The following is a 70991-nucleotide window of genomic DNA, read 5'->3' as shown; positions in this document are numbered from 1 at the left end:
CTGGTCTTTTCCCGTTCTCTCTCCGACGTTTCCACACAGCTGTCCATTTTGGAAGTCTTCGCCGGCCGGCAGCGTGCCGTGGGTGTCGAGAGTCTACTCGTTCGGTCACCCAGCCGGACCACTGCATATTCAATCTATGTATTGTAGTCGTAATATGTTTGACTCGACATATTTTCTATGTATTGTAGTCGTCATATGTTTGACTCAGAAATATTTATATTAGAGATTGAGAATTTGTAATCTCATTTGATATATTTGAAAGTATTAATAAACTTAGTTGATAAATATTTTTGATAGTATACCATAATATTACTGTCATATACCTTTGTGTCGATTCTAGGATTAATACGGCTTGGTCCTGCTATGAAAAAACATGATCATTCATGTGAATTCCTAGGACGAGGAGGGGAGGGTGAATGAGGTCGGATTAGGGATCGACTCTTAGGCCCCTACATGTTTATGATGTTGACCTGAGGTGGGATTGATCGTCTCTCCTACATCGCGTTCTTGCATGATAGGTCGACGTCAGGAGGGGGATTCCTGACTCAACTCCTCTGATGATTAAATTAGTAAGTTATTTTTGAGATGAAAAGACTTTGATTCCCTATTCTGGGCTGGGGTTTGAAATTTATGCTTATGGAGGTGGCTTGAAAGTATATGGGTTATTAATGCTCATCGTAGTTCCGTTCAACACGATCGACCCGTACGCTCATGACGGCATGGGTCATCCCGTCCAGATGTCGGCTATATCGCAACATCCCGTATGGTTCCGAATGGTGAGAGATTGATAGTGCATGATCTGCTATGTTGGCTTCACTCCATACGGGACATTTGTTGGGTTACCTCACGTCAGATCCTTAGTGGTCACCCGCTATCACTCTGTGACTGATGTAGGAATATCCACTATCAACTACTCTCTTTCAATTGAATTAATATCTAATCTCATGCATTTTAGCCCATGTAAACTTTGGATCATCTAATTTAAAATCAGTAAATTTCATTAAAACCACATTTATGGGTTTTTCAGATAACACCTTTTCTTTTCATTTTGCCCCTCCCTTTATAAAATGACCAAAATATCTTTTACTATAAGAAATAATTTTCTATCAAAATTCAGTTGGGTTAAAGTGATTTTTTGAGTTAGATAGGTTTAACAGTAAGTCAAATTGATTATAGTTTTTTTTTATAGAACCATAATATTATGATTCAGATCATTTTTTGATATAATAGCAAAAATATTTTAAAAATAATTTTCCTTTAAAATTCAATTGGATTAAAGTGATTTTTGAGTCAGATCGATCTAATACTAAATGAAATCGATTGTAGCATTTTTAATAGAATCATAATATTGTAATTCACATCATTTTTTAGATAATAAAAAAAATATTTTAATCATTTTGTAAAATGAGTCATGGTAAAATGAAAAACTCATAAACGTAGGATTTTCACTCCCATTGAATGAAATACTATATTTTCTTTTCAATTAATTTGGCTCAGAGTGTTAAGAAATGATTCATAGGTAATTATCTATATAGTTACTATGTTGTAGATAGTTATATGTATGTTCAAAGTAATGACCTATGATCTAAGAGTTTGGGGGCAGCGCCTACACTTAATCATGGGTGACAAAATGGAGTGAGGTAGTTATTACTATATTTTATAAATAGGACCATAGTTCATGAAGTAAGGTAGTGTATATTTGGGAATATCTTATAAGTATTCTAAGTCTTACATCTTGTATTAATACTACTTTAGTTTTTTTGATTGAAAGCATTCTCTTTTAATTGCATTATAGTATTTTAGTTTTATCTTTATTTTTTACTCCTCCATCCTTAATATTTGTGGTATCAGAATTAAGTTTCAATCTTAACTTAACTAAACATTATAACTTTTAATGATAATTTTATGTCTCAACCTCTTATTCCTATTTTCTTGGACAAATGCTACGAATCTTGGAGTATCAAGATGAAGACTCTATTTAGTCTCATAATATTTGAGATTTAATATAAAATGGATCCGTAGATCTAGATAAGAGAACCAAGCTGAGGGAGAATATAAAAAATGAATCAAAAGCATTATTTTTCATTTAATAAGTTGTACATGAGACAATCTTCTTAAGAATTACAACAGCACAACCTTAAAGCAGGTGAAACTTCAAACTCTTCGTCGTGAGTTTAAAATTTTATTCAAGAAAAATAATAAATCGGTACAAGATTTTCTTTCTCGAATAATTAAAATTATTAGTTAAATGAAATCTAATAGTACATAAATTTATGATTATATAATTATTATAAAAGTTTTAAGAAGTTTAACTCTAAAATTTGATTATATTTTTATCGTAATTAAGGAGTTAAAAAATCTATCTATATTTTCATTTGATAAACTAATGGGTTCCTTGCAAGCACATGAAGTAAGGTTGAACAAGTAACTTGAGAAGAGTGAAAAAAAAAAAAAAATTCAAATTAAAGGAGAGTCTTCTACTTCAAAAGAAGAGAAAAAATTCAACAAGAGGACATGGCAAAAGGAGGACTTATGATAGAGGAAATAAAAGAGGAAATGGAAGAGGATACTTTGATGGGGAACAAAAGCAATCAAATTATAATAAAAAAATATAAGAGTATAATTCAATAATACTATTGTAAAAATTTTGATAGACATATTATTGGAAAGAGAAAAGTAAGTAAGCTATGTGGTGGAAAATGAAAAAAAAGAAGAAGTTGTTTACGACTCAGTCACAAGTTAATTATATCTCAAATGACATTTGATCTTTGGATATTGGATATTCTAATCGTATGTTATGCCACTTTGGGCAGTGATAATGCTGCCAAGAGATGGTATTGTCTTGCCAAGTGATTGTACCATCAGAGCTCGGTCTCCGAGAGCTCTGTCAGGCTATGGTACCGCCAGACTAGGCGATGGTATCGCTCAGTAATAACGGTGGTATCGTCAGTACCCCAAAATCCGAGGATATGACATTTTTTTGCTCCAATTCTGAAGTTATTGGGGCCTATAAATACCTCACCCTTTTCTATATGAAAGGGCATGAAAGTGTAAACAATATCTTGAAGTCTTGGGGTGTTAAAAGTGTTGTAAAAGTACTAAAAGTCCTCCTACTTTTCTAGTGTTGTGATCGTTCAAGAGAGGTGTGAGCCTTGTAAGGGTTATTTCCTAAACTCATAAAAAGGAGAAAGCATAATAAAGAGGGTGGTTGATCTTCGTCCATTGAAGGAAGACCATTAGTGGACATCGGTGACCTCGACGGAGGAGGAATCAGAAGTGGATATAGGTCAAAACGACCGAACCACTATAAATTCTGATGTGCTAATTTCCATTTTGTTTTTTACTACTGTTATTACTTTCTAAGTTAACTGTTAATTCATTTACTCTAAAGTCAAGCACTTTCTGAAATTGGTTTTCAATGAACGAATATCTTACAAAATCGATGATTTTTCTACTACACTAATTCACTCTCCCCTCTTAGTGTCGCTCTTGATCCTAACAATTGGTATTAAAGCAAGGTCACTCTCATTTGGTTTTAAACTCAAGAGAGATGGCATTTGCCGGCAACCAAGAGGGTAATTCAATTACACGTCCACCTATGTTCAATGGGACATATTGCACATATTGGAAGACCAGAATGAGGATTTTTCTAATCTTTATGGATTTTGAGTTATAGAACATTGTGAAAAGTGGTTTTCAAAAGTCTTCTATTCTAATAAATGATTGGAATGAGTTGGAGAAGAAGACTTTTGCTTTAAATGCCAAGGTTATGAATGCCTTGTTTTGCACTTTAAATAAAAACGAGTTCAATCGAGTGTCTATTTGTAAAATGACTTTTGATATTTGATACATACTTGAAATCACTCACTAAGACACTAGTAGAGTAAAGGAGTTGAAGATAAATCTGTTAGTTCATACTTATGAGTTGTTTCAAATGAAGTCAAGCAAAACTATTGTTAACATGTACACCTATTTTACGATTGTTGTCAATAGTTTAAAAGCTCTTGGCAAATATTTTTTGAACTTCGAACTTGTCAATAAAATCTTAAGCTCCCTTCCAAAGAGTTAGGACCCTAAAGTAATAGCCAATCAAGAGGCCAAGGATTTAAATAACTTCTCTCTCGAAAAACTTATCGGGTCACTAATGATCTATGAGATGACTTGCAATGCTCATGAAAAGCTTGCAAACAACTTTCCAAAGAATAGAAAGGATATGATACTAAGAACTCATAAAGACCACTTGAAAGAAAGTTCAAATGATGAGGACTACGATGACGACTTGGTACTCTTGACAAAAAGGTTCAAAAAATTTATAAAAATAAATAAATTTAAAAATGACATAAAAAATAAAATTGAACCCAAGAAAAATAAGTTATATGCTACGAATGTAAAAAGCCGGGACATTTCAAAAGCGAATATTCCTAAGCAAAAAAGAAGCAACCAAATAAGAAGAAAGTACTTAAAGCATCTTGGGACAACTCAAGTGCATCCAAAGAAGAGGAGCCAACCAACAAAGAGCAAGTTGCTTACTACGCACTGATGGCTATCGAAGATGATAAATGTTTACCATCACAAACTAGGAGCAAGAGATGGTACTTTGATAGTGGATGCTCAAAGTATATGACCAGAGATCCATCTCAATTCTCTAAACTCACTAGTCTAGACGAAGGATATGTCATAATTGGAGACAACAACAAGGGTAAAATCATTGGTAAAGGAACCATTGTAATAAATCTAACTTTTTGATTAAAGATGTGTTGTTAGTTGATGGCTTAAAGCATAATATTTTGAGCATTAGTCAATTGCATGATAAATGATACATTATTAAATTTGAATCCAATGTTTGCATTATTAAAAAATCACATAAAAATACATCTATGATTGGCCTAAAATAAAATAATATATACACTATCAACATTGATGATCTTTGTAATAAAATGTGTTTTTCGATTTTGAATGACGATGCTTGGCTTTAGCATAGAAGATTAGGTTATGCTAGCATAAAACTAATCTCCCAAATCTCATCTAAAGAAATTGCAAGAGGTATTCCTAACATTAAATTTGTTAAAGACAATGTGTGTGATGCATGTTAATTAGGAAAACAAATAACCTTACCCCATCACTTAATGATTTTTGATACACTTAATCACTTCACTTATGGAATTCATTGACAAATGCATCTCTCACGGATTTCAATCTATGAATTTTTAATGAGAAACAGATTTAATTTATGAAGTTTTATTGGTGGATTTCTTTTTCATATAATGCTCCCTTCCCATGAATTCTTCCTTACTCTTCTCATGAAGGAAGGATTTTATGAATTTTTAATGTGTGATGATTACTTGCAAGAATGATGATTTGATTTCATATAGATATCTTGATCATTTTTATGAATCTCTTTTCTTTGTTAAAATTAAAGCAATGAAACTCATTTATTGTTTTGAATTTGACTTGGTTCAAATCATTTCATAAAGTTGATTCTTAATGGACTCTTTCCATACATTTCTTTCTCTTCTTCTTATTTTTATGACAAATGAAGAAAGAAAATTACATATATAAAGAACAAAAAATCCCTTAGAGTAAAAATATTAGCTTATCCAAAAAGGTCATCATAAAGTTTTTGCTTACCTTCCTTTATGACTTGGATAAATTGGTATGAAACTTGTTTAATTTCGTTTACCACACTTGAATTGTTGAATGGTTCTCCTTTTTGTCGATGACAAAGGGGGAGAAATATAGAAAATTGATGACAAATTGACATTATAAATGTTTGAAATGTATCTTATCGTAAATGCTTGTATGTTTTGCGAATGCTTGAAACACATCTCAAATGCTTGAAACATATCAAAATGTATTTCATATGCATTATAGATACTTGAAACGTTTCATGAATGCTTGATGTCTATTATTATGATAAAGTATCATGAGCTTAACTTGCTATTTACAATCGATATCATGCCTCGGGATGAATTGTTATCTTTCATCAAGAATTGTCATTTTGCTAAATTTCATATTTAAATTCGTATCATACTTGAAAATGATGATTGTCTATCATCATTGGACTTAAAAATGTATGTCAAGCCTTGATATTATTTTTTATTGATAAATACGTGATATCATATTTTGAATTGATAAATCATGATAAGTATCATGATTTGCATGTTGATAAGTTTAAATGAATATAACTTATCGGTTCGATGCTTGAATTCAAGAGTATCTTTTCTCAAGTATGACATATAGATAGGAGAAGTTAAGGTTAACTCCGTCATCAATTGATTATCATTATCAAAAAGGAAAAGATTGTTGAATCTTAGATTTTGATGATGAAATCAATTAGTAAATTATTTAATCTAATATATAAGAAAAGTATACAGAATTAATTCCGATAATAGTAAGGCATAAAGTAGATGTTGAGCCGGAGTCAAGATTGAGATTTTGTTAGGAGTTTGAGAGTTTGTCGGAAGTCCAGATGTTCATCGGAAGTTCTGTCGAAATTGACCGAGAAGTCCAGGAGCTTGTCAAAGAAGCTCGTTGGAACTCGCTAAGAAGATCATCGTAAAGTTCAATTGCTTACTAGGAGTCCGCTGGAATTTGCCGAGAGATAGTCAGAAGTTCGTCAGAAGAACAATTAATATACCAGACCAAGATTACTTAGTTAATGTCTTAAATTATCATAGTTAGACCTTAAGTTGAGTTAGGATTGAGAGGTAATCCCACAAACTCATGTTGAATATCATATTTTGATGATGAAACAAATTGATAAGTGTTTATGATTTGATCTACGTTTTGAGTGACGCAGTATGCTTCGATCAGAGAGAGGCATTTAAAGCAGGAAGAATCATGTTGGGCCGGAGAAACATATCAGAAGATTGGATATCGCGCCGAAGGATTGGTCGACGTATCGACAGAAGGCTTCGAGCCATGGTTTCGGGCATCGGGCTAATAAGAGTGGATATTGCGCTAAGGATATCGGAGTTGCGAAGGTCAACTGGCCGATTAGGTAATAGGCCGCAAGAGAGGACGATGCGCCGAAGAATCGAACGAAACGTCAATGGACTAATGACATGTTGGATGACATGATTCATGCTTAGCAATAATTGTCTAGATCAAAGTGTGTTTTTATGTATGCAGGATTAACTATGATAGTCAGACATAAAGCAAAATGAAGTCTCGGAGTCAAGAACGCGATTTTGTTGGGGGTTCGAGAGTTCGTCGGAAGTCCGGACGTTCATCGGAAGTTCTGCCAGAACCAACCAAGAAGTCTAGGAGCTTGTCAAAGAAGCTCGTCAAAACTCACCAAGTAGATCGTCGTGATGTCCAGAAGCTTACTAGGAGTCCGCCGGAACATTGCCGAGAGTTCGTCAGAAGTTCACCGAAAGAAATCGAACTTATTTTACTTAGAATATATCTTAGGAATCGTAGTTAGCATATAATTAGAGTTGGGATTGGGAGATAATCCTATCAACTCTGTTAGGGGCCAACTGGGCCCGAAGTTGGACTAGTTTGGGCCGGATTCAAGGCCCAACCAGGATGTTGAAAGCTAGGACGACAGTGGCACCGCTTGGGAGACTCAATCTCCCAGGTGGTTTGGGTGATGGTACCGCCCAGACTGGGTGGTGGTACCACTAACAGTAAATGCTACTAGCGGTGGTACTGCCCCTGTCAGGCGGTGGTACCGCCCAATGTAGTGTGAGTGTAAGATTGACACTAGCGATGGTATCGCCCAACACAAGCGGTGGTACCGCCTGTACCCAGGAAACCCCTGATGAGATATTTTTAGGCTCTAAGTTTGAATAAACTCGAAGCCTATAAATACCCCTCTCATCTCTGGTTAAGATATACAAGCATAGAGAGTTTAAAAGTGAGAAAACGCTATAGAAATCTCTTGAGAAATCTCCTCCTCTAGCTTAAACTTAGAATTCTATTTAGAGAGGAGAGTGTGCTTGTAAAGGTTGTCTCCTAAACCTGTGAAAAGGAGAAGAAGGGTGTAAGAAGGAGGTTTATCTTCGCCTATTAAAGGAAGATCGATAGTGGATGCCGATGGCCTCGACGGAAGAGGAATCGACGGAGTGGATATAGGTCACGATGACCGAATCACTATAAAACTCGGTTTGCATTTCTATTTATGCAATTTATCTTTACTACAAACTTACTTGCTTTATATCCACTACGCTCTTCCATACGCTTTCAATCTCAAGTATCTTTCCGAAATTGGTTAAAGTTTTAACGTATGAAGATTTTCGAACCGATGTAACTTTTACTACTGCATTAATTCACCAACCCCCCCCCCCACCCCCCCCCCCCCCCCCCCCCCCCCCCCTCTTAATGCCAACTCGTTCCTAACAGTTGGTATCAGAGCTTCGTTTTTCTCATTTGGTTTAACACTCAAAGAGAAATGACTCTTTTCGGCTTTCAAGAGGGTCACTCTTTCATTCGTCCTCCTTTGTTCAACGAGACGAACTACACATATTGAAAAACTCGAATGAGAGTTTTCTTGCTTTCGTTGAATATCGATTTATTGAATATTATCAAAAATGGATTTCAAAGGTGTTCTCTTCTAATGAACCATTGGAATGATTTAGAGAAGAAGACTTTTTCTTTAAATGCGAAAGCTATGAATGCTTTGTTTTGCGCCTTAGACAAAATAAAATTTAATCGTGTTTCTATTTGCGAAACTATGCACGATATTTGGCATACTCTCGAAATCACACATGAAGGCATTAGCAAAGTTAAAGATTCGAAAATCAACTTTTTAATGCATGATTTTAAACTTTTTCGAATGAAGCCAAGTGAAACCGTTGTTGACATGTACACTCGTTTTACGGATGTCATCAATGGTTTAAAAGAACTTGGTAGAAGTTTTTCAGATTTTGAACTTATAAACAAGATTTTACGTTCTCTTAATAAGAGTTGGGATTCAAAAGTAATGACTATTCAAGAATTAAAAAACTTAAACCATTTACCAATTGAAGAACTTATAGGGTCTTTGATGACCTATGAAATGACATTCAATGCACGTGAAGGGCTTGAGAACCACCGTCCAAAGAACATGAAGGATTTCGAACTTAGAACAATTGAAGACTACTCGAGCATAAGCTCAAGTGATGGTGAACTTGAACTCCTCATGAAAATTTTAAAACAAAAATTAAAGAACAAAAAGAACACAACTACTTACTTTGAACACAAGAAGTAGGAAGCACTTTGGGATAAATCGAGCTCCTCCGAAGACGAAAAGAAAATCAACAAAGGCGAGGTAGTAAACTATGTCTTAATGGCTTTCGACGATGAGGTAACCAAAATTCTTTTAATTTATTTTAAAATTACATGATGCTTTAGCATGAGTTATTTTTAATTTAGTTTAGAAAAATTATATATAATTTTTTCTTGAAAATTACATGTTTAATGTTGTAATAAAAATATAAAAAATTAGAGATCATGCTTTTATTTTTCTAGCTTATTTTGAAAAAATGATCATAATAATTGTATATTTTATGAAAATATAACAAAATAATAATTTTATGCATGTTTTAAGAGGCAATAATGATTTTCATATTGTCTTTCGATTATAAATGATGATGCATGGCTTTTGTATGAAAAATTAAGCATAAAAAGTTAGATTTACCTAAAAAAAAATGCATAACTATAACAAATAAAATGATTTTGATGGAATATGCTTTATGAAATCATGCTTGATGTTTTAATGATATAATGAAGTAATAATTTGTATCATAATGATTTTTATTGATCTTGATGATTTCTATGATTTTTCTTGCTCTTTCAATTTTAAACTATGATGTATGATTTTTATACAAAAAAACTTGAGCATCATAATATGAAATCAATCACACAAAATGAAACACATCAAAAAAAATATTGTATTATCATTGGAATCAAAATGATAAACCAAATCGCTTGTTTAAAGAAGCCTTATGTTTAATATGTTATATTTTTGGTCATGATGAGGAAATTTATTTTTTGGTTTAAATGATGATATATGCTTCGATTTAGCATAAATGAAAAAGGCATGCTTCTATGAAGCAAACAACTTAAAATGAAATAACCAAAAAGGAATGTATTTCAAAAATAAAAGTTTGTATCATATTTGATGATTTTATATTTTTTAAATCATGCATGATGAGTTGAAGTAGTAATGGTTTGAATGCATGAATCGATAATTTTTTTTATCGCACGAATTATGACTTCGTCACTTGATACTCTAAATTTTTTATGATTCATGAAAAATTGAGACATTATGCATGAATCAAGTTCTCATGTGAATCTATCTATGTTGCCTTCATTGAATATTCCGAAAAGTGATTTTGATTATTATTTTGATTATTTAAAAGAAGAATGATCTAAATGATTCATGGAATTTTGGATTCATGACTTGATCTTTCATTTGTTTATAACATAGGTTGAAATCTTTGTACCTTCGAATTCTTCCATTCTCCTTTCAATTTTTAGAAATTATTCATATTATATGTTGAAGATTTGAAAATATGTTTTGGTATTATGAATACCCAAGAAATATTGATTTGACAAATTGAATAAGTAGAAAATGAATGATGATTTTTTTTTTCTCGATTATAACTTGTGATACTTCTTATATGAATCATCATCTTGATTCCTCGATATTTGATACATGAGATTTCTCTATGAATCAAGATCTTATCATTTGATCTCCTATGTTTCTTTTTGCTATTTATAAAAAGAAGAGATTTGATGAAATAAATCATTGCTTGTGGCATTCATGATTTGATATTAATATTTTTCATTTTTGATGATTGAAATAATAAATGGAATATTGATGTAATTATGAATGATGATTTGGTATTATGCATGCAATACTTCAACTTATGATAATGATTCATGCAATGATGAAATATTCATAATGAAAAATTATTTTGACATTCATGACTTAATTTTTTATCTTTGTTGTTTACCTTTGTCATGATTTGAAAATTGTTGTAAAGGGAAAAGAATTATAACATTGTATTCTTCCCTTCTTTTTGACAATGACAAAGGGAGAGAAAAATTGCTAGCTCAAGATATAAAATTTGAAAACTTGCAAGTTGCATAAGAAGCAAACTTGCTAGCTTGCTCATCTCAAAAGAGAAGCAAGAAGTGCTATCTTACAAATCTCAAGATGCACAAATGCAAACTTGTAAAATTTATAATTTTGCACATCTTTAAAATTTATGATGATTTGGTGATTATGCATGATATAAAATGTTGTAAGATTCACTAGCTTGTATGATGTAGAACTTGCTATCTTCAACATCACCAAGAAGTGCTATCTTGCCTATCTCAAGAAGCAAAAAATGTTAACTTATACATATGGTAAAATTTATAAACTTGTATATTTCAAGAAGCAAGAATTGCTTTCTTGAACATCTAAAAATTGCTAGCTTACATGTTTTAAAATGTTGTAAAATTATTGCTAGCTTGCATAAAAATTAAAATGGAGATTATATTTAGTATGCAATGATTTGAACTTGTATGTCCAAACACTTGATAGTTACAATTCTCCTTTTTGTTAATGACAAAGGGAGAGAAGTATGATCATATTATGCATGATGATGTGTTGCAAATATTCATTATGAAATTTGCAGTGACTTGAATTCAGCTTGAATTCAAGGTTCTATCAATATGGCATATTGATAGGGGGAGTTAAGGTTAACTCCGTCATCAATTGATTATCATTATCAAAAAGGGAGAGATTATTAAATCTCGTATTTTGATGATGAAACCAATTAATAAGTGTTTATGATTTGATTTACGATTTGAGTGATGCAGGATGCTTCGATCAGGGAGAAACATTTAAAGCAGGAAGAATCATGTTGGGCCGGAGAAACATGTCAGAAGATTGGACGTCGCGCCGAAGGATCGGTTAATGTATCGACAGAAGGCTTCGGGCCATGGTTTTAAGCATTGGGCCAATAAGAGCGGATATTGCACCAAGGATATTGGAGTTGCGGAGGTTAATTGGTCAATAGGTCGCAAGAGAGGACGATGCGCCGAAGAATCGGATGAAGTGTCGATGGACCAATGACATGCCGGACGATATGATTCATACTTAGTAATAATTGTCTAGATCAAAGTGTATTTTTATGTATGCAGGATTAACTACGATAGCAAGACATAAAGCAAAATAAAGTCCTGGAGTCAAGAACACGATTTCGTTGGGAGTTTGAGAGTTCGTCGGAAGTTCGGACGTTCGTCAGAAATTATGCCGGAACCAACCAAGAAGTCCAAGAGCTTGCTAAAGAAGCTCGTCAGAACTCACCAAGAAGATCGTCGTGAAGTCCAGGAGCTTGCTGGGAGTTCGCCGGAACATTACCGAGAGATCGTCATAAGTTCACCGGAAGATCGCTGGAAGAAACTAGACTTATTTTGCTTAGAATATATATCTTAGGAATTGTAGTTAGCACATAATTAGAGTTAGGATTGGGAAGTAATCCCATCAACTCTGTTAAGGGCCAAATGGGCTCGAAGTTGGGCTGGTTTGGGTCGAATTCAAAGCCCAACCAGGATGCTGAAAGCCAGGCCAGCGATGGCACCGCTTGGGAGACTCAATCTCCCAAGTGGTCTGGGTGGTGGTACTATCGACAGTAAATGCTGCCAGCGGTGGTACTAACCCTGTCAAGCGGTGGTACCGCCTAGTGCAATGTCAGTGTAAGACTGACACTAGCGGTGGTACCGCCCAACATAAGCAGTGGTATCGTCCATACCTAGGAAACCCAAGATGAGATAATACCTCTCTCATCCCTAGTTAAGATACACAAGCACAAAGAGTTTAAAAGTGAGAAAACGTTGTAAAAATCTCTTGAGAAATCCCCTCTTCTAGCTTAAACTTAGAATTCTATTTAGAGAGGAGAGTGTGCTTAAAAATGTTGTCTCCTAAACCTATGAAAAAGAGAAGAGGGGTGTAAGAAGGAGGTTGATTTTCACCTATTAAAAGAAGATCGATAGTGGATGCCGATGGCCTCGACGGAAGAGGAATCAGCAGAGTGGATGTAGGTCACGACGATGAACCACTATAAAACTCGGTTTGCATTTCTATTTGTTCAATTTGTCTTTACTGCAAACCTACATGCTTTACATCCATTGCGCTCTTCTGTACACTTTCGATCTCAAGTATATTTCTGAAATCAGTTTTAACATACGAAGATTTTCGAATCAATGTAATTTTTATCGTTGCACTAATTCACCCCCCCCTCTTAGTGTCGGCTCATTCCTAATAACTCAGTTAGGGGCCAACTGGGCCCTTAACAGGGTTGAACTGGGCCAGTTGAATAGCTCATTCAGCACTTGAAGTCACGGCCAGCGATGGCTATTGGGAAATCAGAGGGGGCAACATCACATGCGCAGCGGAAGAACAGAAAATAAAATCACTTATTCCCAAAGAGATGTTCGTCGTTGTGCGAAGATTAGTGCGCAAAAATCCACAAAACTTAAAACTGCGTATAGAATAGATTGTGTCACCTAGGGAGATCGTATATCCCTATTTTCCTACAGATATCTAGGAGAGGGTGAAGGAGATCAAGCGCCTCCTCTCTAGCGATGATCCACATAGCAGGACTGCGATGATGCTCCTCAAAACTCTAAGCTACCTATAAGGTGTAGAGAGAGAGGAGAATAGGAGAGGCAAACAAAAACTCTAGCCTATGAACCATTGAATCCCTCCTATTTATAGAGATCCCCTATCAAACCCTAATGGATCCTCCCATATTGGGTATTGGATCTGCATGAAACTACCCAAGCCTCTTAGATTAGTGAATCTATATCCAATTATCTCTCATGGGCTCTTATTAGATCTCATTCATATGATCCAATAATTTAGGAGCTTATTGGATATCCAATAAAACAGGGGCTCCGACGGATATCTCATAATCGTACCTCTACTCATTATAGTGTCTACTATATGTGTGTGACCCTCTAGGCCCAATATTGAGTTGACCATGTGTCATACATGTTAAAACTCCTTCTGGCTTAGTAAATTATTATCTTCATAATAATTCACTCGACTCATCGACTACGGACGTATTGGGCCACTACGCCATAGTCCCTAAACGATACAGGGGAATCCAATCCATTGGACTTATCTGTCCTCAGTTACCATGTACCTATAGTCCCTTATCCATCAAATATCCCAGAGACCGTATACCGGGCATGGTGCTGTCAAACCCATACGGTTTCTACTCGAGTCTCGCTCTGATCAAATTCTCCCGGAGAACTCTTTCTCTGTCAATCCGAATGACCTTGGCTAGGGATTTGTTTGAACAAGAACACATGAGATATTTCTCTCATGATACCAAGAGGGGATGATCATCTATCGACACTCAATAGCCCTCGTAAGGTTGACTACTACTCACAATGACCGGTTGTACAAGATTTGGGATATCCAAACCTATAAGTTCGGTATCAAATAATGTAGCACTCATACAGGACATCCTTGGTGTCTTAAGTTTAAGGACCAGATATACCACTAGGACTATAAAATCGCTGTTTGACAATAAGGAATCATCAACCATCCAGCATTCCATAAGCGGATCAATCAGTGAACTCATTCTCCAATAAGCACCTATACTGTATCTTTAGTGTCCCCACACGAGCAACTATGAGACCAGTTGTATCCATCATATGGATGGGTATACATCATATTAGTCTATCCGGTTATTTTGATGTCCATCTCGGGTAACTTATGACCGAAATTATTTAGGATCTGTGTTTAAAGACGAATCGGTCTCATTATCATGATCTCATCATGATCTGATTCCCATTGCATAGATCCAAGGACATCATAATATATACATGCATATATGCAATAATTAATATAAAGTGATAAATGCCAAAATATAATAAGTAAAAAGATTATGTGTCAAGTCACACGTGCTATCACTCACATGATTGGCTTGCTAGGCATCAATTACTAGCAATCTCTCACTTGACCTAAAGCCAATCACCTATGTGTTTGATCCCCATCAAACCCCTGTGACGCTCAAAGATAATATGAGACAACGGTTTTGTCAGTGGATCTACAATGTTATATTCGAATGGAACTCTTTCTACTACTATATATCCTCAAGTCATAATCTCTCTAATAAGTTGGAACATACTCAGAACACTTCTAATGAGACTTGAGTTCCCTTATTTGAGTAATTGCCCCGTAATTATCACAATATAAAGAATTAGCTCCTCGCTAGTTAGCCCGACTCCTAGATCTGTGATGAACTTCTTCATCCAGACTCCCTCCTTTGTTGCCTCTGTTGCAGCAATGTACTTCGTCTCTGTGGTCGAGTCATTAGTAGTATCTCACTTGGAACTCTTCTAGCATACAGCTCCTCCATTTAGGGTATACATAAACCCCGAATTCGACTTGCTATCATCGACATTGGACTAAAAACTCGAGTCTATATAGCCTTCAACCTTAAGGCTACTACCTCCGTATACTAGTAAAAGATCTTTAGTCCTTCTTAAGTACTTAAGGATACACTTTACTGCTTTCCAGTGCTCCAAGCTTGGATCCTCCTGATACCTGCTCGTGACACTCAGAGAATGCGCTATATCAAGCATGATACATAGGATGACATACATGATAAACCATATTATTGAGGCATAGGGTATCCTAACCATGTTCGCACTTTCTTTAGGAGTCTTTGGGGATATACTCCTAGAAAGTGATATCCCATGTCTCATCGGTATGAGACTTCTCTTAGAATTTTTCATACCAAATCTTTTGACAATGGTGTCTATGTACTTAGACTGGAACAAGCCAAGCATCCTCTTGGATCTATCTTTATAGATCTGAATCCCCAAGATATAATATGCTTTCCCTAAGTTCTTCATGGAGAAATGTCTAGATAGCTAAGCCTTTACTATGGATAGCATTCCTATATCATTCCCAATGATCAAGATGTCATCCACATATAACATCAAAAAGGTGATAACGCTCCCACTTACCTTCCTGTACACACAAGGTTCATCTTCATTCTTAACGAAGTCATAAGATCTGATTACCTTATCAAATCTTATGTTCCAACTTCGGGAAGTTTACTTTAGTCCATAAATTGATCTAAGCAACCTGCACACCTTATCTGCGCAGTCCTTACACACGAATCCCTCGGGTCGTATCATATACACCTCCTCGAGGTTCCCATTGAGGAATGCGGTTTCAACATCCATCTGTCATATCTCATAATCATAGTGTGCTGTAATAGCTAATAGAATTCTGATAGATTTTAGCATTGCTACGAGTGAGAAGGTTTCGTCATAGTTAATACCTTGTCTTTGACGATATCCCTTAGTCACTAGCCTTGCTTTATAGGTCTCTACCTTTCCATCTACTCCGATCTTTTTCTTAAATATCCACTTACAACCGACGGGTACAATACCTTCGGATGCATCAACTACGTTTTAAACATTGTTAGAGTGCATAAAATCCATCTCAGAATTCATAGCTTCTTGTCACTTCCCAGAGTCTATTCTCATAATAGCATCCTCATAGGTCTGAGGATCAATATCCTCAACATCATCTTCTTTAATATGTCTCACATGTCTCTCAGGAGGATGAGATACTCTGCTAGACCTACGAAAATTTGAAACTTGTGTGTTAGGTACCTAAACAGACTCGGGTTGTAGAGTGGTGTTTGAGCTAGGTTCTCCAACCTCGCTCAACTCTATCATGCTCTCACTATCTCCACCAAGAATATGTTCTTTCTCAAGGAACATCACTCTTTTAACTACAAAGACCTTTTGGTCCTTGAGAAAATAGAAATAATACCCATAAGTTTCCTTGGAGTATCCCACGAACTTGCACCGCTCCGTCCTTGATTCCAATTTATCGAGGTTGTGCCTTTTAACATGGGCAGAACAGCCCCAAATCTTAACAACCTTAAGATCGGACTTCTTCCCTTTCTATATCTCATATGATGTAGATACTACCGACTTATTGGAACTATGTTCAAAAGGTAAGCTACGGTCTCTAGGGTATATCTCCATAATGAGATGGGTAGGTCAACGAAACTCATCATGGACTGTACCATGTCTAATAGCGTACGATTCCTCCTTTCAGACACATCATTGAGCTGAGGTGTATAAGGAGGTGTCCATTAGGATAATATCCCATGGTCCTTGATGAACTGAGTAAACTCTGTACTTAAATACTCATCTCCTCGATCTGATCGAAGAGTCTTGATACTCTTTCTAGACCGATTCTCCACTTCATTCTTATACTCTCTAAATTTCTCAAAGGCCTCGGACTTGTACTTCAATAAGTACACATATCCATATCTTGAGAAATCATCAGCAAAGGTAATGAAGTAGGAGTAACCACCAATGACATGAGTTGACATGGGTCCACATGCATCACTATGTATGAGTTCTAGTAGCTCAATGGCTCTCTTAAGTTCCACTAAATTGAGAATTGATCAGTTTTCCACAAAGGCAAGACTCGTAAGTTTCATACGACTCATAATCGAATGGATCCAGATATCCATCCTTTAGCAACTTTTGAATCCTTTTCTCATAGACGTGACCTAGCCTACTATGCCACATGTATGCACTGTTCATCTCTCTCGTTTCCTCTTAGACATATTTACATTCATGATATATAGAGCAGTATCTAGCATAAACAAACCTTTATGCAATATTCCTCTCGTCAATCTCATCGGCTTTGCCAGAATCTACAACAAATTACAGATGTGATAAATAATACTGGTATCCAATACAAATGCACTATTACAAAAATTTGACTATTGGAGATTGATCATGAATATATCTGAAGCTTCTCCAAACTTCTGGTTCGTCCTCTTTGTGAAGTACTCTTTGCAGTTCCTCTTCTAGTGCCCATCTTTGCCATAGTAGAAGCACTGACCTTTGTCCTTTGTCGGGTCTTTCTTAGCAACCTTTGCTTTACCTGGTTTACCCTTGCCCTTGCCCTTCTTATGAGATTTTTCTGTTTTCCTTTTCTTTCTAGTCTCACTAGTGTAGAGAACTAGCTTCTCTTTCTTTATAGTGCTCTCTGCCTCCCTCGACATATTGAGGAGCTCTGGGAGAGTCACCTCAAGTTTGTTCATATTAAAATTCATTATGAACTGTGAAAAAAAATATGGTAGGGACTGAAGCACAATGTCCACACACAAGTTATCCTCTACGACCATTCCTAGACCTATGAGTTTCTCTATCCACTCGATCATCTTTAAGACATGGTTCTGAACCGGTGTTCCCTCAGTCATCCTAGCGTGGAAGAGGCTCTTGGATATATTATATCGCTGAGCCATTCCCTATTCCTCAAACAATTTATGGAAATATAGGAGAATGGATCTAACATCCATCTTTTCATATTGTCTTTGTAACTCAGGAGTCATAGAGCCTAACATGCAACACTGAGCAAGAGTGGAGTCATCAATATACTTCACGTAGCAAGTGATCTCATCCTCTCTTGCCCCTTTCTCGGGCATAGGCATCACTGTATCAAGGACGTACGCGATTTTCTCCGTCGTAAGAACAATTCTCAAGTTGCGAAACCAATCCGTATAATTTGGACCAGTGAGGTGGTTAACATCAAGTATGTCATGTAAGGAATTTGAAAGTGATATTTTCTAAAATAAAGATGCAGCAAAAATAAATAACATGCATATTTTATAGAAAATAAATAATCAAGATAGAAAATAAATAATAAATAACATGCGACACCCTCAGCACATGAAATGAAAGTCTCCGGTAAACTTCTAGTGGGGATCAAGATTCAATCAACGTCTTAATGTAACCTCGAGGGACTCAACCAATCACACTAAGCTTAAAAGGTAGACAACTCTTGCCGATCACAACTTCTTGTGATTCCCATCCTGTTCGACCTCTGAATCACCATGGTCTCGAGGGACTCGACCAACCATGATGCTTGGTTAAGTCGACACCACCGTTACAAGATGAGTCTAATTCGATGATATACCCTTAAGGGACTCGACTAAGCATACAATGTCCTCAGGTCATCGGTGGCATCTCTATGTCATAGGCAAGATAGCGAATCGCGATATAGGTGAGCCTCGAGGGACTCGACCAACTCAACCTACACCAGGAATCGGTCATTACCTATAACGATGAAAGGCCACGTGGGTTAATCTAATTGCTTCACGTTTACCGACTTAATATTATCGAGCGAGGGGTTTCTATGATGTGGTCTCCTAATACGACACGTCACACATATACATATTTAATATATATCTATATCGCATGCATATATATATATATATATATATATATATATATATATATATATATATATATATATATATATATATATATATATAGTAGGTGTATAAGCAATCATACTAGATGATCATGGACCACAACCTAATATGATCAGGCCCGAGCCAGTAGGCCTAATCACTCACATCAAGATCTATATATGCAACAATACATCTTCAAGCTATATAATCGTCCATCTCGTCCTCGTTGGTTCCATTGACATCTCGACGTATTTCCATGCATCGTCATCGTCCGTCTCATGGGTCCCGCTATCGCTTCCACGCTCCCGCTGCACCTCCTCGTATGATTACAACTTAATCATAGGCACACAAGCCCGATAATAAATAAGAAATATAATGAAGGCTCGCAGGCTCTAATAATAATAATCATAAGTACACATCATGATCATCCGTCCACACATCATATATCATATGTATAAATCATCATCATGTAGGACTACTAGATAATAATAAAAATAATAATCAATTAAATTTTTTATTAATTAATATTTTTTAAATCAAGGATATGTAGGGAATTTTTTGAATTCTGAGGGGGTATTTTCGTAATTTGGATAAAAGGATAGAACTAGAATTTATCAAATTTCGAGGGGCTAAACTATCTTTTTGCTCAAAAAACCATAAGCCCCTTTCTCCCTTTCCCTTGCTGTAGCCGTCGCCGCCGCCACCCTACCGGCGACGACCTGTGCGACGGGGGGCGGGGGCGTTGCCCCTGCTTGCGGGTGGCGCCGCCCCTGTAGGTGGGCGCCCCCGCGGGAGTCACCGCCGAGCAGCCACCCCTGCAGGGGGTTTTGCCTGCGGGAGCAGCAGCCGCAGGCGCCGTTGCCCGGTGGCACCTCACCCCGTAGGAGAAGCGGCCGCAGACGCCACTGCCCCGCGGCGCCTCTACCTGTAGGCTACCAGCCCCGTCGATCGTAAGCCTACTACAAGCAGGCCACTAGCCGGTTACTATAGGCACAGAGCTTGCGCATGCGCCAGTGCTATGCTACTTGGTTGCGGTTGTAGTTGGCTACATGCATGTAGATCGAGGGCAGCTACTATTGCTGCCCTTCCTCGCTTTTGCGTCAATGATTTTGACGTCAAAAATTTCTCCAAAACACAATACACATATTTCAAAACCAATCTATCGCACGAACAACCTAGTTCTAATACCACTATTGGGAAATTAGAGGAGGTGACATCACATGCACAGTGGAAGAATAGAAAACAAAATCTCCTATTCCCAAAGAGATGTTCATCGTCGTGTGAAGATTGATGTGCAAAAATCCGTGAAACTTAAAACTACGTATATAATAGATTGTGTTACATAGGAAGATCGTATATCTCTATTTCCCTACAGATCTCTAAGAGAGGGTGAAGGAGGTCAAGCACCCTCCTTTTTAGCGGTGATCTACATAAGCAAAAGCTCTAGCCTATGAATCACTGAATCCCTTTTATTTATAGAGGTCTTCTATCAAACCCTAATGGATCCTCCCCTATTGGGTATTGGATCTACATCCAACTACTCAAGCCTCTTAGATTAGTGGATCTCTATCCAATAATCTATCATGGGCTCTTATTAGATCTCATCCATATAATCCAATAATTCAGGGGCTTATTGGATATCCAATAAGATAGGGGCTTCGACGGATATCTCATATTCATACCTCTACTCATTGTAGTGCCTACCATATGTGTATAACCCTTTAGGCCCAATATCGAGCTGGCCGTGAGTCAAACCTGTTAGAACTCCTTCTAACTTAGTGAATTATTATCTCTATAATAATTCACTCGACTCATCGACTACGGACGTACTAGGCCACTACACCGTAGTCCCCATACGATACAGGGGAATCCAATCCATTGGGCCTACATGTCTTCAGTTACTGTATACCTATAGTCCCTCATCCATCGAATATCTCAGAGACCGTATACCGGGTATGGTGTTGTCATACCAATACGGTTTCTACTTGAGTTTCGCTCTAATCGAATTCCCCCGAAGAACTCTTTCTCTCTTAATCCGAATGACCTTGGCCAGAGATTTATCTGAGCAAGACCACAGGGGATATTCCTCTCATAACACCAAGAATGGATGATCCTCTATCGACACTCAATAGCTCTCGTAAGGTTGACTACCACTCCCAATGACCGGCTGTACAAGATCTAGGACATCCAAACCTATAAGTCCGGTATCAAAGAATGTAGTACTCATATAGGACATCCTTGGTGTCTCAAATCTAAGGACCAGATACACCATTGGGACTACGGAATTGTTGTCTGACAATAAGATATCATCAACCATCCAACATTCCGTAAGCGGATCAATCAGTGAACTTATTCTCCAATAAGCACCTGTACTGTATCCCTAGTGTCCCCACATGAGTAATTATGAGACCAGCTGCATCTATCATATAAACGAGTATACAGCACACTAGTCTGTCCAGTTATCTCGATGTCCCTCTCGAGTAACCTATGACCGGGATTATTTAAGATTTGTGTTTAAAGGCGAATCGGTCTCATTATCGTGATCTCATCACGATCCGATTCCCATTGCATAGATTCAAGAACATCACAATATATACATACATATATGCAATAGTCAATATAAAGTGATAAATGCAAAAATATAATAAGCAAAAAGATTGCGTGTCAAGTCACACATGCCATCACTCATATGATTGGCTTGCTGGGCACCTACGATTAGCAGTGGCACCTCACTCAGTCTCCCAAGTGGTCTGGGTGATGGTATCATCGACAGTTAATGCTGTCAGGTAGTGGTACTGCCAAAGCTCGATCTCCGAGAGCTCTGTCAGGCGGTGGTACAGCCTAGTGTCAAAGTGTTAGGCGATGGTACCACCCAATAATAGTGGTGGCACCGCCAGTACCCCGAAATTTAGGGATGTGACACTTTTTGGCTCTAATTCTAAAGCCATTTTGGGCCTATAAATACTCTATCATTTTTCGCATGAAAGGGCACGAAATTGTAAACAATATTTTTAAGTCTTAGGGTGTTAAAAGTGTTGTAAAAGTACTAAAAGTCCTCCTCCTCTCTTTCTAATATTATAATTATTCAAGAGAGGTGTGAGCCTTGTAAGGGTTATATCCTAAATCTGTGAAAATAAGAAAGCACTAAAAAGAGGGTGGTTGGTCTTCGCCTATTAAAGGATGACCATTAGTGGATGCTGATGACCTCGACGGAGGAGGAATCAGAAGTGGATGTACGTCACAACGAGCGAACCACTATAAATTCCGGTGTACTCATTTCCATTCTGCTTTTTACTACTGCTATTACTTTCTAAGTTAATTGCTAGTTCATTTACTCTAAAGTCAAGCACTTTCCGAAATTAGTTTTCAATGAATATGTTACAAAATCGATGATTTTTTCGTTGCACTAATTTACTCCCCCCCTCTTAGTGCTGCTCTTGATCCTAACATCTTTGATACCAGACTTATAGGTCTAGAGGTTCCAGATCTAGCACAATCGGGCATCGGGAGTAGTAGTCAACCTTACGAAGGGTATTGAGTGTCGATAGAGTATCTGCTCTCAGTGTCATAAGAGGAATATCCTATGTGTTCTTGCTCAGATAAATCTCTGGTCACGGTCATTCAGATTAAGAGAGAAAGAGTTCACCGGGAGAATCTGATTAGAGGAAGACTCGAGTAAAAACTGTAAAGGCCTAATAGTACCATACCCAATATATGGTTTCTAGGGTATTAGATTAATGAGGGCTATCGATATACGATAAATGAAGATAGATAAGTCCAAATGATTGGATTCTCCTGTATCGTTTGGGGACTGTGGCGTTGTGACCTAGTATGTCCACAATCGATGAGTCGAGTGAATTATTATGGATATAATAATTCACTAAACAAGAAGGAGTTTTGACAGGTATGACTCACGGCCAGCTCGATATTACAACGAGTAGAGGTTTGGATATGAGATATTCGTTGGAGCTCCTATCTTATTGGATATCCAATAAGCCAATGAATTATTAGATCCTATGGATGAGATCCAATAAGAGCCAATAAGATATTATTGAGAAAAGACCCACTAATCTAAGAGGCTTGAGTAGTTGGATGGAGATCCAGTACCTAATATGATATGATCCATTAGGGTTAAGTTGACAGAGGGGGCCTCTATAAATAGGAGGGAACCAAAGACCCATACGCTAGAGGTTTTTTTTTGTTGCCTCATCTTATTCTTCTCTCTCCCTCTCCTCCTCGTATTGTGGCCCCGGCTTGTGAACAGCAAGAAGGGGTAGCCCCTTCTTGATTACGTGGTGCATACGAGAAAGAGTTTTAGGTAGCGATTTGAGAAATATCTTTACATATCATTTTTTTCGTTTCGTTGGTTTTTGTGCACAAATTTTTACATGATAATAAAACTTAATTTTGGACAACGGATATATATATATATATATATATATATATATATATATAATATAACTTAATTAGTCATATATGTATATGTGCTATAAAAAATTAGAGAAATGTGTACACTAGAACATATGCAAGTACTTTAAATGCATTCTGATATCAAGCCTTAATTTGAATACTTTGATAGAGACAACACAATCATTTGAAACAATGGGTTGGAAGAACATCATAAGAGGCCATTAGGATGTACTGTAGGAATAATACCAGTCTTTCTATTGCTGCTTCAATTATCTTAACCATCCTAAGATGCTAGGCTCAAGTTGAAGATGTACTTTATCAGCTCGCAAAGTCTTGATTGAAGCGCCCATAATTGGAGTGTTTCATACGAATCGAGTGCCACTCTTTTGTGTGTATTGTAAGAACATATCTCCTTTGAGATTGCTCTGTTTACTGATGTATTATGAGTGGCCAAAGGAAACAAATCTCTGCTGGATGTTTCAATATTGTGATGATTGCAGTATTTGCGAGAGAAGCAACATAGATGGTTTGTATAGAGAAGGAAATTAAGCTTCTGATAGAGAATGAGAATGCAGCAAAGAGGTGACACTGCATTCATCTTACAGCACCTAACAGGGCATAAGAAAGAGACGACAGCCACAATAGATGACCTTGTCGGGTGCAAGCTAACTTTGCTAGATAGGAGAGCAGGTAAGCTGAGAAGAAGATGCACCATCCCCACGGCTACCTTCTCTTATTCTACTTCCCACACCACCCAAACCCTAGTCGTGGGGGTGGGCAGATCAGTTCTGGGAAACCGCCTGCGAAGATTGGTCCGGCGGAGGCGCCACCTTCGCCTGCTTCCTCCCTTCCCCCTCGATCTCGAAGGCGGAGGCGGGGAAGGTCCTGAAGAGCCCGGCCGGGGTCTTGAAGGTGAGCTTCCCGGCGGGCGGGCCGTCGGCGGAGATCTCGTCCAGGGTGATCCACACCAGCAGCTCCTTGGCCTTCACCCCCGTCAGCTTCTTGATCTTGGACTTCTCCACCACGGCGGTGATCTCGGGGGAGTACGACACCCGCCTCCCTATCTTCTCGAAGCAGTGCTCCACCTTCTGCTTCTGCTTCAGCCACACGAAGCCGGTCTCCTCCACGTACCCGCACTCGACGATGTCCCTCAGGGGGAGCAGACCGCGGGGGAGGCCCACCTCCTGCAGCAGGAACTTGGACTTCTCCTGGCAGATCTCGTCGCCATGATAGATCTCAGCCTTGGCTTTGACGTCATCCGTGATCAAGGCCATCTCTCGATCAAATCTTCTTCTTCTTCTTGTTCCGGCGAGCAGGAGCTCTCGGAATGCCTCGATATATAGACAACGCAGGGCTCATGGATTTCCGGAATAGCATCAGATCAATGCAAGTGTTAAACCTCTTTATGACAATTACAATCACCATCTCGAGTATTGATTGGTTCTCTTCCTCCCATTTTGCATGTTAATTAATTAATGAGATGGTTCCTTATGTGAAAAGCTAAAAAGGAGTTGCCACTCCATAAATGAAATGGTTGGCAAGTGGAAGCTGTGCAGGTTGGTATTTCTCTCTTTCTTTTAATGTAGTCAACATCAGAATTTACTTTTACATTTGAAAAAAATTAACGTAAAATTCTCACGCTTCAATGATTCATAAAGGATGACTGTCCGGTTTCTTAATTTACAAAATTATTAGCTTCTCTTTCTTTTATTGCGTCTGCTTCCACATCTCTCTCTCTCTCTCCTCCACCATTCAAAACAATCGGACGGACCCATCATGTGGTTGTTGAAACCAGCACAGTACTGCATCAACGACAGCTGACACTGTTCCCATATTTTCACAGGCATAGCGTGTGATGAGTTGGACCATTCTAGTGCACCTACGGATGCTCCACGTACATGTACGTGCTCTCTCAGTGAAGGCGTTTCCTTCTATCATAAGATAATACATGCATATGCCTACTACCATTTTCGTCAAACACACCGTGTTTCAGTGCCCAGCAGTAGTAGACTGTTTGTTGCACAAGAATATATATATATATATATATACATATATACATATATACATATATATACATATATACATATATACATATATACATATATACATATATACATACATATACATATATACATATATACATATATACATATATACATATATATATATATATATATATGAAAAATATCATGATAATTTGGCACATAAGACGCCACAAAAAAGCCACATAAAGCAAAAGATAGCCGGCGTCGTGTGGAGAGAGACTCGGGAGGCCCCGCTGCCTTGCCATCCAATGAAAGCACATGAAAGGCCGCATGAACAGTATGGGGCCATGACAGTGGGAATTGAATGCACGGTGCAGCCAAGCAGGTAGGACGGGCCGAGCAATTACGACTTCTGAATAGTTCGTAGGAATGGTCATAAATGGAGTTCACATCTCGTCATAAATGTCGAAAAGAAAGCTCACATCCATGGCTTCGCCGCCCAGCCGACCGCATCTAATTCCCCCAACCAACTCAAAACTACTGTTGGTGCAAGCAAATCAACCGCTTGAGCCATCAGTTTCTTTCTTGGTGAGGGCTTCTCGGACCAGTTTATATGGAATTTCGTGGTTGAACACCTGTGATGGTAGGAAAGGTGGCAGGCGGGCACAATAATGGTGATGGGAGAGTTCTCTCTTTTATTCCGGCAACTGTTATTCGAGGGAACAAATTGATGACTTTAATGATTAGAGAGGAATCGTTAACTAAAGCTACTTAGGACCACCACTTTCTGTTTGGAGAAGAACAAGATACCGCATCATCGTAGTAGTTGTGCTAAGTGATGATATCTTTCGAATGGTGCGGAGCCGCAAAGCCTTCGATGGCAAACAAAGAACCCGAGGATGTTTAACTGAATCAGATAGATGACCTGCTAAGAACATATGGAAATGAAAGAGATGAAAAGGAATCAGAAAGAAAGGGAGAGAGAAGTGGAAAAGAAGAAAAATCGCATAGAAAAAGAAAACAAATGTATAAAGTTTCTTGCTAATGCATATTAAAACCATGATACAACCGATATCCATGCCATGAAGTTTCTGATACCCGTGTGAGACGCGCACCGAAATGTGGACCCTTTGTATTGCTACGGTTGGCAGCCTGCGGTCTCATCGGGGCTAACGATGTCATATCAATTAAATCCACTCATGACAACCAAACCATACAGAAAAGATCCATTAACATAACTCAGAGATTCTTGCAATGCAGCAACTACATTGGACGAGAAGGCCGTTGTTCCAGAGGATCGCAATATCTCAACTTGTAACCAGACAGTGATTAAAGATTCTATATTTCACCTGCGACAATCAAATAAATAGACAATTCAAACTACGGGGACAAGGCACCGACGACGGCGGAACCAAAGGGAGACATGTTTTCCACTTCCTAAACCCCAAATAGGTACGACACTTAAACAATCTGATAGCACTCGCAGATGTGGAGTCCTAGGATAAGTATAAAAGCATCCTCAACTATTTGGGAGCAAAATAGTTGCCTTCTTATCTGATCAGACACAGTGAGAACGAGCTTTATAGTGTCTGTCCTTCCCAAAAGAAATGCACTCATTCTAAATGTGCAAGCCATCCCGCTTGTCAGATGGAAGTCTCAACTGTTCTCGAGCTAGTCCGTGATGGCATACCAAATGGTGGTGAGTACATAGCTACAAAGGCTTATTTCTAGTCTTGCTCTCCCCCTTCTCTTTGTCACGTTTATTATACAGCTTTTCCAGCACTCGTTTTGCCTCACAGGAGGGGAAATTGCTCAGATCATAATAGTGTGGAGCTATATCAATCAACCTGCAAGCATAAAAATCCAATCAAAATACCTAAAAATATTCGAATGGGTAATATCCCAATGAATGAGAGATGAAAATGAATTTTCACTGCAAAAAAGCAAGTCCACTTCCATAAAATAAAATACTGGTAACAAAACTAAACTGGCTTGCCATCAAATATAGTACTCAAACTGGACTTTTTACGGCAAAGTTTTATGCACACTAATTAAAATAAAAAACTATGAATTCATGACATTTCATAACTAGGTAATAACCCTGTCCTGAAGTAAAAGTTCATGACAAATTTCATAACTAGGTAGACATTGACTACGAGAACACATGACTAGCTAAAGAAGTGTATATAGACTTACCACTCTCCTCGAATGTCTGTCACTGTGCGAATAAAGTTCCTACTGGTCAAGACATACTCATTGTAGATGACCCATTCTGGCTTATGATCCAGGCAGGTTGATGGATGGAGGTGAACAACCTAACAATTACAGCATGGGGCACATGAAGATATTCATAATGAGCATTCAAGAATTACTTAAAAAGGCAGCATAAATACCTGATTGTCCTTCACCGTCAAATAGTGTCCGGTTCTCTCAAGATGAGCTACCTGCATGAAGTACCCTGCAAGCATCGCCTTCCTGATGTTAATGTAATAATCACGGCTGTTGAAGTCTGTACTGCATAGTTTCAGGTTGAATCTAGCCATGATCCGCACGAGCTGTTGTCTCACATTGTCAGCAGCCTTTAAAGTCCTTTGGTTAATAAAATTTTCATAACACCATGAAGAATCTTCACCTGTGATAACAACGTAAAAGTCAAATAAAAGGACTAGAATAATGGACATTGAAAATGACAATAGCAAAGTGGAATATTATTCACTTACTATTTTGTTTATATGCATGATATACATTCAACAGTGTTAGGTGATCCCCATCGATGTGGCCAAACCGAGCTTTAGCTTCATCTGCAGCTTTCTGAGCCTCCCTAGGCCGGAGAAAGCAATTGGGTACTAGAAATAGAATTGGTTATCACAGATGAAGTCCACGGAAGGTCAGCATAAGCATGGAGTCGACACGAAACTGCTTCATAAGACACTATTTGAGAAATTGAAACTATCTACAGTAAGTCCGAAAGACTGGTTAATAAGACCATGAGAGATTGATCATTAAATCCTAATGCCTGATCTACATAGAAACCAGTCACACCCAATAGCAAACAATACAAGATAATCACAATATCCTACATCTCTTAAATGCCAATACTTCAACCATGGACAAACAATTGAGCGAGAGCATGCAATTATAATGTCCCCAAACACAAGCAATGTTGATAACATCTTGTGAGCATTGGTGCTTGCAATTCAATAAAGTCTAGGAAACATGCACAGACAGGAAATGCCATAAACACAAATAACTTTAACCATTCAACATAATTACCATAATACAGATCAAAATGCTTAGCAATTAAGTCTTTGATGCTAAGAGTGCAAGTGCAAGAATTATAACCATACATGACAAGAATATACGCAAACCTTCAATATTAAATAACCAATAATAGAAAAAAATTATAACAAAATTGCAATTTTTAGCCTACCTGAGAGCATTGCAGATATTGACACGATCTCATTGGAACAATTGAACTCTGGACTCACAACCAACATCTTCGCCATCTGAGGATCCAGGGGAAACTCGCTCATAAGTTCACCTAACTTAGTCAAGTTGCCATCATCATCAAGAGCACCTAGGTAATTCAAGACCTCAAGTGCCCGCATCAATGTTTCAGGAGCAGGAGGATCCATAAAGTCAAAATGAACCAGATCATCAATCCCAAGTTTCTTCAAGGTAAGAACAGTATTTGCCAAATTAGACCGGAGAATTTCTGGATATGTTTGCTCTTGCAGGTCATTTTTAAAACTTCTCTCTGTGTAAAGTCTAAAACATTTTCCTGGTTGGGTTCTACCAGCACGTCCTGCTCTTTGATGCGCACTTGCCTTTGATATTGGAGAGACGAGCAAAGATTCCACCCGTATTCGTGGGTTGTACACCTTTTGTTTTGAGAAACCAGGGTCAATAACATAAACAATGCCATCGATGGTCAATGATGTTTCTGCAATGTTTGTCGACACCACAATTTTTCGTCCCGGCGGGCCACCTTCCTCCAGTGGCGCTGGTGCAGGTTCAAATATCTTCTGCTGCATGGCTGGGGGCAAAGTTGAATACAAAGGCACCACTTTCACAGGGCCAACTTGGTCACCCAAATTATTGATCTCCTTTGTTATTTTCCTACATGCATCTTCTATTTCTTCCTCTCCAGTGAGAAAAACAAGTATGTCACCTGAAGGTTCACACATGTGTATCTGTACAACAGTTCGAATGGCAGCTTCCAGGTAATCTCTTTCAGGCTCTTGTGTGTAGAAAATTTCCACTGGATGCAATCTACCAGGTACTTTCATTAAAGGGGCCCCACTAAAGTAACCCTGGAACTTCTCAGCCTCGAGCGTTGCACTCATTACCACTAGCTTCAAATCAGGTCTATTTCTCAGTACTTCTTTCAGCAGCCCAAACAAGACATCGGTTGCTAATGTTCGTTCATGAGCCTCATCAAGAATTATCACCTTATATCTCTCCAAAAGTGGATCAGCCATTGCTTCTCTTAAAAGCATACCATCAGTTAAGTACCTGGCATCAAAGTGACAAAGAAAAAAAGAGTCCATGAGTTAAAGTACCAATGCATGGGTCCAGGAGAATTAAAGGCATGACGTAGATGTGTTAAACTCTAACAAGTCACACTCAGGCTGTTGTGTTCCAAATGACAAATCAGATGGTGTTATATATATATAACTGTAAAACTTCCTGCAACACATGTAAAAAGTGGCTATGCAAATGTAAACACAGCAACAGATGCCACTTGCACAACAATCTACCATGATAGTCCATGACAACCTTGGCCTGGCACAAGACCTTAATCATTTAATGTGTTGATTTCTACATTATTAAGTGATAAGTTAACAAAAGTTACAAGTCTGACCAAGTTTGTAGAAAAGTATCATCATTGTGACTGAGACCCAGAAGCATTCAAGACGGACTTACTTCAAAATAGTCCTGTGACTGCTGCAATCTTCAAATCGGATGCTATAACCAACTTCTTCTCCTATTGTTACATCCATCTCCTCAGCAACTCGACGAGAAACAGACATTGCAGCGACTCTTCGAGGCTGAGTGCAAGCAACCATTGGGCGTTTGCCCAAGTCCTCACATTCCAAGACAAACTGGGGAATCTGTTCAATGACAATCACTCTTTTAGTTAATGTGTTATTGAAAGCTATAACAAAATTGAAAAGAAATATTCATGCAATCTGAATTGAAATATTAAAAAGAATAAAAGAGATTGAAATCAGTGAAAAAGCATCAACAAGGAAACAACAGAAGTAGCAAAAGCATTCCAATGCGAATGTAATTATTAGGTGAATCTTTATTTGAAATTGAAGTACTAGATACCTGAACAAGAGAATAACCACAATAATTATAAGCAACACTAAATAAAACAAGAAAACGTATAATGATCAGCAGGCTACGAATTAAAAAGGCTTGATTACAGACACATGAAAAGGGAGCAAGTGGCACAGATGTCCGAATAATCTGAAAAGCAGAATGGATTTGGATATGGTAGATGATATGTTTATTTGTTATACATCAGTATTCATACCCATTATTTGGTATCTAAAACTTCTAGGACATTTTCAAGATTGTAATTTTAGTTCCATACATATTTGGTATATCCAGTCTACTAAGAGAGACACCAATACCTAATGAATGCAGACAGGAAGAAGGTCACTTGTACATTTTATTATGCTTTTATCATCCTTCATTTGTTCACACATTTGCTCTTAATCAATAAAACATTATTGATCACTCCTTTAAATAGGATATTCACATGGTTTTTCCGATGAATTGTTTCAAAACTAGTGGCAGAGTAATTATATGCATTCACCAAGACAGCAGTAAGAACTAAGATGACCGAGTAAGCAATCAAGTTTATTTTTCAGACATGTAATCACAAAGAAATATTCTCTTTACATACAAATAACATTATCTCAAAGAAGTGCTCTGTATTTGGTCATTTCCAATGCACTAAGTTTATAGAGACTAGTATGCTAGTAAAGGGGAAAAATGAATGCCAACAACAACGAATTACATTTCTTTCAGACAATAATGTATCACATAATTCCAATGCTTAACACTCATTAAAGGACCGTCATCAAACAGTCAGATGAGTTTGATATACATTTCCAATATTTCATCCAAGTTATCTCTACACTCCACAACTTGAACTGACTATCCATTTCTTGGATGCACTTAAGACGTAAACCACAAATGCAATCATTTCTTGTCCAATCTTTCCTTGTAATAGCAATACTTCTCATCAACCTCATCTATGCTTAAGGAAATTTTCACACAAGTTATTTACTATATTTCTCAATGTTCTACATATAAAGCATCAGTGATCTTGTGGTTACTTATAAACTTCAGCCTTCGGAAAAGGAAAAATAGATAGAAGAGCTTTTCACAGGAACCAAGAACTAACAACGGAATTTACAGCACCTAAAATCACGTTATTAGCACGAACATGACCTCTAATTAAAAACGCCGAAGGAGTATGTCTACCCAAGGGGTCCGAATAACAAACCTGAGTTGTTTTACCACTGCCGGTCTCTCCGACCAAGATCAGAGTCTGGTTGGCCTTCAATACGTGCAAGAACTCCTCTTTCTGCTGCCATACCGGGAGGGTCTTCCTCTTCTCCAGGATCTCGTGGTACCTCTGCGAGTAGGGCCGACCGCTCCAGCGGTTTACCCCCGGCGGAAGCGCCGCCGTCTTAGCGGATAAGGATCCGTTCGCCTTGCCCAGCTTCACGGACACGGAAGTGTCGTCCACCACGTCGAAGAGGCTCACCTTCCTCTTCCTTTCTGTCGACATCTCCAGCACCGGCTCCGCCAATCAAAACTTGGAGAAAGATCGAGCAAGATTCCGATCGCCTCCTCGAAGAAGGGGATTCGACCCCGAGATTGAGAAAGAGAGGGCGAAACAGAGATAGGGTTCCGTCGAAACCCTAGTTTTGAGGAGGCAGCAGGAACCGCCAGATCGATCGAGTACCGATATATAAGGGAGTGGGAGAGGCCTAGAAGCTTGTCAATTGACTAAAATACCCATGTCAACGTACGATACCAATTCACGAGAAGACCCCTATGCACTATTTGTATGGAAGCAATACGTTTTCTATCCGCCGACAACTTAGCCTGAATACCTACCTTTTCTTTTATTGGTGCCTACGCATGGAGCCCAATTTGATCGAATCCAAATTCCTATTACGACCAAACACGGTTGAGGTGGCAACATTTGCACCACATACACCGTGCCCTATTTCGTGGTCCAAAGGAAAAGTTTGTGATTCACTAAATATATACATTGGATATCCATTAATAAATTAATAACATCACCGCTGTGACACTAACAATTGTTATTTTTTGATATCTCAGCTTACTATATCAGCCCAAAACACCCCAATAAGCACTAACCTTTTATCCAGCATTAGTTTTTTTAACACAATTTTTTTCCAAAATAAAAAAGTTAATTCATTACTTTATAAAACGAGTATAACTCAACGACAAGTGCACCCAAAAATAAATAAATAAATAACTAAAAAACCACATGCCATCCTAAAATTTTATTTTTTAGTAAAATTAAAATAAATTTCAAATATGAGACCTAACACTCCTACAATAATACATTAAGCAATCGGATGTCTCAACAAATATTTTTAATCCATCAAAAGATTTATCCTTCATCATATTTATGATAATAAATTTTAAGAGAATATATTTATCTTTAAATCGTAGAATTCATACACCATTGCAGTTGACATCTATTCAGGTTTATAAAAGATTTCTTCATCTATGCCAAAGTTTCTACTGGACCTCAAAAAGGCACTATGAACAAGAGTAACGGATTAACGATCAGAATCCAATGCTGTCTTAGAAATCAATACAAATGGCTCTAGATGTATATTCCTAATAACCAAAAAAGAAATCAGCTCCAAAAAACTCATAACAGCTGATAGTGGAATGTCAAAGCAAACTTTTAGCAGTTGCATTCACATATACAGCCTGAAGCTGTTTTGTATATCACAAAAAGTATGAGCATTTGTAATTACATAAACAACTAAAATTCTTAAGCACATGTCCTCTAGAATGTGAATTCTACCAGAAATATCCTGAGTTTAAAAAAGGCGATGACCTCTGTAAAGCAGACTAGTAAAATGTGCTCCCTAATTCCTCAACAAAAAACAATATATCTTGCATATGATATAGATTTCAGAAGGAAAATTAGAAACCTAGTAACAACGAAACGAAGAGCTCTGCGACGTATTAAGCTCATCTAGCACTAAAACCAAATCCACTGAAACAAATGTCAGTTGTTCCTGATGTATTTCGCGGTATGCCATCAACTACATGAACGTCTTCTGCTTGTCTACTTGATGTGGCATTATGCAACACATTTTCCATTTGTGCTATGATCTTGTCAAGTCCATGCTCAAGAACATCAAGGGCATCCTTGGAAACTGCACTTCTCAGTGTGACAGCAAGCGCTTTGCGGCAAACACGACTGTATCGCACTGTCAGAGATACTTGACTGCCAGAACCCCCTGTGGCTAGCTGTCCACTAGATACTGAACCATCCTTTGCAAACCTAGTCCACCTCTTCAGTATATATTTGGATGGGAGCGAAAGGATATTGTTATTATTGAGAACCTTCAGCGCATGCATGCATAGGATGCCCATGGATTCAAACTTCTTACAGCTGCATGTGACAATAGTTTCAGTTGGGTTAAATTCAACTAATCCATTGCACCGCTTTTGGGGAATATAAACTCTGAAGGTGACTCGCATTCCATCTACACCAACAGGTTCACAAAGACAAGCAAGTTGGCTTTTATATTCATGTTCAAAATCCACATATATCGTCCTTGTATATGATTCTGCTGCTTCAATCAGCATAGGAATGTCAACAAATAAAACAGGCTTACTTTGTGTTGAATCATAATCTTCGAGAATTTCCTTCTCCCGTAGATGAATCAGTGACTTCAAGTACTGAATAATGAATTTGGTCAGAGACAACTTACGAACGAAATGATTTCCAAAGAGGTTGGTCATGTCCTCAGTCCATTGTCTTGTCATCATGGTAGCAGAAAATGAGTTCCTGAGGTAAACTGAACCCCATTTTTCTCGAACAGAGTACAGATCTTTGAACCATGAGACGTTTGCAAGGCCATAACTCGAGATCAAGCTATCCCATTCTTTATGAAAATCATCTTCTGAACCAACATCATAGATGAAATTCTCAAACTCCCGCTGGAAGTTGATATCTAAACATGGAAGATGTGTAGACACACTTTGAAGCAAATTCCATAGACAAAGTCGATGACATGTGTCTGGTAAAGCCGTAGCAATTGCCTCTGAAATTGCAGCACAATTATCAGTGAATATTGTTTTCGGCTGTCTTCCAGACATTGCTACCAAAAAAGTTCTAAACAGCCAAACGAACGATTCTAAAGTTTCATCTAATAATAATGCGGCCCCAAAGATAACAATTTGTTTATGATGGTTTGTGCCAATAAATGGTGCAAATGGTATATCATCACCACAAATGTGATAAGTTGTGTCAAATGAGATCGCATCACCAAAGTAAGTGTAATCTACTATTGACTGCATATCTGCCCAAAAGCAGTTGGTCAGTCGCTCCTTTTCATCAAGTTGTATAGCATAGAAAAATGATGGATCTTCTGATTGCTTAGTTCTTAGAAAGTCTAAAAGAAACTGTGTGTCTCCTGTTTCAAGATCTTTCAACCGTCTTGTGGTCAAACAATTGCTTTGATTTTTCAAGAGCAATCCTGCATCTTCTCCATAATCTGCTTCTGCCTGAATATCATTCTGAGTATATTTTGCTCCAAAGTAGATTCCCGACCTAGAAAAGTTTGAACGCTGAACAGGCAATTTCTTTCTGTGTGACCTTAACATGTGCGAATTACTTGGGGTTGCGAGTGGATGGTTATGTTCATCAATAAATCTATTAACAATCCATAAATTGTCATTGTTAACTTTAAACTCAATACGAGCCATACAGTTTGTTCTCTCTATTGGACGTGATTTTTTAGTCATACTCACAGGATGTTCTTTACGAGAACCTTCATTACTACATACATAGTGTCTATAACGTATGCGGCCATCACTTCTTCGAGAAAGATGATCTTTTCGGACACTAAAACCTTTTCTCTTAGCATACGAATTATAAAAATTGTATGCTTGATCTTCTGAATGGAAAATCATCCCGACTTTTGGATCTAACTCTGAGTTGACATTTACTCCTGAACCAAGTGAACCAGTTGTGCCAATGGTGCTTTCTACAGATCCATCCATAACCCAGGTAACTGACCCATCCATGGAATCAGTACTTTGTAAGTCAGAATTCTGTTGCTTGGAAGATGAAAAAACTTTGGTATATCATCATTTTTTAAAATGTATATCTTTAATGTATAGGGTTCATCTACATCCTTCTTGATAAAAGCAATTTCTGTTAAAAAGAAACATCATAAGAACCTATCAACCAGCAAGTGTTTATAAACAGCATCTAAAAACTTGGGTTTGAGGTAAAGGATGTACGGCCTGTAACATTAAATAATCACTAAAAAGCTCAAGCAAATAACGTTGAGAGAACACGGTTGCCAATAATGATGAACATTATAAGCAAAGCTCCCCAGGACACCTGCTGCATAAACTGCAACATGAGCAATGAAGAATTGACATCATAAAGAAGCAATCAGCATAACTTGCAAGCCATCAGGCACAAACTAATCTGACCAAGAGAAGAAATTGGATGAGCAACTTTAGAAGATCACAAATGTTAGCAGTGCAATCCTATTTTTTTTAGTATATCAGTTGGAAAAAGATAATATAAAACGTAGTCATACAATCTGACCCTTGACATGGAACCCCCTCTTTGGTGAGCATACTCAAAACTCAGACAAGTTTCCAGTGCGGACTCGCCTATTCAAGAATGATGCTAGTCATATTTTCCTTCCACTATATCTAATTATTGAAGTTTAAAACAGTTGTTAGACGGTGGCTATAGAGCACAGATACAAGTGACTTTACATGTTTGCGACCATACTAGTTTTGTCGAATATGCCCTCCTTTGTAACCATTAATTGCACAGAAAAAGGCGAGTTCATAGCACTGACAAGTGGCTTCTTTGCTTAATTCTCAGATTAGCTGATAACTCTTCCGTTGATCGCTATTGCAACTAAGTCACTAAACTATGACAATAACATCTTTTTGTAAGAATCTTATGCTGTGTACAACATCAATTGGTATTTATAACTAAAAAGGGCATTCTTGTAGGTGAAGCTCTCAGCACAAATGTGAAATACGGAGGTTAGATGCACACATCGTTGCCCTATGCCAATAGAGAGGTTGTTTCTGGCTAGACATTGGTAAAAAAGAAAAATCTTTTTTTGAATAATCCCTTCACAGAAGTATTAACTATTTAACCTAATTTTGCAGGAACCAAAAGTAACATCGGAGCTGAAACGACTTCTGCAATGGCTTCCCGAACCATACCTTGCAAGAAAAAAGAATCACTAGCAACCAATCAAAGTCCACTAATATCGCAAGCTCACTAAATCACAATGGAGATGACAGAATATGTAGCTCCCATTAGAGAGTAATTTCACGGATTGGTGAACACCAAGGTTTCTTTTGCTATAAATTTCATTCTTTCAGCAAATTTGACACCGAGCAGAGATGATGATTTATTCTTTCAGAAAAAGAAGGAAGAAAAAGGAAAACGAAACAAGAAGCAATTTTGCGCGTTGCGGCGCAGAGGGAATCCATGGACGAAAGAAACTGACCTGATTCACGCACACCTCAGCTCGAATCGAGATCCAGAGGGGGAGTTCTCGCTTCAAAGCCACCAAACTGGCGAAGAGAAACCCCAAACCCTCTCCGGGAAGAAGAATGTCCTCTCTCGGTTCGGTTCGCAGGCTCGTGCCGGGGGAGGGAATAGCACGTGTACGACACGTGATGTCGACTAAACTCGGATCCGCTACTATGCGGGGCACGGATTTCACCGCTTGAGATCTGCGTACATCGATCTTTAAGAGTCGTGTAATTATTTGATCGAAGCTTTGAGTTCGTCTGGACGAACCCGACTCACCCAGATTATTGGGCCGGGCTGGGTTGGTTTTTTGGAAGTTGGGTTGGGATACAATTCAAATGGCAAGGAAAGGGTAAAATTGTTCATTTATTTGATTTTGATTTTTTTTCTCTCTCTCTCGCTCCTCGCTCCTCTCTCCGCTGTCCTCTCTCTCTCTCTCTCTGTCTTTCTCTCCATCGAAGAAACGGCTCGATTTAGAGTATGCGAACCTTCACCCCATCGACAGTGATGGCGAAGGTGGAGGCTGGCGACGGCATGTGCGACCAAGATCCACAGAAGGGGAACCGGTTGGAGGAAAGAACCATAAACGTGCGTGATGATTCCACGACAGACCAAGGTTTCCGTTCCTTTCTCATTTCCTCATGCGTACTTGATTTCTTGAACGGGGTTTGTAATATGTTGTTTCTTGGGATTATTCGGCGGTGTCAGCCGCGAAGACGGGGGTAATCAGGGGGAAAAAGCACAAGCTGAAGTGGATGAGCCGGCCCATGGTGTTGCCGGAGACCATCCTCGAGTTCCTCGACGAAGACCTCAGGGAGAACGCCATCAGATATCTTAGTAATTTCTTGGTCGAGGCGAGTGGTTCTTGCTCACCGTCTTGAACGTTCCCTGTTGGTCTTTCTAATAATTGGATTGTTTTGTTTCCGGAAGCTAGGTATTGCCGCTTGGTACTAATTAATTATCTTTTCATGTTTTTGTCGTCTCTTTTACTTGCCTTTTAGTCAGTATTTCAACTCTGAAGACGTATTGGCATTCAGCTTTATTCTTTTTATCTGGGTTTTTGTTGTTGTTAGTACCCATATTTACATGCAATCTTTCTTTTTCAACGCCACATTGTCACCATGTAAGTAGGCTTTTGGTGAAGCTTTTGGTTTCAATTGTTCACTATTCTTTTTATTTGGGTTTTTGTTGTTGTTAGTACCCATATTTACATGCAATCTTTCTTTTTCAACGCCACATTGTCACCATGTAAGTAGGCTTTTGGTGAAGATTTTGGTTTCAATTGTTCACTATTCTTGAAAATTGGCATTATATTTGATATTGTTTTCATCCCTTTTCTACTTGGGTTTGTTTTGTTTGTTATTTATATTGTTTAAAATTTCCATTTGCTGGTTTGGTCTGAGTCATGGTTTTCATCTTTGTCATGGATTCCTAATTTCTTGCATTTCAGTGTTCTTGGAGTACCGTTATTAATAGTTGCTGATTTTTGAGCTTGTGATTTCTTTCCAACTAATAAATAGCATATAAAGTTTTTTGGGTTTTGCTTAGTGTCTTCTTTTAAAAAGAAAGACGGGAAATGATTTTGCCCTCTTTCTGTACATCATTTGGTTCAGGACACGTCAAAAAATGTTAAATGAAAATAAATTCTAAGCTTACCAACAGAACCATCTCTAAAGGAGACAATTCTCTGAACTATCTCACAGAAAATACAACCATTTATACAAAAGACAACATTATAAAGAAAAACTCCCAAAAGACTGGTCTGAAAATTTTTTTATCGGCTCTTCATCATGTGAATAACGCAAGGGAGAACATTGGAGATCAATATCAAAATGAATCTTCAAAATAAAAAAATCAATATGAATTGGTTGCAAAGAAGAACATTTTTGGATAAATGGACAACAGGTTCACATTTTTGTCGGACGAGGTTATACCTGTCCATGATAAAAGTTGAATTTGATCAAATTTTGTAATTCAACAAAACTTTCTCTTATTATCAGAAAATCTTTGCTTATCTTCTTCATCGTATGGTCTACATAAAAGGCCCCCTGAAGGCATCCTAACTATCTTTTCGTTGACATAATACTTAGCTGATGCATGTTTTCCTTGGAAATGCATCTCATTATTTTAACAGCTTCTGAAACTTTTTGGTCATAGGACAAAAAAGAAACAAATTTTTAACACTCTCTGGTTTCTGTCTAAAACAAATTTTTAAATCTGGTTTCTAACTAAGTTGTTTTTACTTGTAATGCATCTATTAACTATATCCTGGCAAATGACAAACTTGCAAAGTAGTACAGCAGTTCTGAATTTAAGTTCATGCCTCCATGATTTAAAAATCTATACAAATAATTCACTAAAAATAACCGCTCATCAACGAGCTCTCAGGTGACCTGACAATGCCATAGCAATTCCATAAGCTGATCAAAATCATTCTTCAAACTCCCAGGAATTTTCCTGCTGAAACCAGTCCTCCATCGATTTCCAATTGATTCGACTTTAAATTCTGATCTCAGTCTATTTTAAACATGTTTTGAATTAAAGTGCTTAAAGAACTATGTGCACTCCATATATCCTGCAAGAAACCAACTCGTTCTGCAATTCACACTCTAAATTTCAACCTACATTTGCAATGAAGTTTTCTAAAACTAGGTTAAAAGAACACACTTATCGAGCTATGTAATATTTCTTCAGAATCATTAGCACACATAAAATTCTCTCTTTCTTTCAGTGTTTTAGTATCTTGCATAATACCATTTTCATGATCTTTTACTTTGTTTATTCAGAATAATCTGTAATATCTTTAGTTAAGCAGGCTCATCTTTTTTTCTCATGCCTTTAAGAAAGATCAGCATCTTTGTCTTCACCCATGCTAGCTTGATGTTTCGTTTTATCCTTTAGTCTGCTTGGTGTCTAGTAATTTTCCAAAAGTAAGTCTGCATTGGTGATGTCTACCTATTTCTTTGTTTGTTTACTTCGAAAGGCAAAGGGAATGGATCATTACTTGGGTTTTAATGGATTTCCTAAAGCTTTAGGCATTGTTGCTTTTGATGGCTTTCAATTGGTTAAATCTTAAGTGCTTCCTGGTATTGCCATTTATAAACTGACTTTTGGTTTTTATTATTCAGTATGCTTGATGTCTGCATTTTGAACTTTCATTGAGCTTGCTTGTTTCTTTCTGTTGAACTTTTTCTTTATTTTTTGGTTTGCCCACACAATTCAAATTGCATGTGATAAAGGGATGCTTTGGTCGCTTTAAATCTATTCTTCTTGTATTGTTCATTCACCATTATGTTTAATTCTCTGGTGTCATTTGGCTTGCTCTTCTGATGGTTATAAAAAGGAATATCAATATTTTATTTTTTTCAGCACTGACTGGAATTTTATGAAGATGGTTTAAATTCTCTCAATTTACCAGAAGCCAATGACTTGTTACCTTTTCTATATCAGAAAAGGGAAGAGGATTTGGATAATTACTTCCGGACTGGATATATGGTGTTTAATTCCTGTGGTACACTGTGCATATTACTACAGGTTGTTTATTTCTAGGTTATGTGTTTGTTGCAAGTGCTTTGAATTACATCATAGTATAATGCTACAAATCTTGGGTCTTATGGAACAGGAAATTGTAGGTTTTTACAAGAAGATGGAAGATGAAAAACTCGATTCAAGAAGCATAAAGCGTCTTATTAATGTTCTCACTCTTTTCCAGGTCAGATTTCCTGCCCCCGTGATAGATTATTTTTCTGTTGCCTCAAATTTAGTGCAGTTATTAAGCAGATTTTGCTCTTTGCAGAGTGTTGCTGCTAACAACGAAACCAGGCAAAGATTTGTAGATGGTAAACCTTTGGTCTGTTGTACAAAATAAAATAATGGGCTCTGCATTTTACATTAATTATTGCTATCATCCAGATTCCAAACTGGATAAGTGGATAACGTATCCCATTTGGATGGTGAACACTTGAATTTAATGAATTGCTATTGAAGACTTGTGAACTGTTATTTTCTTATATTCTATCTTTCTTTTACCATCTCTGCATCATAAAATCATCAATTTGGACTATTTTGTGATCAACTTTCTAATTCCTTTTTTTCCAATGAGATAAATAATTTTGTATCATCGTTTCAGTAAATACATCTTTAATTTTATGCAAGCATATATTCATCCTTATGGGAAATGGCTACTACAGTTCTTTATCTTTTGCCAAAAATATCAAAGTTTGTTAGTCGAAGGTGCCAACTATTTCATGCAAAAAATTGTGATCCTTGAAATTTCAAGTATTTGTGGCTTATCTGCTAAATTTAAGCTTCAAGTAATTTTCAGGTTCAACTATGAGAACTTGTTGGCTTTCAGTTTATAATAATTTAACAGACTTCAACAGTTTCCTGATTTCTCTTGAACCTATCACAAATGACAACATTAATCCTGCAGTCTTTTGGTTGATTTTCTACTCGTTGTTACATGTACATTTTGCCCCCTTCGCACCCCCCCAACTTTTTATTTTCTTTTTTTTTTTAGTGCAGAAACATATCTTGAACTCAATTATAACTAAATATGTTCTTTATCTACTTGTTCCAGCCTGTGGTCCAAACTTTTTGGTACCCTTGATACTTTTTAAGAGCACAAATGAGGTGTTTGAAGATGTCCGTACGATTGCTCTTTCAGTGTTTGGAATCTTGTGCCAGGTCCTTCATTTTTTAATTATCTGTGCAACACATTAGTAATGGTACAATAGCCTGAACAAAATTTTGTTTGAAGGGTAGAGAATCGAGGATTATAAAGTGGGCTATTGAGAACGACATAATAGAAGTATGTCATTGCATTTTGGAGAATGGAAGTGAGCTTAGTAAAGTGGTATGTCCCTTATAATAATTCTGCATTTTCGGCTAATTTTTCTTTTTATGTCCTATAGATTATGCTTCAATTGTCCTGCACCTTCACTCTATCCTTTGGTTTCCTGCCAACGAAGATCATCTAGTTTTTCTCATTTGTTTAATATGTTGTTTATCTAAATGTAAGAAGTGACTATTAAATGAGAATATAAGAATTTAAAATATTTTTTCAGCAATAGTAATTGATGAGACAATTGTCTGTTATATAGGCTACATATATTGAGTCATATGGCTTCTGATTTGCACATAACCCTCAAGTTAGAATGAAGCATTCTCCAGCTAGAAAGCAATTCAACTCATAATTTTCTTCATGAGTATCTGAAGACATTATTAATTTAGCACAACTTTAACTTTCTTATGCCATCAACAGAAACAAATGTAATGTTATGGCATAGATAAAAAATTGATGTTCATAAATAGATTCTAATATATCAAATATCCATCAGTATTTATCTACTATTTGTACATTTAGATAATTTGTATGATACATTTTTGCATGTATCCCCTTTTTATTTGTACATATCATATCTAGTTTGTAAATATGCATAAATACCCGTATGATGTTCACTGGCATATCTATTAGGCAATCCTTAATTTCGTTTATTCTTGTTCTTTTCATAACTCTTCAACTGCGAGTCCGCATAACACTTGTGGTTAAATGTAAACTATGAAAAGAAGGAACTCTTTGTGAAGTTTCAGGAAAAACTGGAAATATTTACATGTTGCAGATCTTGGAAAAAATTGCTGCATGTTTAGTCACAATGATCTTGTAGGATTGTCTCTTGGGTGTTATCAAATTCTGCCAGAAGGATGCAAAAACTGTTCCATTCTTGCTATGCCATGTACTTATTTGTAGTTTGAGTTTGACTTTTACTTCTATGAAGCTGCTTGACCTTTTGTATTGTTTTCCATTGGAAAAGACTGTTTTGAGTAACCAATTCTCTTTCATCTTTTTTATGGGTGTTCTGAAGAGAACATAGTCTGGTCATAACATTTTTGGTCGTAGATTTTTTGTGGAAAAATATAAGGTCTCAAACTAAATTAAATGCAGATAGCAATGCACATCCTTGAAGCCATACTTCATGACAACTCTGGTATATCTTTTATTTGTGATCCCACATGCACACATGTCCTCGATGGACTGATTCGGACATGGAACGGGCTGGTACATCCAATAACTAGTTTTTATCCACACATATAATCATAGTCTTGATCCTTCATTTTATTCTAAAAATATCTTCTTGCTAATTTTTATCCTCATTATGAAACAAGGTCAATCTTTTAGCAGTTGACCAAGACTTTTCTCCTCGCCTACTGTTCCACTCCATAAGATGCTACATTATTCTCTGCAGACATGACAAGTAAACTGCTCTGGAATGTAAATTCGGTATACTGATTGCTAGATCCAGCCTTTTCTGATAAGTATTTGTTTCAGGGGATATGATGCCGTTAAGAACAACCTTCCAGAGGCTATTGCAAATGGCTCCTTCCATGAGATGACTGAGGTATCCTGCTTTTAGATAGAATGTGTTAGCCATAAGAAATATGTTTCGTTGGTCCTGAACCAAAAATCTATTTTCCATGAAACTGCAGAAGTACCCAATGATCAGGGAATTGTTGCATCAGCTTCTTCTCAACGTTGGTAAAGAGGCAGAAGTCCATCTTTCAGAAAAGTGGTGATCACACATCAGAGGAGGAAACAGTGAACTTACATTATGCATGTGGATTGGTTCTTTCACCGAAGAGTCAGGTTCTCTGCTTAGCATTCCCTTGAACGATGCAAGCAGGATTATAGTCGTAAATGAAGTATAGCCTTCTGTATATTCTTTATGTTCTATCAGCTCCTGTCTGTGGAGCATCATAGGAGCAGATCAGTAGTACACCGGCAGTGATGGTTAGGAGCCTGCTGAGAGAAGATGTTTTGAATTGCCCAGATAAAATCCAAACTTCTCTTTGAGATGCGGAGACACAGGTGATGTGATTCATGCATATGCTTTTTTCTCGTGCCCCACATACAAAGCAAGTGTGAGCATCAATGTATGGTCCCTAAACCACAATAAGAAGGTGGGTTCTTTCCGGGAGGCGCTCGACCAATGGTTTTATAGTTAAACTATCTTGGGCTCCTTCCTAAATCCATTTTGCAGGGAAGAAGATGACAAAAACTCCTCCTCGTAGCAATACAAGGGAGCGGCCGACAAACGAACTCCCGAACCATGTGACGTTAGAATATCAACTTTACCGAGTTTGACCACCATATCCATAGGTAAATAGGTCGTACAAACTTGATTCAACAACTAAAGAAGATCAGATGACAATTCAAGACCTGAAACAGAAGTTATCAAACACTAACTGGGCTTCTCCAATCCCTAAAATATCATGCAAAAGAATATTCTATGGTCGTTGGAGGAAGATTGTTTTTGAAGTAATCATTCTCGGGTTTACGAGTGACGGACATCACACCGTGTTATACGCGACGGAGGAAATAACCCATCATTATCGTAGAAGCGGGAAGCAGACAGAGTCGCCCCGCTTTCCTTCTCGTCCGTAGACGCTAACCCTAGTCCTCGTCATCTACCTGGTTATCCTCGATTCTGCGACGCCAGCTTTTACGTCGGCCGCTCCGAGGATCCCAGTTTCACCTATGTCCTGTCCTCCTCTCGCCCTTCGGTGTCCGTCTTCGGGTTCTGTTTCGCTTCTGGGTGAGAATATCTTGTCCTCTGAACCAAGATTCCTTTTAATTTCCTCCTCCTCGGTGTTAGAATCCCTCGTCTGTTTGATCGGTGGACCAAAGTCGGTTCCTTTTGCGTGGATTTCCTTTTACTTGCATTTTTTCTCCGGTTTTCTCCCTTGGGCTTATGTTCACGGTTGTTGATTTTCCAGATTTAATCTTCTTTTGCTTGGTTTACGATCAGTGATTTTTAGTACCTGCGTGTTCCAGTCTTTGTTCCGTTGGTTTTTCTTTGTTTTAATGCGAATTTTGGAAGTCGTATTGATTTCTTTTTGTACTAGGGTTTTGTTGCTCGATATGTTTCTTTTTTGGTTTTAATTGCGTAATGCTATTGGTTTCTAATTTCACTGTACTTCTGTCTTCTTTGGTGTTAGTTTTTAGAATCCACTAGATGATTGAACTCATTTTAATATGCGTCTTCTGCTTCTTTACCTCCTTTTTGTTGGGAATGTGATTACCAGATAGGAATACAAAAGGACGTAGTACTTTGATCGGTTAAAGTTGGCATCTTTCTTATGGAGGGCTTGGGAGGCCTGGGATTCGGTGGTTCGAATACTGTGATGAAGAAGCCGAGGAGTGCTACCTTGAGGCGGCCTCGGCTTGAGGCACAGCTGGTTTCAGAATCTTATGATAATTTGAGGAGTCTCTCTCCTGTTGATGATGGATGCAGCGAATCCAGCACCAGAAGGAAAGAATATTATCTCAACAACCCTCCTCCAAAGAGTTCATCTGTCAATATAGCTTCTTCAAAGAAGATCAAGCAAAGTGATAAGGTGTTTGGAGGGGTTGATGGGATGCATTATGGCAGTTCACGAGGTGGACATGGCTTTGACTCGAAACGCCGCAGTAAAGGTGTCCTGGTCCCAGCGAAGTGGAGAAGCACAGACAAGGTTAAAGAAGATACTGAGGAGCGATCAAAATCCCTGGATGCCAATGTAGGAAAGAGTGATGTGAGTTATAATTTGCAGCAGCCAGAAGCGGTTTCTAATGTGATGGCTGAAAACAAGCCAAGGAAGGTGAAGCTCAAGGTTGGTGGAGTTACACACACAATAATTGAGACAGATGAAGGTGGATCTTCTTCTGCAAAACATCCACGTTCCTTGGATGCATCTCACCATCGTCTCAAGCTTATTGACCCGGTAGTATGCTGCCACAGATACATATTTTAATATTTGCTCATCATGGAACAATAACTCTGAAAATAGAAACTTAGCCATAAGTTAATAAACTGCCTACTACAATAATAGTGTATGATCAATAATGTTGATTCAAATATGTTAGAGATGTTTGCCTGGTAATTTAGTAAAATATGCTGTGCTAGTAAATTCTTAAGATGTCTTATCATTCAGGTCTGAGCTTTATCTGTGTTGTATGGCCTTTATGTTGATACTCATTCGAAGAACTGTGGACTGTAGTGGCATTGTGATTTACTTCTGTTCTCAGTTTCAGAGTTACTCTGATGGTCAATCTCTACCGGAGAGGGGGAATGGCTCACAAGGAGATCAGAGGAAGGAATCCAGTGGATCGAGCGTTTCTCATGGGATGAAGGAGGATTCTACGGGAACAGTGGCTGAAGAAAGCTTAGTTGGAAAGCAATCAGACAAGTTTCATATGAGTGCCTCTTTTGAGCCCACTCGTAAGAGTAAAAGGGTCCCAAAGAGGCGAATGTTTGATAATGAGGAGGAAGATGATGAGATTCGTTACCTTGAAAAAGTTAAAACTTCTAAGGCTTCTGCAGTTGATTCTGCGGAAATTGAGGATAACAGCGAGAACAGTGTCAAGAAAAGGAAAATATCCAAGCTTCCTAGCAACAGAAATACTGTTAATGAGATGGATGAAGACTATGTTGTTTCTCAATCAATCAAAGAGAATACTAGGAACTTAAGACCAGGAGGAAAGGAAGATGATGATACAGACTATGTTGAAGAGGAAGAACCTGGTTCTGATGGTGAGCCTGAGATCAAGAGAAGAAAACAGAAGGAATCTAGTGGCTTACAAGCTGATATTAAGACTGAGCCTCTTACTACACGTCAACGGGCACTTCAATCAGGAAAAGGAGGCAGTGGTGAAAGTTTCATCGAGTTCCCAAATGGGCTACCATCTGCACCCTCTAGAAGTAAAGCCTGATATCACTGTCAATACTCTTAACAGAATAGCTTGTAAGAAAACTTTCTCATGTTTCCTTCCTTGTATAATGATTCAAGAACAAAGGGAGACGTTATCTGAAGTGGAGATACAAGCAAAGAGAGCAGAGGCTGCTCAAAGACGGAAAATGCAAGTAGAGAAGCAAGCTAGAGAATCTGAGGTTTGTCTATTTTTCCTTTTTTGGATGTAACTTGGCATTACTATTATCAGGGAATTGCCTAATTGAATATAACTTCACAGGCTGAGGCAATAAGGAAAATATTAGGTCAAGGTTCTGACAAGAAAAAAGAAGAAAAGAAGCAGAAAGAACTCGAAGAGAAGGTACTGATCCCAAACTTCAGTGATGCTCTAAATGTACTCCAATTGATTGTTTTTTTTTCCTTATTTTTCTCTGAAGGCAAAGTTGGCTAAGTCACAACCTTTAAGTCCGAGCACCATTAGATGGGTCAGGGGACCCTTTGGCACAGTTGTTACTTTTGCTGATGATGTAGGTCTTCCAAGTATATTTGACTCCAAGCCTTGCAGGTGAGATGTCAATTTCTAATTTAAACTTGGGAGGTAACAGGTTCACAGCATGAGGCTTAAAAATTGGTAATGTTTCATAGATATCTTATGTTTGTGCATTGCTCATGTGTTTTCACCCTTTGGTTAATTTTGCTTTATGGCATCTTACATTCTGTTTATGTAACTAACTTTTGCCTGCATGCTTATTATTGATATTCTTTCTGGATTAACCTTGATTCAGTTACCCTCTTCCACGAGAGAAATGTGCTGCCCCATCGTGTACAAATGCATACAGGTATCGGGACTCCAAGACTAAACTTCCCTTATGCAGTCTACAGTGCTATAGGGCAAGTTCAAGGAAGATGTGAGCTATCAGTAACTAGTTGATATTTCCGATTGCGATGTATATATGCAACTACTACAGTAGCTTGATCTTTTCTCAATCTTAAAATATAAAGAGACGGTGATTCTAAAGAAGTATTTTACCTGATTTAATGACCTTTTTTAGCCAATAAATCAAATTTTCTATAGTGATGGTCTTACTCCTTCATGAGTGGTTGATGCACATCAATATGTAATTTACTCATGGAAGTCACTAAGGTCAATTTTTTTCCCAGCATTTACATGGTAATTCTTAGAGAGTGGTTATTCCTAGTTTGCTTATATTCTTCAGTTTTCAGTTTTGCTGTTATATTGGTTGATGGTCTTACTCCTTCATGATTGGTTGATGCACATCAATATGTAATTTACTCATGGAAGTCACTAAGATCAATTTTTTTCCCAGCATTTACATGGTAATTCTTAGAGAGTGGTTATTCCTAGTTTGCTTATATTCTTCAGTTTTCAGTTTTGCCATTATATTGGTGCTTTTCTTTGGGCATGTTACAAACTTCTGTGTATTGCCATGTTAAAACTCTTCTTCGTTTGCTCCATTCATATTTGTTGCTTCAAAAATTATAGTCGGCTCATATATCTTGCTGTTGCAATCAAGTGGAAGTGGCATGGTGACCGCCACTTGGTAATCTATTTCCGACATGAAAATAACTTGCAGTTGTTTATAGGTGTTGCCACTATTTTTTCCACCTCATGTTTATTACAAGCATTGTTGGTCCTTTCAGGGTTTCTTCAGGATATAGGCAGATAAGTATGATATTTAAAGCCTCTAGATTACATCATGGTAAGTTATGCCCAGAAAAGGGCACACTGCTGCTCCAATAAGTGTTTGATTCTTTTTATTGTTTGTAGTCCTATCTATGAACAAACTAAGATGATTATGGTTCATGCATATGCAGCTATCCACAACTTGATTATTCTTTTTCTGTTTCTGATGCAAGTTGTTGAATCTAGATTTGATCTCCGCACTTGGATTTCAAACAACAACAACAACAATGACGATAATGTTACATGGATATTTTGGTACTGCATTTCAAATCTTTTCCAGAGGCTCCGCTCTTAATACAATGCTCTTTAATGCTACAGTACTTGCTGGTGGTCCGAAATGCAGAAACTTGAAATGAAGTATCAGAAGGTTCTAATTATGGAGGAAATAGAATACCATGGAGATAGCTCTGATGTCATTTTTCCAAATAAAATATCGAGAAACTTGAATTTCCATCCATTTTCATGTTGATCTTTCACGCCCATGGAAATTATTGTTCGGCATCGGCTTCAGGCTGTGGACACCATTTCTGGAGGCTGGCAATTCACTGCATGGCCTACAAGGTAGTTAAACCACCTGAATACCGCCGGAGTGGTAGGAGAAGAACTTTCTACCCTTTTTCTGGACTGTCACGCGAAGTTGCTGTCTTGTGATTGGAGGAGCGTAGGACCACTGAGCTCCAACCAAAGGGAGGCAGGTAAACTGGGAAGCAATAAGCGGGTAGGCGAGTTCACCCCCGATGGAGGGTACTTTCACACTGCAATATCATACGCGGTCGTTCGTATCCTCGATCCGCCACTGGGCCAATGTCTCTACTTCGAATCCTCCGCCCTCTCCTAACGGACTGTTCGAGGCCATCTCGCTTTCTCTCTGCCCCCTTCCCCTCGTCTACATATATCCTCCGATTTCCCACCCTCCCAAAACCCTAATTACTCCTCCATTTCTCTCTCCTCCTGCTCGGCTTCCCCTGTCCTTACTCAGCACCCCTTGCTCCCGCGATGCCAGCCTCCGTCTCGCTCTCCCTCTCTCTCCCCCTTTCTCCTACTGCCAGATCCGATCCGTCGGTCGCCGCCTCCCCCTTCGGTGCCTTTCGCCGCTCCGGACTCCGCTTCTGCGGCCTCCGAAGGGAGGTATTGTCCCTCCGCTCGTTGAATTCGGAGGCCTCCGGGAGGATCTCCCCGTATCCCGCACGGGTCCTCTCCAATAAGGTCTTGGCTGCGGCGAAGAGCAACGGGAGCCCCACCAAGGGCTTCGATTATGATCTTGTCATCATTGGAGCGGGCGTCGGAGGTCATGGTGCGGCGCTCCATGCCGTTGAGAAGGTAATGTTGTCTGTTTTAACTTAGAGCTTGGGTTCTGGCCGCCCGCGACTTCTTGATGGTATAATGGCTTACCGTATAGCTGGCCGAATCGTCTTGAGTGACATTATTCTAATTAATTTCCTTTTTTCTCATATATGATTCTTTTTTTCCGATCCTTTCTTTCGTTGACAAAATCTGTTAGGGTTATGCCTTTTTTCACAATTCTATCTTACTTTTGGGCAATACAGTAGTAAATTACTTGACACAATAGTAAAACCGGTTGGTTTTTTGACTCGTTTACCATTTATCTATTGATGCTGTTCGCTGATGGTTACAGTAGTTGTCGCTATGTTTCTTGGGATACCCATGCATGATCTACCAATGTTCATGAAACATTTTCGTGTAGCAAATAGAAACGGACAGATTGTAGAGAAACCTATAAAGCAGTCATTTCTTGGGCCACTTCCCTTGCACAACCTGATGTATGTTTATGAAGTCACAAACATGAGAAGATTTCAATGTTTGACTGAAGCATCAAGTTTTTGGCTATAATTTAATCTGTTGTATTGACATGTCGTGTTAATGTTTGGATTTCATTTGGCTGTTTATTTGTTCGCCATATGCTTTGGCTTATTCTTCATCAGAATTGAGTCCTGATATGTGTTGGTTTGCAGGGTCTGAAAACTGCCATTATTGAAGGGGATATTGTTGGTGGTACTTGTGTAAATAGAGGGTGTGTTCCATCTAAAGCTCTTCTTGCTGTTAGTGGTCGCATGCGTGAGCTTCAAGATGAGCACCACTTGAAGGCATTGGGCCTACAGGTATTGAAACTTCAATTGTTCTTTCTCTTACCATATGGCTAGAATCCAGAAACAATTGGATGGAATCATACTAATGCCTAATCTGGTACTTAAGAACTAATTGTTTTGGCAAATAAGATCAAAGAGATACATTTTTTCTCTTTCTTCATTATGTCTTTTTTTGTTTCTGACGAGATGTTTAATCTGATTAGTTCACATGCCACTTATTATAACTGCTTTGACTGAAGAAATATGGAACATTCTTTGTGTATGCCATGATGATAATGTCAATAAAGATCCTAATGTACATTTACACATAGCTTCACTTCAGTGGAATATATTTAAGCCCCAATTTTACTGGAAATTCTTTGTGTCATCAGGTCTATATTATGAAAAATGCAATTTCCTACCTTAATTGTTTTTTTCTAGTCATGCCACCTCCACTATATTTTCTAGAGAGTGCACTGCACTTAATTTTTTTAATCTATTTATAAGTTAAACATAATAAATATGCCATTCTTTGATACATTGCTCTGAAATGACAGGTTGCATCTCCTGGATATGATAGACAGAGTGTTGCAGATCATGCAAATAATCTTGCTTCTAAAATCCGGAGCAATTTGACTAATTCAATGAAAGCTTTAGGTGTTGACATACTCACAGGAGTTGGCACTATTGTGGTAAGTTGCTTGTGTTTGATGTTAAGCCTTCTGCAGTATATTGATCATCATTGTTCCTCATTTAATAGCTGAGTTTCCATCTTGTCGTTGATTGTGACATATTATCCAATGGCATTTGTTGATAAGCATATTAGTATTACATGATCCAAACCAGGCATAAACTGTGATTGCAATTTGGGTTGGTCCCTTCGGACACTTATCTTTATTTGTTTTTTCTTCCTCCAATGATTTATGAGGTAATGTGTTAGTGCCATGTTAAAGTGTCATGAACTAATTTCTTATTATGATGTACTAATATTTTCCAGGGGACACAAAGGGTGAAATATGGAAAAGTTGGGTTCCCTGATACAGAAGTTACAGCTAGGAACATAATAATAGCAACTGGATCTGTTCCATTTGTACCCAATGGCATTGAAGTGGATGGTTAGCTCTATCTTCTCTGACTTATCTAATTGGTAATTAGTCATTTATGTCTAATTGTCTACAAATAAGTGCATGTACTGTTGTCAATGTTGGAAAATTTCCCTTATGAAAATGATGAAATTCAGCATTCATTTCTGTTTTGTTTATTTTATGTAGTTGCAGAAACACGAATATATTAATATGTAATCGACCAAAAATATTATCAACGTTATCTTCTAATCATAATTTTTGCCCTTTTTATGCCAATGATCTATAAGATTTTCACCTCTAGCAGTTTTTCCTGATATGAATTCCCAACTTCATGAACTCTCTCATGAAGAGGTTTATGCTTCAACATTTTTTAAACAAATGATCAGTCAGAACATAGCTTAGGATTCCACATTTCTTTTCTAACTCTTTTAGATGGAGACTGTTGTTTCCAAGATATTGTGGAAAAGATCATGATTTATGTGTAATAGGCTCTTTATTCATGTTAAACCCAGCTTGCAGGTTTCAAGCTTGTGAGCATTATACCAATATCAAAGTATTTTTTTTTAAAACGGACTGTGTTAAGTTGTATGTTCTCAAGCAGGTGCTCATTTTCTGTCCTTGTATACTTCTGGTATGATTATGATGAGTCTTTACTTGTTCTAGTTTTTAACCCACCGAAGTAGAAAATGTTTGATAGGTCATTATAGTGGTTTTCAATTATTGTTTTTTTTTTATATTGACGTTTAACTTATAATTAATGGTTATTTTTTATTTTCTTTAATTCTTTATATCTTGGCAGATACGACTTTGCATTACTTATAGTTTACTTCAGCTACTATAAGTTAGTCCTAGTAGTTTCCTGTCAATGCATTATTATGCTGTTCTTGTATGGTTAATTTTGTTATTTTTTTGTCTTATTGGGTGATATATGCAGGAAAAACTGTATTTACTAGTGATCATGCACTCAAGCTGGAGTGGGTACCAGATTGGATAGCTATTGTAGGAAGTGGTTATATTGGACTTGAATTTAGTGATGTGTACACCGCACTTGGTAGTGAGGTATGAATTTACTGTTGACTACCTTTTTGATAGGTTTTCTTAAGGTAGTGTTTATTCCATGGTTGATTCTTTGCCTTCAACTTAGCTTCTGTTTTTCTTTTGCCAGATAAGGAGCACATAGACTGTCATAAATCCCCAGTGTGATGATTTATGTTCTGCAACATTACTTTTCTTTAATGCATAGACTGCCATAATCCTGAATACCTAGTTTTTGATGGTTTATGTTTCACAACATTGATTCTGTTTAATGTATAATGTTTTTATTTTTATGTGTTGTACTTCAGCATGCAACTCTTTACAACCATATAGTTTCCTGTGATATTAGCAGCACCATATTTACGTGTATTGACAAAGTCTCTGTCCTAGCATTCAGCATGCAAGGGTTTGCATTCTGTAAAGTTGCCTATGTTATTAGGAGTTCCATATTTACATGATTTTGGGTTGGAATTATTGTTCTCCTTTTGATTAACTATAGCATTAGATCATGCTCACTGATCATGGTATCTGCTATCAAAGTTATCTTCTTTGATGATACCATTGGTGATCTCCAGCCATTGGTAATCATTCAGTACGAGTTTCCAGTTCAGATAATGTTCTAACTTGGTAATGTTTATTTACCAAGCTTGATCTCTGCATTGAAAGGGGCGCATCAAAATATCATAGAAGGTGAAATAAGATTGTGAACAGAGATTATACATGCTACTGAAATTCAAGTAGCTGTAAATTGAATTTAGTATTTATGGACATTCTACAAGTGAGTACTGACTAATCATAAAAATGAATGGTTCACCATAATATTTAATTTCTATTATCTTATTGACCTGAGTTCTACTGTTTGACTTGAAATGCTTCTAAGACCAACTTTGTTTTTGGCCAGGTTACTTTTGTTGAAGCTCTAGATCAACTTATGCCTGGTTTTGATCCTGAAATAGCAAAGTTGGCTCAGAGAATTCTCATTAATCCTAGGAAGATTGATCATCATACTGGTGTATTTGCGAAGAAGGTTTTAGTTCTCATCCTTTAATTTTGTGTTTCTGTTAATCAAAATTAAAGGTGTACTAATATTGGTGATATACATTCTTATAGATCACACCAGCAAAGGATGGAAAACCTGTTCTTATCGAACTTATTGATGCCAAAACAAAGGAACCAAAAGATACTCTTGAGGTAAATTTTGATGTATTAATTTTTACTCTTGAGGAGCTTTGCTGTTACCTTGATTTTTACAAAATTTTCTAATGAAAATGAGTGCCAAATCTGAATTTGGTTCTTAATGGTAATCTTGTAGTGTATTCTGTGGATTGCTTATGCTCATATTCAAAATAGTAGGTTGATAAAATTTTGCGAAAGAGGTGGAACAAAATGTCATCTGGTGAAATGTTATACATGAGATGAGGATAAGTGTCTCACTTTTTATTCTAAGACGAGTAGCAGAAGCCCTTCTGATACTTAATACATGTTATAGTTAGAAGGATATGTCCTTGGATATTAAACAATGTTAATTGCTAGCAGTGATGTAGCACATAATGACTTAGGGTTGTCGTAATTTATTTCACTGTATCAACGTATTGTCACGAACTTAACTAGTTTTGTCTAAGTCGTGTCGCACCCTTGCGTGTCCGTCCGTAAAGGTCAACCTCCCTGAAACCTCCCATGGTCCCTTAGGACTTACAAAGGAGAAAACAGGTTAGAGAAAGCGTCTCACTCGGGATCCACAAGCAAACATTTCCGAAAACACTTCATAGTCAATGCAAATTACAAACACACTTTACAAGCTCTGAATAGTTGCACAACAAAGGGTCAAAATGGTCCATTACAAATCGAATATCTCTCACAAGTGTCCACATGACACAACCTTTATTTACAAACCTAAAACGGCCACCAAACCCAACTAAAATAGGGCTGTTAAGCCTTCAACCGTCCCTCTACATGCTGTGCAAAGCATGAACAAACCAAAAGACACGGACATACATAAACATTACATCAAACATCCTGTTTAGAATTTTGTCCGTGACAGTATATTGATATATGTGTACAGTTCATTAGAGGAGTTATAGAGGAAGTTGTGTAGGGGACACTGGTGTGTGTATGTTTAGTGTCACAAAGTCAGGGCACATGCACCACCACATAGCTGTGACATGGCCAATTGCAGGAAGATATGTGGTACATCGCTGCATCATCTTGCTAATAAAGCTAACAGCTGCTTCACTTGGGCAGCATGAGATTCTTAGATCCTTGATATATCTGCCCTTAGTAAGTTCAGTCTACAGTGATAAACTTGCTGGTAATGGAATTTATTTTCTTATTGTAAGGCAATTTATTGATTTGAGCAAGCATCCTGTACTGAGGAATAGTCAAATGTAAGTATAATACATTTGTAATTGCTGCACACTAACTTGACATCATCATTTCAACCCTTGGCACTTTAGACATATTTCCTAGTTTCCCATGGCAGTTAAGATCATGCAATTTATCAGTGATTTTTGCTATTTTGTCTTAAGTATGTTAGACCAGTAAATTCTTTCAGGCGAAAGTTTACTAGTCATGGCAGGATTAAAGGTATTAGACATCTCTTGTTAATACAACCATAGTTTCTCTACACCTTTGATATGGTAGTTTTTGTTGTATGCTTATCTGGTCTTTTGTGAGTACATGGTGCTTGCTAGTATGCTTCACAAATATCATATACAAAGATATATAGCTTGAATATGGAGATATTGACATGACAGATGAGTCCATGATAATGTGATGACACTTTGAAATCTAAGTTGACTTTTATGCTTCTTGAATCTTCACTTTATTCTTTATACATATGACAACCCTTAACTTTTTTCTAGCGTGTTAAATGTATATTACATGAATAGTAACATGTAGGAATCAACCTTTCTATTCACTTGGAAGTTTCTGTATGTGGTAGAATATTATTCAGCATACTGAAAATAAAGAAAACAATGGAAACCCATTGATTGTAGTAGCTTATAGCTAAATTTTACCGCTTTTTCCCCTTCACAATAGTAAGTGTGGATCATGAGTCTGTCAGTGATCATTTCTCATCCATCTTCTCCAATAAAAGCACAAACAGGTTATGACCAAATGTCAATCTTGTGTACCTTCATGGGCATGAACCTGATTTTGGATATGAGCCCAACCTATAGCTAAAAGAATGGCAAGGTATCTGCCATGGGTATTTAGGATTGTTTGATTATGTCCTTTCCATCTCATGACTTTCCAAGAAACAACAAATGGCTGCTGCGTAATCTACCACATATAAATAGTACCCACTACCCAAATCAATTGTTATTCAATATCTACCGAGTCACCGACTTTGCCATCATTATTTATGGAGGTAGCTTTGAAGGAGTAAATTGATTATTCTAGTTGTATATATAACTTAACTGTTGTCATTAGCTAACTTGATCTGCTTCCATGTTGCAAATAAGCTCATTGTTTTCTGCAGGTAGATGCAGCACTTATAGCAACCGGAAGGGCACCATTCACAAAGGGACTTGGCTTAGAAAATGTCGGTGTTTGAATATGTTAACCTTAATGGAGAGTAGGAGAAAAAAAAGAGATTCTAATATTTCTGTGGTTCATTTCCAGATAAATGTAACTACAGTACGTGGTTTTGTCCCAGTTGATGAGCACATGCAAGTCATGGATGCCGATGGAAATCTGGTTAGTCCAGACCTTTTTGCTAATACATCTTAATCTTTATTATTGCATCTAGCTTTATAGTCTTTCAATTTTTATCTTTCCAGTGAGAAACTTTGGCTGTGGCATAAACTTCTTTTTTTTAAATGGGCAAATATCTCTATAGGTCCCTCATATATATTGCATAGGAGATGCCAATGGAAAATTGATGCTTGCTCATGCTGCTAGTGCACAAGGGATATCAGGCATAATTTCTCAGACTATGTTTATTTTTCATACTTGTAAATCTTTGTTGTTTAACAATCGGTTTCATTGTGAACATAGTTGTTGAGCAAATATGTGGGAACAATAACGTGCTTAACCACTTAAGCATTCCAGCTGCCTGTTTCACACATCCTGAGATCAGTATGGTTGGACTTACGGAGGTAAACATGCCTTGAGGATTGCAAATTTTAAAATGTGTTTCCTGTATCACACTTTATTTCACTGTTTTTGGAAGCTTGGTTTTTATAGAAGTTAAAATGATAGAATTCAGCAAACTGTTTGACAAGAATTTTTTGGTGTGCAATAAATATGTTTCTCTCCAACTGTTTGGCAAATGTTTATTGTTATGCTATTAGATCTAATAGATCCTTATCATACTGCATTATATGCTATAGACACCCTCATCTTCTCATGTTTTGGGCATACTTATGATGTATCTTGTATATATTCATCTTCGTTGCTGCTTTTTGTTAGAAAATGCATTTGTAGTTCATGCTCGTTCATTTTCTGAGACATGGTTTTGTTCCTAATGGTGATCTGAGTATATTTATGCTGAACTTCTATGATGGGATAAACTCTATATCTATCATGACAATGTACAAAGAGCAACTTTATCAACACCATGGGACGATTTAAAGGCATAGCTAACACAGATAAACAACAAGTTCCCAAAAACTAAAAAATTTTGATGCTTTGGATATATTGTAAAAGAAGGGAAGATTGAAGAAGATGCCTCATGCAACTTAAATTGGAATGATTAAAACTTAAAGGGTAGAGGGGTATTTCGAGTATATTTATGCTGAACTTCTATGATGGGATAAACTCTATATCTATCATGACAATGTACAAAGAGCAACTTTATCGACACCATGGGAAGATTTAAAGGCATAGCTAACACAGATAAACAACAAGTTCCCAAAAACTAAAAATTTTGTTACTCTGGATATATTATAAAAGAAGGGAAGTTTGAAGAAGATGCCGCTTGCAACTTAAATTGGAATGGTTAAAACTTAAAACGTAGAGGGGTGTTTGGAGTATTTTGTGCTCATCATGCATCCTTGATAAAAAAGAAAGATTTTATGAGACATTGTAAAACTTAATATGCTTTACACATTAGAATATTGGGCAGTGAGAAACCAACACATTGGAAAATTTTGCATTTGTAAACAATTTGCACCAATTCTGATTAAGGATAAAATGTTTGGAAATTTTCAATGTAATTTGGAGATCCTCAAAGGAGATGTAGAAATGCACCTGTCAAGTGAGCGGCTTAATCTAAATATGTAGTGTGAGGAGATCAAAAGGAATAAGAAGACCTTGTTTGAAATTGGTAAGGCATATTTTGGATACCGGCCACGTCACAACCCATGCCACGTCACGCCCTTGCCAAGTCAGCACGAGGACCGACTCCCCACACCGAAGCTCACTCGGGAAGGCGCCCCCTCGGTAAGTCCTATCCCGGAAATCCCGGGACGGCGCCATATGGCGCCGTTCCACGCTCACCGGGCGGTGTCCGTACAAAGGTACCATCTGGCCACTCGGGGGTTGGCCGTCACGCCAAATCCGCGTACGACCGATCCTTGGGCAGTAGTATAAAAACCCCTGGCCGGCACTTGACCAGGGGTAAGAACAAAAAAGAGGAGAAGACCATTGACTTAATCTACGAGGGACCCAATTCGGGAACACCCCGACCAGGGTCTGTGTGCAGGAGTTCGGCCACCCCGGAGGCGCGACCGACCCGACCGGCAACTCAACTTGTCCTCGGCTCGTCCACCATCTGACCGAGAAAAGCACCGCCAACCCCTCGGGAGCTCCGGACATTGGCTCGTGGACCAAGCCGTGCTAACTCCTCGGCCACGGCACGAAAGTTCACCAACAGAAATAATAAAAGGAGACCATGATGGTTCTTTAGTTGACTAGTGATTTGACATAGTAGTCAGGATCTACAGCTTGTTAGTTGAGTTGCTTTTGATGAATTTTTTTCTACTTGTGTATGTCACAATTTTGCAAGTCCCTTATGCCTATGATACCTATAGCCTTTCCACCAAGATAGCAACTAAGAAGTCTTAATAGCATAGCTGAAGTTTTTATTGATTCGTAAACCTGACCATCATCTCCATTTTGCAAGTTTGTTGACTGTTGAAACTAAGCATTAAAATCTTGGTCCAATACAAGAAAGTATATTGTGCTTGCGATACATGTAGCTTTTCCACCAATATAGCAATTAACAAGTCTTACTGGCATAGCTGAAGTTCTTATAGGTTGGTATATGTGATTAGCATCTTCATTTTGCAAGTTTGTTATCTGTTGTAACCAAGGTAAAATCTCAGTCTAGTACACCAATATTAGTCAACAACCAGATTGTTACAGTAGTGGCACCATCAATGAACCAAGTATCAGGACGTTAGATGCTGGTCAGAGGCCAAACCACTACTGCCACATTCTAGGAGCCTAGGACAACCAAAAGTGCTGAGAGGGTCAGCTACATACCACCCACAATGGTGGGGAGCTGGTAGGCGCAGTCGAAGGCGAGCAAGGAGTCAAGGTCATATGAGGCAATAGAGATGGAGGCATTGACGAGTCGTGTGTGGTGATGAAGGTGGAGAGAGCTGCAGAGGTGTTGGCATAGCATGTGGGTGAGGAGGATGACATTCAGGTTATGTAATTGAGATTACTTTCAAGGAGAAAAAGGAATGGGAAGTACATTGGTGCCAAAATGTAATCGAGATTACTTCATGCTATAGTTTGTTACCAGTAAGGTTCCTGGGCACCAATATGGTAAGTGTACCAGGTAGTAAGCCCAAAGTTAAATCAGACCAGGTGAAACCAACCGTCTGGCCCATGTATTGTTTATCATCGGCTGGTAAATACTGGTCTGAACTGCCAGTATGTTGGAAAGTTAAAACATTGGTTGCAAGAACAATATCCACATTCATTAGTAACATAGTAGATAATTGATTTGTCTATTAATTTTTCTATTCATTGTGCTTCAGCTGTGCACATGGATACTCAGATGGCACTTCAGAAATTGGCTTAATAACATCGGTTTGGATTCTTAGTCTTAGTTGCTTAGTAACTTGCAAATTTTCTACCTCCTCCACAAGGGAGTTTAATGTATTATAACAAAGTTTTACTTGAAATAAGATTCACTGAGATGAAAAATCTTTTCCAGTCATTGTTGTGATATCTTGTTATACATTAGTTTGTCACAACCGTTGGTTTCTTTATTTATTTCTCTTTTTTTCTGACATGTAAGGTTTAGATGTCTATATGAGTTATTTTGCAGCCTCAAGCAAGGGAGAAAAGTGAGAAGGATGGATTTGAAATAAGGGTTGCTAAGACTAGTTTCAAGGCGAACACAAAGGCTCTAGCAGAGAATGAGGGAGAGGGGCTCGCTAAGGTTACTTTTTAAACCATTACCGTCTTGTGAAATTAATTTGATTACACTGTCTCATTTCTGGATGTTTGTGTAACACTTACCATTATAGTATCTATTTCAAGATAATGTGCTCTTTTGAGGCCACATTGAAGTGATCTATTATTTAATAGAAATATTTTTTTGTTTACTCTAATTGCTTAGATTTTAAAAAATTTGCTTGGATAAAAATTCTCTTGCATGTGTTGAAAGACAATTTTGTAAGTAAAATTTGTAGCTGGAGAGTTCTTTTGCAAATGTAAACACATTTTCCTATTTGTCTCTCATCTGTTTCTGAATCGACTGTTTCATCTTAAGTTGGACCTTAGTTCAACTGGATTTTGGAGCTAAATTTCTTGTCCTTCTCTTTGCCAAACAAAGAAACATAGATCCTTAGGTTTTGTGCTCACTATGCCTAGTTCACCTGTGATTTTTCACTAATTACAGCATGATGTAAACAAATATTGTTATGGTGATTAGCTGCTTTTAGTTGCACAGTATGTGTCCTTCTGGACTTTGTTATGGGCCCAAGCCTCAAACGGAATAGGTGAACCAATCATAAATTGTAAAAGCAATTAAGGCTATATAATTTCCAAGATTAATATAATTATGTGCTTGATTTCTTTTTGGTAATTTCCATACTTGAATTTGTGGAAAAAGACATGATGAGAAGTTTTGATGTGACATGAGAGTTAATGATCCATAAGGCAGGCCTAGAGTAGTTTCCATGGGTCTTGATGATCATGGCTATTGATCTCACCTCTACAAAACATTATGGTATTATAGTGCACATATACAGAACTAAAAACATGGATAAAACACTTGGAGATGTGTTGATTTAAAAAATCTTGTTGTAGTACTAGAATATATTATGTCATGGAAACAAATTTTTATTTATTTCAGATAGATATCAAGCATTAAATTATCATTGTTAGAAAATATGTTAACATTAATGAGAAGTAATTAAAAGTTACAAGTATATTTAATCATCCACTGCTAAATGACTTTGTTGAAAATAGACAAAAGTTTAATGTTCATTAAATATTCACTTTATGTGGTTAGTTATACTTCCATCATCCTTTTTGCATTGTTTAGTGTTTTTTATTTATTGTGGATGGTTATCAAACATTAAATTATAATTATTGGAAAATATGTTAACATTAATGATAAGTAATTAAAAGTTACATATGTATATTTATTCATCCACTGCTACATGGCCTTGTTGAAAATAGGTAAAAGTTTAATATTCATAAAAAAATTACTTTATGTGGCTAGTTATACTTCCATCATCTTTTTTGCAATGTTTTTCAAATAATCACACCTGTGTTACAGTCAACAGAAAAATTTTATCTCATAATTGATTTCTTGGGAATATTCTGCAATCATCAACATAATAAAACCAGTCAGTACAATTAATTGACAATACCAACGCAAAATTCCAATGCGAATATGAACATTCTTCTCACAATATTTCATCTCATATCAACTGTTGTCTCTATCTTGTGGAACTATTTCTTAACTTATGCTTACTTTGAAGATTTTGTTTCTTTTTTATGCAGTTGATATACAGACCTGATACTGGGGAAATTCTTGGAGTTCATATTTTAGGGCTTCATGCTGCAGACCTCATCCATGAAGCATCAAATGCTATAGCCTTAGGAACACGTATACAGGTGATCATATTTTATACTCGAGTCTTTTTTTAGTTTTTAAGAACAGCAATTGCCCACACTCATATTTTATCTGTCTTTTTGCAACAGGATATAAGGTTCGCTGTTCATGCACATCCAACCCTATCTGAAGTTTTGGATGAACTCTTCAAATCTGCCAAGGTATGCATATTATTTTGTTTGGTATATAGCTTCCAACACTGTCTGCAACCCCGGTAATTTCTTAAAAGCTAGAACTGTGTCGGACAATATGTTACTAAATCAGAAGAAAGATAAGAACATCTGTCTCAAATTAGGTGTTACCATTATTAAATTATGCACTTGCTACTCATTGTCTACACTGGTTAATTTAATCACATCAATAATGGTAAAGCCAAAATGACATGATCAATTGTTAAATAGCAGCAAAGAAGTGATCGTTTTTCGATAAAAATATCATGGTGACTATCTGGGTCGTTCATGGAGTTTCCAGCCTGTTCAATGTTCAGCTTTAAACTCCAAAATCATGATATGTTCTTGTAGTGTGGAATTTAGAATATCAGCTAATTGTTGTTATCCAATTTAAATTGATCCATCCAATTAGATTAGTGTGGATCTCCTCTCCTCGATGACATATTTTGGGGGTGGGAGAAGGAAAAGGAAAAGATAAAACCTTGAATTACCATTCAGCATATATTTGGTTGTGAAATAATCTCGTAGGTGATCCTATGTCAAATCATCTGCAGCATAGCATTCTCATAACAATTGGTTTTTGTTTTCTCCGTGATGCTGGGCTGTTCTGGATACTCAAGGCAATCTGTTATTTACTGTCAATACGTTCTTTCTCTTGCTTTGGCAGGTCAATGTGGGTACTTCCCCTTCTGTAAGTGAACCAGTTGCAGTGTAATCTGGAGGAAGCCTTCTCAAATACATTAGGCTACATCAACAAGTTCATTCATGGACATTAATTCGAGGAATGCCCAGTGGAGGTGCTCCTGCAGAACTCATGGAAGGAGAGCCTTTTTCTAGTTTTACAATTTTATTTTTAACTCCAAATTTTGGGTCTTCAAGATTTATTTATTAATGGCATGATAAACTTGATGTCCCCAGTCTATTTAATTGCTTCTTACAGACAATAGGAGTTCCACTTCGTGATCGGGATGTTGTGCTGTGATTATCAAGTTGTGTGTTTGTCTACTCATTCTGTCAATGATTTCACTTATTGTCTTGCATTTTAATGAAGGTGGCAACTGAAGACTCCTGACCACGAGAATAAATCGCAAGCAAGGGTGAAATGCTTGGGCGCGAAGGATCAACAATCGTGAGCCCATCTCCTCTTGTTTATAAATATAGATGCTGTGATCATGAAATAGTTGTCACCAATATGAATGAAACGCCCTACGTGCTTCAAAGTCTAGTAAGGATACGAATTCAAGATAGGAAGGATTTCTCATCAAATTCTAGTTCGTCGAGATATACAACTATCGATCTTTGTCTTTGTATATCTGATATTGCGTGGTATCTTTGTTGATCTCTGTTCTTTATCTCTATATCTAAGTAAAGTCTCGTAATATCTAGATGACAACCTCCGCTAATTAGGATTACTTATTGCTTTTCTTAGTAGGACTCATGACAATTTATCTTGAGATCCAGATATGGAAAAGATATATTTTATGGTTCAACTTTACATCGCAATCTACAACCATCTTACGTTTGTCTGTCTCCTTTTATCTTGAAAAATAATCTCTCTCAGCACCTCCTCTTCACGTTTATCGACGCCGGTAATCTTTGGTCCTCCTCCTCCTCTCTCTAGTTTTGATTTCCTGTGAACTAATAGTTCTTGTTCGATTTTGAATACCAGCTCAAGATCAAGATGTGTCGACGAGGGTAACAAGATCAAGATATTAACTCAAACATCTGCCCTTGACTAAGATTGAGAAGGGAACTATTTGTTGCCAAAGGTGTGATCCCCGTTTCTTTTCTTTCTTTAGAGAATGCGTGAAAGAGAAAATTGGTAACAACAAGTAGAATATTAACGTCTGTGAAATTTCATGCCGTTTCTCCGAAAGCTAGATTTCACAAATTGCTCCTCGGGTTCGATTCTGTGAGTATTGGAATCTATGTTCTTGAATTGCCATGCATCCAAGAAATAATCTCAGCAGCAAGCAAAAAATTCCGATATTGTCGTGTCATGAACATGTGCTTTGGCTCGTGTTTAACTCCGTTCGAATTCAAATTTTTATTTATTTACTCACTAGTATTGTTATTATTATTGCAGCGATGCACCGTGCTATCTCTCTAAAGCTGTGTTGTTCGGTGATCCAATTCACGTGGCTCTTACTGGAGAAACAATACTTCAATCTTATTTAAGTATTGCGAGATATTATTATTATATCTATTTTATCAATTCAAGTTCTAGTAGATTGGATATCATTGAAACTCAAATCATATAGATGGTTTAATAGAGGAGGAAAATAACAATACCAATATCTATGCGCTTTTATTCGTAATCACATGCAATCCCTCAAATCAATAGCATTTACATTGCCCCTATAAATTTACGGGATGATCAAACCATGAGGTTGACTTTGACTAAGATTAAGACTCCTAATTCAAGATTGGGAATGAGTCTGAATCTTAGTCGAAGTCAATCTGTATGTCAACCACCTTGTAAATAGAGATGAGGCAGAGGATATCTACGAGTGGAACTCTGGTAAGTTGCTTTCTCAGGTGTCTCGGTCCATGAGATTTCTACCTCCAAATCAAGCATCTAATTCTCTACAATCGAATCCTTCATTGACTCTTTCCTGAATCACTATCTTTGCTCGGCTTTTATCTGTCAATGGTTCCTCATAAGAGGTCCACCTTCGTAAAAGCACTCAACCATGCTCTATATGTTCAATATCGATAATGAAACCAATTGATAGTGTTTATGATTTGATCTGTATTTTAAGTGATGCAGGATGCTTCAATCAAAAAGAGACAATTAAAGCAAGAAGAATTATGTTAGGCCAGAGAAAGACATGCTAGAAGATTGGACGACGAGCCGAAGGATCGATCGACGTATCGGTAGAAGGCTTCGGGCCATGAGTTCGAGCATCGGGCCAAGAAGAGCGGAAATTACGCCAAGTAAATCGGAGTTGCGGAGGTCAACTGACCGATTGGGCAATAGGCCACAAGAGAGGATGATGCATCGAAGATTCGAACGAAGCGTTGATAAACCAATAACATGCCGGACAACACTTGATTTGCTTTTTAATAATTGTCTAGATCGAAGTAGGTTTTTGTTAGAACCCTTGCAGATTCTAAACTTGGGGTTGATCTCTTTAGGGGATCGACCTCCTTGGAACTCTATAGGGGTTCCTCCCTCCAAGTTGCTGCTCAAAGGCTGCAGAAAAGATTCATCTATTGCTTATGAAAAGAGGAGGAATACATGACTATTTATAGGGCTTCTAAACCCTAACTCCTAATAGGACTCCTACTCAAGACTCCTACTTCTAACCAACTCCTAATATGACTCCTACTTAACACTCATATTCCTTTACAACTCCTAATTCTTAAGACTCCTATTCCTTTATAACTCCTAATTCTTCTCTAAGAAACAACCTCCTAACCCTAGCCGACCTCTTTACCTCTTTAATAGGGGTCGGCTTAGATAGGTTTTACATGAATGTCCCTCTCAATTAGGACTCTCCTAGCCAGAGTCCTAACAGACCCGTCCTCTTCAAATCAACCTTGTCCTCGAGGCTGACGATTCATGAATTTTGGGAATTTGATCTTCAAGTCGTCATAGTTCTCCCAAGTGGCATCTTCTAATAATAGGTTCGCCCACTGTATTAGCACTTCAGTAGTGAGTCATCATCGTTGAGTCACAATCTGTCGATCAATAATAGCACTTGGTTGGGTCTGGAGTTCTCCTTGCGTAGTCATATTTGGTGGGTGGCTTTGGGCTATCTCCAAGCACCTATTTACAACTTTCGTCTGGCCATCGGTTTGTGGGTGATATGTCGTACTCCTTTTCAATTTAATACCCTGCATATGAAATAACTTTGTCCAAAATCTTCTTGTGAAGATGCAAGTAGAATTTGTCACAAGCATAATGCATCCCTTATAGTGTAATTCTTTTGAGTCACAATTGCAATGAGCCACGGAGCTTGGTGCTTCCTCCAATTTTTTTATAATCTTACTAGTCTCTGAATCTTCCTACCATTCTATCTTAATATCCTCAAGGAAGTCGCTGGTCGGAAGTGAAACGGCCGAAACTTCAGCTTGCTCGGGTAGCTGCAAAAGCGCACCTGCAAGAACATTCTCTTTCCCCTTTTTGTAAGTTATTTCATAATCAAATCTAAGAAGTTTTGTTACCCATTTTTGCTGCTCAGGGGATGATATCTTTCGCTCCAAAAAGTACTTAAGGCTTTTTTGGTCGGTTTTAATTTGAAATCGTCGACCAATCAAGTAGGGTCTCCACCGCGTTGCTGCGCGCACAATGGCGAGCATCTCCTTATCATATATTGACTTATTTTGATAGGAGGGAGATAATGCCTTGTTAGTGTATGCGAGTGGTCGACCATCTTGCATGAGAATGGCTCCAATTCTAACTCCAGATGTGTCGGCCTCAATAATGAAGGGTCGGTTGAAATCTGGTAGTGTTAGCACCGACGTCGTCGTCATGGTTGCCTTAAGTCTGTCGAAGGCAGTGGAGGCTCTGTCCAACCATTGGAAGACATCTTTTTCCAGTAAGGAAGTAAGTGGTGCACTGATCTTTCCATAGTTTTTCACGAACTTACGGTAGTAGCCTGTTAAACCCAGAAAGCCATGTAGCAATTTTATGTTTCTCAGGGTTGGCCAGTTTTGCATTGCTTTAATTTTGAAGGGATCCACCGTCACACCTTCCTCTGATATGATATGCCCAAGATATCCCACCTTTTGTTGAAGAAAGTAAAAATTCGTAGTGGCAATTGTGTATTCGAAAGGCGATTTTCGGTATGACTTATTCGTACACTCGTATTTGATAATACCCGGATCGAATGTCCATCTTTGTGAAGATTTGTGCTCCCTTTCATCTAGCAATTCATCTACTACTGGAATAGGGTATTTATCCTTGATGGTTATGCCATTGAGAGCTCGGTAATTAACGCATATTCTCCATGTTCCGTCCTTCTTGTGTACAAGTAGCACCGGTGAAGAATAGAGGTTGCAACTTGGTCGAATAACTCCTGTTTCGAGCATCTCTTTTACAATCCTTTCTATTTCATCCTTCTGGAGATGTAAATACTGATATGGCCAAGTATTTGCTGAAGATTTGCCTGGAAGAATAGTTATACAATGATCATGCCGACGGGTAAGAGGTAGGTTGCACGGTTCATCAGATATATTTGAAAATTCAGCAAGCAAAGGAAGTAGATTTGGATCTTCAAATTCTATTGGCTCTCCCTTAGTTTGCTGCTCAAGTTGTACCAAAAAGCAGCTGCATGCTTTATGCAAAACATTCTTCATTTGTTGTGTGTAAATCATTCTTATGTCGCCCCCATGTTTCCCGTGCAATGTCACCAGTTTCTCCTTATTGTAAAATTTCATAATTAGTTTCATAAAATTCCAGAAAATATCACCTAATGTCGTCAACCATTTAATTCTGAGCATAGCCTCATGATTGTTAAGAGGGAGAAGGAAGAAATATGCAATTATCTCTTGGTCCTGCAGCAATAGTTTCTCCTGCGGGCGCCTACGATCACAATTCAAAATCCGTCCGTCGGTGACCTTAACATCAAACCTGCAGTGATTCTCGATAGGTAATGCTATCCGAATAGCAAGCATACTATTTAGGAAGTTAGTAGTACTGCCCGTGTTGATGAGAACATTGATTGGTTGTTGTTTGAGAAGGCCTCCAACTTTCATCGTTTACGGTTTTGAGTAGCTGGCTAGTGCGTGTACTGTAACGTCAGTCAGTTGTGGCTCTTCTTCTGCATCTTCTTTATGTTCAAGGTTCTCTTCTGAATGTTCAATGACCTCTTCTTTTATTGGTTCAATCATAAGAAGTCTCCCTTTACTACAGCGATGCTCACGGCTCCACGGCTCGTCACAATGCCAACATAACCCCTTCGCATATCGCTCTCGGAGCTCTTCTCTTGTTAACCTCTTTGGTGTAGGGACTTGGTCAATAGTAGGGGGGGCTGAGGGCTTCAATATTACTGGTTGAGGAGTGACCCTAGTCCTTCGAGCTTCATGGTTCAATTGCTCCTCTTGATGTCGTGCGAAAGAGATGGCTGCCATAAGCATATACGGTTGTCGCGCTTTAACTTCTCCTCGGATCTCCGGCTTCAAGCCCTTAATGAAGGTCCTCAATAGCTGTTTTTAAGACCAATTATGAGTTTGATTAGATAACCTTTCAAACCTGGTTTGGTACTCCTGAATGGTGGAAGTTTGTCGGATCTTTGCTAGTTATCCATCAATATTCTCGTAATCGGTTGGTCTAAAGCGGATCAGCAGTCCTTCTTTGAATTGTTGCCATGAAATGACTCCATAAGTATGTTCAAACCAGTCAAACCACTGTATAGCATCCCCTTCAAGATGTATAGCTGCAATTTTCACCATAGATGCATCCGCGGTTTTGTGGTACTGAAAATATCGCTCCGCGCGCGAGATCCAACCAATCAGGTCTCCTTCTTCCCATCTAGGGAAGTCCACTCTCATGCATGGATAGTTGGGTTCAGTCATAGAGCCTCCCCTCCCTTGGAACTCATCTCTTCGGGCCTGGTGCGATTGGGCAAAGCTCTCTCCGTGATATGATTTTTTTGGGCTTAGTGGTCGGCCCAATCTGAGTTCGGTAAAGAGCGTCCGAATCTTATCCTCTATTCGCGCCTTCAAGGCTTCGAATTTAGTATTGATTGCCTTCTTAGATGCCATAATATATGCCTCCAAATCTATGATGTTAAGATCTCTCTTTTGTTGTCATGTTAAAGGCATGTATAGTTGAGAGAAGTGATGGTTGAAAGGATTGGTGGATCGGTGGATGTAGGTTACGATTTAGGCTTGTTTTGAGGCTGTTTTGGGTGCAGTTTGAGGGTGTGGTTTAGTGGAGTTTTAGGGCTATGGATGAAGTTTTGGATCTGTGGTAGATGGCAGCTAAGGTTTGATAGAAATCAGTGGAAGTTGCAGCAAGTATGTGCTGTCTTGTAAGAGTAGAATTGTCGTCTAAGAAACAATGGTTTCTCGATGTAATTTCTACCAAAAACTTAAGAGAATTGAGGAGGGAATTGATAGCAAAATCACAGATTATATGACAGCAAGGATGTCTAATTTAATCAAGAGAATTTCGGCAGTATAACAGCAAGAAAATTGGTGCAAGTTGCGATAGCAGAATTGTCGTCGAAAAATTTCAGCGGGTTACGATGAAAATTTGCAGCAACACAAAATATTTTTAGAGATGAATTCCTTAATATATCAATCTTAGATGGAAGCCAAGATAATCTATGAAGTGTATAAGAAATTTGATTCAAAAAAAATTACAAATAGATGGGTTAAGGCAACAATATGCCGCTGAAATTTTCTGCAGCACAGATTTTTAAGTATAGCAGATTGGACGTAAAAGATCAGTGGTGTATATTGAGAATTTTTTGATGAAACTAAAGGGAAATCTACTGTTAGGAAGTGTCAAAGCTATCATAAAAATTTCGTAGAGATTTGGATAGAAACAATATAGTATCAAGATCAAACAAACAGTGCTATGCGGCTGAAATTTTATAGTACAGATTTTCAAGTATAGCAGATTAGACATAAAAAATCAATGGTTTATATTGAGAATTTTTTGAAAAAACCAAAGGGAAATCTGCTGTTAGGAAGTGTCAAATATGTCATAAAAATTTCACAGAGATTTGGATAGAATAAACATAGTAGCAAGATCAAACAAACGGTGCTATACGGTTGGAATTCTGCAATGTATCTTTCGTCATAGAGATGAAAACTTTATGACGAAAAGTTTATGTAGTAATATAGGAATAATTTTTTTGAGATTTTCAAATAAAGATAACTAAATTACAGCAGCAGTAAGGTAGAAAACCAGAACCTGTTGCAATTCACGGGGAGATCAAAGGATGATCCGTGGTGGTGGAGATGATGGCGAAATTTGACGACGATCTTTTAAGCAATTGTGAGAATTGCTTTGAATGATTGTGAAGGGTTGATAGATGGCTGTGGAAGGGCAGCAAGACGCCAAGAACGCTGCTCTGATACCAAGTGATAGAACCCTTGCAGATTCTAAACTTGGGGTTGATCTCTTTAGGGGATCGGCCTCCTTGGAACTCTATAGGGGTTCCTCCCTCCAAGTTGCTTCTCAAAGGCTGCAGAAAAGATTCATCTATTGCTTATGAAAAGAGGAGGAATACATGACTATTTATAGGGCTTCTAAACCCTAACTCCTAATAGGACTCCTACTCAAGACTCCTACTTCTAACCAACTCCTAATATGACTCCTACTTAAGACTCCTATTCCTTTACAACTCCTAATTCTTCTCTAAGAAACAACCTCCTAACCCTAGCCAGCCTCTTTACCTCTTTAATAGGGGTCGGCTTAGGTAGGTTTTACATAAATGTCCCTCTCAATTAGGACTCTCCTAGCTAGAGTCCTAACAGTTTTATGTGTGCAGGATTAACTACAATAGCAAGGCATAGAGCAAAATGAAGTCCCGGAGTCAAGATCACAATTTCGTTGGGAGTTCAAGAGTTCGTCGGAAGTCCGAACATTCGTCAGAAGTTCTGTCAGAATTGATCGAGAAGTCCAGGAGCTTACAAAAGAAGCTCGTCGAAACTCGCCAAGAAGATCGTCGTGAAGTCCAGGAGCTTGTCGGGAGTCCATTGGAACATTGCCGAGAGATCGTCGGAAGTTTGTCGGAAGATCGCCAAAAGA

General features: G+C 37.9%; 6 protein-coding genes across 11 annotated transcripts; 3 read left to right on the top strand and 3 right to left on the bottom strand.

The window, feature by feature from the left end:
- Positions 1–24110: 24110 nt before the first annotated feature.
- Positions 24111–24964, bottom strand: LOC103978016 (uncharacterized). Its single transcript, XM_009393714.3, has one exon. The coding sequence runs from the start codon at positions 24911–24913 to the stop codon at positions 24422–24424; it is 492 nt and encodes a 163-aa protein (XP_009391989.2). The 5' UTR covers positions 24914–24964; the 3' UTR covers positions 24111–24421.
- A 1874-nt stretch (positions 24965–26838) lies between these two features.
- On the bottom strand, positions 26839–32598 carry LOC135607320 (probable pre-mRNA-splicing factor ATP-dependent RNA helicase DEAH2). 3 transcript variants are annotated; one of them, XM_065099066.1, is made up of 7 exons: positions 32148–32597; positions 30551–30738; positions 29055–30139; positions 28345–28470; positions 28018–28256; positions 27821–27939; positions 26839–27471 (listed from the first exon to the last, which is right to left on the bottom strand). In XM_065099066.1, exons 1-7 carry the CDS (start codon positions 32433–32435, stop codon positions 27336–27338), a joined length of 2181 nt encoding a protein of 726 aa, XP_064955138.1. In that variant the 5' UTR covers positions 32436–32597; the 3' UTR covers positions 26839–27335. The 3 variants fall into 3 exon arrangements, 2 of the variants coding, with proteins under 2 accessions (XP_064955138.1, XP_064955139.1); XM_065099067.1 differs by lacking the exon at positions 28345–28470 and having other exon boundaries at positions 32148–32598; XR_010485142.1 differs by lacking the exons at positions 26839–27471; positions 27821–27939 and having other exon boundaries at positions 28117–28256; positions 28345–28540; positions 32148–32598.
- A 978-nt stretch (positions 32599–33576) lies between these two features.
- On the bottom strand, positions 33577–37580 carry LOC103978014 (protein FAR1-RELATED SEQUENCE 5-like). Its single transcript, XM_009393712.3, has 2 exons — positions 37423–37580; positions 33577–36086 (listed from the first exon to the last, which is right to left on the bottom strand). The coding sequence occupies exon 2, from the start codon at positions 35954–35956 to the stop codon at positions 33890–33892; it is 2067 nt and encodes a 688-aa protein (XP_009391987.2). The 5' UTR covers positions 35957–36086; positions 37423–37580; the 3' UTR covers positions 33577–33889.
- A 242-nt stretch (positions 37581–37822) lies between these two features.
- LOC135607319 (uncharacterized) lies at positions 37823–44308 on the top strand. 2 transcript variants are annotated; one of them, XM_065099064.1, is made up of 11 exons: positions 37823–38064; positions 38157–38302; positions 40899–40982; positions 41071–41160; positions 41245–41287; positions 42028–42134; positions 42208–42303; positions 43393–43506; positions 43614–43702; positions 43777–43846; positions 43935–44308. In XM_065099064.1, exons 1-11 carry the CDS (start codon positions 37929–37931, stop codon positions 44019–44021), a joined length of 1062 nt encoding a protein of 353 aa, XP_064955136.1. In that variant the 5' UTR covers positions 37823–37928; the 3' UTR covers positions 44022–44308. The 2 variants fall into 2 exon arrangements, with proteins under 2 accessions (XP_064955136.1, XP_064955137.1); XM_065099065.1 differs by lacking the exon at positions 43393–43506.
- A 512-nt stretch (positions 44309–44820) lies between these two features.
- On the top strand, positions 44821–48248 carry LOC135607317 (FK506-binding protein 4-like). 2 transcript variants are annotated; one of them, XM_065099061.1, is made up of 7 exons: positions 44821–45040; positions 45531–46208; positions 46519–47185; positions 47274–47374; positions 47455–47535; positions 47612–47739; positions 47960–48248. In XM_065099061.1, exons 2-7 carry the CDS (start codon positions 45585–45587, stop codon positions 48084–48086), a joined length of 1728 nt encoding a protein of 575 aa, XP_064955133.1. In that variant the 5' UTR covers positions 44821–45040; positions 45531–45584; the 3' UTR covers positions 48087–48248. The 2 variants fall into 2 exon arrangements, with proteins under 2 accessions (XP_064955133.1, XP_064955132.1); XM_065099060.1 differs by having other exon boundaries at positions 44822–45040; positions 46513–47185.
- An 826-nt stretch (positions 48249–49074) lies between these two features.
- LOC135607318 (dihydrolipoyl dehydrogenase 2, chloroplastic-like) lies at positions 49075–63245 on the top strand. Of its 2 annotated transcripts, XM_065099062.1 has the most exons (15): positions 49164–50199; positions 50853–50999; positions 51524–51658; positions 51964–52081; positions 52986–53110; positions 53988–54113; positions 54197–54277; positions 56568–56630; positions 56711–56785; positions 56928–57006; positions 57086–57186; positions 60312–60425; positions 62000–62113; positions 62201–62272; positions 62949–63245. In XM_065099062.1, the coding sequence occupies exons 1-15, from the start codon at positions 49876–49878 to the stop codon at positions 62994–62996; spliced, it is 1722 nt and encodes a 573-aa protein (XP_064955134.1). In that variant the 5' UTR covers positions 49164–49875; the 3' UTR covers positions 62997–63245. The 2 variants fall into 2 exon arrangements, with proteins under 2 accessions (XP_064955135.1, XP_064955134.1); XM_065099063.1 differs by lacking the exons at positions 62000–62113; positions 62201–62272; positions 62949–63245 and having other exon boundaries at positions 49075–50199; positions 60288–60425.
- Positions 63246–70991: the final 7746 nt, after the last annotated feature.

The sequence above is a fragment of the Musa acuminata genome, chromosome BXJ2-3, assembly GCF_036884655.1.
Source record: "Musa acuminata AAA Group cultivar baxijiao chromosome BXJ2-3, Cavendish_Baxijiao_AAA, whole genome shotgun sequence".
NCBI classification, from domain to species: Eukaryota; Viridiplantae; Streptophyta; class Magnoliopsida; order Zingiberales; family Musaceae; genus Musa; species Musa acuminata.
This window is presented reverse-complemented; position numbering and strand designations above follow the sequence as displayed.

Coding starts and splice junctions, on each gene's coding strand:
- LOC103978016 (XM_009393714.3), bottom strand. CDS start 24,913: ATGGCCTTGATCACGGATGACGTCAAAGCCAAGGCTGAGATCTATCAT.
- LOC135607320 (XM_065099066.1), bottom strand. CDS start 32,435: ATGTCGACAGAAAGGAAGAGGAAGGTGAGCCTCTTCGACGTGGTGGAC. Junction 30,739..32,147: donor GCAGTGGTAAAACAACTCAG/GTTTGTTATTCG, acceptor GTCATTGAACAG/ATTCCCCAGTTTGTCTTGGA. Junction 28,471..29,054: donor AATATCTGCAATGCTCTCAG/GTAGGCTAAAAA, acceptor TTCTATTTCTAG/TACCCAATTGCTTTCTCCGG.
- LOC103978014 (XM_009393712.3), bottom strand. CDS start 35,956: ATGGATGGGTCAGTTACCTGGGTTATGGATGGATCTGTAGAAAGCACC.
- LOC135607319 (XM_065099064.1), top strand. CDS start 37,929: ATGCGAACCTTCACCCCATCGACAGTGATGGCGAAGGTGGAGGCTGGC. Junction 38,065..38,156: donor TGATTCCACGACAGACCAAG/GTTTCCGTTCCT, acceptor CGGCGGTGTCAG/CCGCGAAGACGGGGGTAATC. Junction 42,304..43,392: donor GAAGTGAGCTTAGTAAAGTG/GTATGTCCCTTA, acceptor AATTAAATGCAG/ATAGCAATGCACATCCTTGA.
- LOC135607317 (XM_065099060.1), top strand. CDS start 45,585: ATGGAGGGCTTGGGAGGCCTGGGATTCGGTGGTTCGAATACTGTGATG. Junction 47,186..47,273: donor ACCATCTGCACCCTCTAGAA/GTAAAGCCTGAT, acceptor TAATGATTCAAG/AACAAAGGGAGACGTTATCT. Junction 47,536..47,611: donor AGAAAGAACTCGAAGAGAAG/GTACTGATCCCA, acceptor TTTTCTCTGAAG/GCAAAGTTGGCTAAGTCACA.
- LOC135607318 (XM_065099062.1), top strand. CDS start 49,876: ATGCCAGCCTCCGTCTCGCTCTCCCTCTCTCTCCCCCTTTCTCCTACT. Junction 53,111..53,987: donor ACACCGCACTTGGTAGTGAG/GTATGAATTTAC, acceptor GTTTTTGGCCAG/GTTACTTTTGTTGAAGCTCT. Junction 54,278..56,567: donor AACCAAAAGATACTCTTGAG/GTAAATTTTGAT, acceptor TGTTTTCTGCAG/GTAGATGCAGCACTTATAGC.